The following is a 72,089-nucleotide window of genomic DNA, read 5'->3' as shown; positions in this document are numbered from 1 at the left end:
TACTGATTTTGAAAGAAGAAGGAAGAAAAGTAGCAAGGAAAAAGGGTGAAAGGGAGGGATGAATAAAAATTTTGTGACATGTACAACAGCTTGCTTAGAGCTCTGCATGGTAGGACTTAGAAATGTCTATTATAATTAGTCATTCTGATGATGTTACTGAATTTGCAAAGAAAAGGTTTCAATGGAATCTACAGAAGATCAACAGGTAAAGACATGATAAAGGGGTGCTTAAATATGAACACATTTTTCTTTCTATAAAGAAAGAGAAAAACTTTTCTTTATGAAAGGGAGTACCAGAAGGATTTGTAAAGATAGAGTGGAATTGGCATAGGAACATGTCAGCATTTCAGAGGACATTAGATTTTTTTATAAGTAAGGACAGAAGAAAAGGAACTCAGGAAATAAATCTTTTGCATATCAATGTCTTTGCATTTATCCTATGGGGAATGGAATAAAAGTGGAGAGAGTGAGGAGATTTCTGCAACTGTAGAAATAATTGCAGGTATATTACGTGTGCACAAACCCAGAAGGACCAACTGAAACTCCACTAGCTCCCTCAAGGCTTCAACTAGAGACGAGGAAATCCCCCGTGCCATGTTTATAACTCTGTCCTCTTCTCCACACACTTGCTAGAGAACATTAGAATCAGTGGCCAGGAGCGTTCGTGTATAATTCAATCTCAGGAAACTTATACTGTGTCTCAAAATGCTACAGAACTTGCTATGAGTTTTGTTGGAGGATGGACACACAGACATGGTCTCAGATAGATGTAGAGAGAAGAAAATGTGTCCATTTGCAGAGACAAAAGAAAAGTGTGAGAAACCATCTCAGGAATGTCCACAGGTTCATACTAGCAGATAACCCTGGCATCGAATGGATTAGAGTCCATGACATTAACTGTGTTCTGTTACACAGAGCACACAACACAAAACTCAAGGGAATGAGACTGGAATTCACGGAGGAGAAAAAATGATGAATGATAACTGACAGTAATATGAAGAACTGACAATGTTCTGCAGGTACCTGGTAAGAGTTCAGCCATCTCACAACAAGTAGGGAGTGAACCTCCCTATCCATAAGATAACCCCACAGTTTTTTTTTTTTTGTTGTTGTTGTTTTTTTTTTTTTTTTTTTACCAGTATTTCCTATTACAATAGCTCCATTTAACTAATAGGTGTCCAACATCCCACTACATGTACCCGTCAGGTAATGCTCGCACATTGCCTCTTTATTTTTCAATAAGTCAGACATTGTGCTTGCTGTAGGAGGATTGCTATTCCAACTGATTATCTTTGCAGAAGAAAAAGTTACTCCTCAGGCCTGGAGAGATAGCTCAGTTGGTAAAGTGCTTGCCTTGCAAGCACGGGGCCCTGGGTTCGATCCCCAGCACCACAAAAAAAAAAAAAAAAAAAAGAAAAAGTTACTCCTCTTAGAAAAAGTAACTTATAGAATGTCATAGAATTGAGAAATGCAAACCTGTGGAGATGGTAGGACTGAGTTAATTGACTAGTGTCTCTGAAATGCATGATGAACTCATTCTTTCACTGGAGGTTCAGCATTATTAACCACATCTGATTCTGAATTCCTGGCTTATTGTTCATATTGAAAATAAGAATAAGTGATTCATGAGTCTGTTGTCATAATGCAACTTTTTGGAAAGTCTTGGGGATAAAGAAATTGGGGATAAAGAAGAAAGAACCTAGCTTCCTTTTTCATAAAATCATAAATATTTCTCGAATGTATAACTTAAGAAATCCTTGATTCAAGATACATAATTTTAAAGTGCTCTTTTGGAGATTTTTTTTTTTTTCTCGAGACAGGATCTTTTTAAGTTGCCAAGGTTGGTTTTGAACCTGCAATCCTCAGGTTTCAGCTTCCAAACTTGCTGGGATTACAGGCATGTGCCATGATGTTTGGATAAGAAATAGCCCTCCCCTGAATCATTTCTATTATCCCAACGACCTTTGTCTGTCTTCCTTGTCTAGTACATTGACTCCTTTTAAGAATCTAATTTTTATCCCTTTATTTTCTATTAATTTATTATACCTGAGATAATGAAATGATGTAAAACTTCCAGATGATGTACATATATGAATACATTATGCTTTTGAATTTTAATTATTTCCATCTCTAGTCTCTTTCACAGAGTATTTTAAAGGTAATATTCAGGTCAGAGTCTAAGAATTTGCTAGACCAAATGACTATTCCTCCCTTAAAGGCAATTGGTAATAGAATACTAGAGGAGAAGCTGATGTGGGAAGTTCAGGGACTCACAAAACTCTGATTAAAATGCAAACTTCCAATCAAAATAAATAAAATATATTTTTTCTTCTTCTTTCTTACTTTCTTATTGTGTGTGTGTGTCCACAGGTATGGCCAGGAAATAACAGACAGGTGAGTAGTTTAATCCCATACCCAGGTGATTTTGCTGGTTCTAATGCAAAGGACTGCTATGCATCTAACATCTTATTCTGGCACAGTGCACATGGATGCCCTTTCCGAAAACAGTGATATGTCTCTATGGAGCTGTCTTTTCTCCTCAATAATAGGTGGATGATATGATCTTAGAGTTCAATCAAAATCAGAGAGACATAATAAAGTGACTGAGGATAAAAACAGAAAGTAGAGTGCAGTAACACTGAATGAGAAACTTCTGATGTTCACATCTTGAGGCTCAAGAGCATGATGTTTCTATCCAATGTGTCAGTCTTCATGCCTCCTGTCTTGACACTAATTGGGATCCCAGGCCTAGAGTCTGTGCAGTGCTGGATTGGAATCCCATTCTGTGCCATGTATATCATGGCCATGATTGGAAATTCTTTGCTTCTGTTTATCATCAAAACAGAGCCCAGCCTCCATGAACCTATGTACATTTTTATAGGCATGCTAGGAGTCACAGATATTGTAATTGATACCAGCATTATGCCCAAGATGCTTGGAATCTTCTGGTTTCATGTGTCAGAAATCTATTTTGACTCTTGCTTGTTTCAAATGTGGCTCCTCCATACATTCCAGTGTATAGAGTCAGGCATCCTGCTAGCCATGGCTCTGGACCGGTATGTGGCCATCTGTTATCCACTAAGGCATGCCACCATCTTTACCCACAAGCTGGTTGTTCAACTAGGAACTGTTGTAATACTTAGGGCCGCCATTCTTTCAGCCCCATGCATTTTTCTGATAAAGTATCGGCTTCAATTTTATCACACCACAATCATCTCCCACACCTACTGTGAACATATGGCCGTCGTGAAACTAGCTGCAGAAAATATCAAGATCAACAAAATCTATGGTTTATTTGTGGCCTTCACTGTTACAGGGTTTGACCTCACATTCATCACTTTTTCCTACAGCCAGATATTTGTCACAGTTTTTCACTTGCCCCAGAAGGAGGCTAGACTTAAGGCCTTCAATACGTGCATAGCTCACATCTTTGTCTTTCTCCAATTGTACCTCCTGGCTTTTTTTTCTTTCTTCACACATAGGTTTGGTTCTCACATCCCCACATATATTCATATTCTGTTTTCTAGCATGTACCTGCTGGTCCCTCCATTTCTAAACCCACTGGTCTACGGTGTAAAGACCAAGCAGATCCGTACTAATGTGGTAAAAATGTGCTGCTCATCAAATCCCGATTGATTAATACCTGCCTCCTTTACTTTTGGTTCTATAGTAATTAGGTATCAAAACAAAACAACAAAAATACCATGTTGTTTGAGATACATGAGTTCCCCAGTTAATTTGTTTATAAACAGATTGTAGTAATACTAGTCAATGAAGTTGTGAATCCTATTTAAGGAATGAGATTGAGACTTGGAAAAAGAACAAAATAGTGAATATTTAAAATATTTTTTAAAAGTTTAGTCCCTTCTTTAGTTTTTATTCTAAGGTTTTCTTTTATAATGATTAATGAATTGTGTATCTGTTATGTAATTTAAATGCATCCAAGGCTTCCTGCCCTCATTTAAAACAATTTATTTAATCTCTTTTTATTTATTGTCCAAGTAATTTGTAAAAGTGGAGGAAGTAGATATTAAATGTATCCATTTTTGAAAAAATAAACTTTTATAGATCTTATAAGATAAAGTAAAATTTAAATATTTTCCCAGGGTCATTTGGACACAAGCACAAAGAACATGAGTATCATGTATTGCATTTTATACCTCTCTCTCTCTCTCTCTCCTCTCTCTTTCTCCAGGTATTAATATATAAATATAATCTTTGAGACTATATGTATGTGTGTGTTTGTATATATACAGACACACACACACACATATACACATACACATATATATACATATATATATATATACATATGCATAATACAGACCTACAGATATACATATGCATATATACATATATGTGTATTTATATATGCACATATTTTGTATATTATATATGTATATATATATACTTGGGGTGTACTGCAGATTCAACCCAGGGGAGATTTACCATAGTGCTGCATTCCCAGTCTTTATTTTTTAATTTTGAGACAGGATCTCAAAGGAGGGAAAAATAGGAAGGGGAGAAGAGAGAGTTTTGGTTATTAGTTAGGTGTTGTGATTCTTAGGAAATGACAAATGAATGGCCAAGATAGTGAAGGCATTCCAAATCAGGTAGATAATAGAGGAGATTTCAAATAGAGACTGTAGTTTAAGTTAATTGCACAGATTTTTCATATATTTAGATTGCAAATTACAATTTGGGGACACTGGAAAAATATGAACACTAACAAATGGCCATTAATGTTGTGCAACATTGATTATCTGTTGGTCCTTCATCAAATAGAATGTGTCAGTGGAGGGTTTATCATTCATTTATGTATGTGTCTAATGGAAATACGACCCTCTCAGCAGATGTAAAATTGTATGCTTTCAAATGAATCAGGGATATTTTATTAATGAACACATGAAATAAAATGTGTTCATTTTGTGAGACACATGGTCTGAGAACTTGGAGTTAGTTGATGATTCCTAAGAACCTAAGTCATGAATTGTTTTTGAAAAAAAGTAAAATACATGTGTGCTGATATCCATGAATTGATTTACCAGATAAAAATCAGTGCATATGTAAGAAATATTGGATTCTATGTCACAGAGCTGGTGGATACTCTGGCTGGTTTTATGCACCAGACTATTTTATCAGATAACAGTGCCTGCTGAAGATTATATTGCAATAAATGAAAACTATGTTTGGAGAATCTTTGAGACAAATATCAACATTTAATAGAGTTTTTAGATTGGATTATCAACAGGGGAAGTTTTTTATAACAAAAAGAAGGAATACAGCATTAGGATTAATGTTGTCATCAGGATTCAGAAAACTTTTAAGTAAAAGGTCAACTGTAAAGTAGCTCAAGCTTAGGCATAGAGTCAAACTTAAGAACAGTATGTTAATATTTATAAAACAAGAAAACATTTTCAAAATATTTTGTTCATGAAACTCAAAAATAATTATGGAGTATTACCTCTAACACAGGTATATTAAGTAGAAGAATGCAAATCATTTTTTATGCAGAGCATTTTCTAGCTTAAGTGCAGATGGAAGTTGTAATTTCTCTATCAGTGATTCAAATGTTCAGCTGGAAAAGTCATTTTAGCTAGTGAGTGATACATAAAAATAGGCAGTAGACTAGATACAGGTGGTCCACTGTGGTTCTAAGCATATTTGGAAAAGTTTCAAAATTGAACTAGCTCTAACAATCATCCTGAAAATATGTGGAAATATAAGAGTGACATAAAAATAGCATGTGAAACTACAAAACACTTGGCATTCCACAAAAATCTAGTCTAGAGCCTGATTGCTGAAAGGGTCCTGATTGTCTTAAACTTGTCAGGACCAGTTTCAAACTGAGACTTACAAATAAAAAAAAGATGAAAAAATGGGTTACTGCAAGGATAAGTGGATAACTAGGATGTTAGACCAGTTCATGTGATGGATCAAGACAATTGTAGCATATATTATTAAACATAAATTGAGAGAGAAAAAATGTATTTTATAAATGTTAACTTGCAACAGCAATCTCAAAATTAACTTCCAAAGATATTTGTCAGTTTCAAAACCGAAATAACTTGTTTGCATTGATTTTCAATAATACTGAAAACTATCAACATTTTTAGCCTTTAACAATCTAAAAGGTGAAATATGATTCTCCTATAATTGACATTTAACAAAGAATGACCTATTCATATTGTGAGGTTTCTTTTTAATTGTTATGCCCTTTCCATGAAATACTGTCTTGTTTCCGTCACTCATTTTAAAATCCGTGTCCCTTTCCTCTTCTTCATTTCTAAATCTGGGTATTTTATTTTTATTTATTTATTTATTTATTTATTTATTTATTTATTTATTTATTTATTTATTTATTTTTGCGGTACTAGGGATTGAATCCAGGGCCTTGTACTTGTGAGGTAAGCAGTCTACCAACTGAGCTATCTCCCCAGGCCTTTCATTTATAAATCTGGTGGATAAAAAACTTTCATTTTCAAGAGCCTTTCCTCAAGATTGCACAAGAAGCCTTCCATCAGGCTACTGGTTTTTCCTAGTAAGAGTGATTTCAAAAAAGGAAGAAGGATTAACACTGGCAATTTTTTAACTAACAGGGGCAGAAGTTGATTCTTTTCACTGTTATCGTTGACTTTCATGCCAGGGAGCAATAATGCATGGAACCTCCTGGTGTTTCTGCTGACTTTCATCTAACCTGTTCAGTTTTGAAAGACTACCTTGAAACTTTGGTGCATCTCCATTGATTTTATTTGTATAATGTTCTAAAACATACAAAACTTATCCAAAGTAGAAATTTGAAACAGTGCTTCTTCTGCAGAGGAGGAAAGGGACATTTGGAGGATATTTCTGTTTAAGGAAAAGCTCTCTCTCCTGAAGTAATAGCGAATACAATATGCTACAGTATAAGCTTAAAATCCACACATTTTGCTGACATTATATAGTTACAAAGAGGTAGTATAAATAAAAAGAACTAATGAAACCATAAAAATATATAATTGTAAGTAAACAAATACTGAGCATTTGTTGTGTTTGCTTTTCACATTGATAGTGACTAGAAATATGCAAATTTCTTGGTGGTTATTTTAGGCCTGAAGAAATGAGAAATGTTGAGAATTACTAAAAATAATTTCCATACTACTGGAGAGTTGCTTTTATAAAAATGTTTGACACTAAAATGAACTTCAGGGATTTGAATTTGTCATTGGAGCTGTATGGATTCATTATTTTTAATAGATATGTAAACATCAAACTAGTTCTATCATTGCATGCGTGCATCTATTTCTGTGTGTTTCCTACCTCTGTCCTTTGATATAAATGACAAGTAGTGACCAAAGAGTGGTGATGAGCAACATTCCTTTCAAAATCTTGGTTTAGCAGTAAGTTTGTTTGCTAAAAGAGATAAGAGCTCCTTTGAAGAAGATCTGCTACTGTGGTTTGGGCAAGAAAAATAGAAAGTAATATGAAAATAAAATGCCTTGCCAGAAAGTAAGGAGGCACTCAAAGTATTATTGGGACCGGGTGAAAATGTTAGGTGGCAGACAGATAAAGATGGTGTCAACATGAGGTTAAGAGAGTAATTCTATAAAGTGGGCCCACAGTGCTGACCTCCACATGCTTTTTTTGCCAAAAAGCAATTTACCTGCAGTCCTACCTGGCCTAAATGGATAGGATATGTCACATTCCTCAGGAAACTACCTGTAATCTGCTATCTGCAAGGAAATGCAGGCAGGAAATCACGTTGGTAAGAGGAACCCAAGTTACCTAAGTGAGAGAATTTTATGACCCTTCTCACAGACCAGATTCTGGAAGAGAAGGAAAATTCCTCCTAACTATAAAACCTGTGAAAATATCTAAGAATCAAATTAGAACTGGTCAGTCTGGGCCAAGGTGACATAGAATTGTGATGGCAGTGAGCCTGGAAAGTCTGATGTCACCTGTTGTCAATCAAAAGTCAAGAGGTGGACCTGTGTGGGACTGTCTGGAAACTTCCCTGGGATCCTCAATGCAATTGGAGTGTAGGAGAGGCACGTTATCCCTCTCCTCTCTGAGAAGACCCACTTTCCTCCCTTAAGAGTGTGACCTTTCCCGTTTTCTATCCCTTCAATAAACTTATTCTTCTTACACTGAGCAACATGTCTGAAATCTTTCTGACTTCATCACTAGAATCAGTTATGTTTGCTGCATTGACATTTTGTTTATTTGTTATTTGGAAGTCTTTAATATTTTTCAGGTTATTTTTTCCTTAAAAAAAAAAAGTAACCAACAGCAATACTCTGTGCAAGTATAACAAACTAGAAAAATGCACCATTTCAAAATAGTTACAAGAAAATCCCAGGTTAGATTCTATATCAACATTTCCTATTCATATGTGCCCCCAAAGGAGTAAAAGCTACAGCATGTTAAACACACAACTGCTGCACAGTAGTCGGAAAAGTCAGAAACTTGAACTTTTAAGGCAAAATAACATCATTCACCAAGACTTTTCTATGCTCAACGAGCATTTCAAAAAATAAAATAAAAGCCAGGTATTTGCATCCCAAATGAAATACAAATATGAATCAGCTTCATAGTTGACCCAACTCCACCCCCACACCTAGGCCCTGGGAGCCTCTGACGTGAAAAAGTACAAATCTAGAGGAGTCAATTATGCTGAAGTCTGTCTGGCTGGAGGTTAAAATGTGGCCATGGGGAACAGACACCAAAGGTTACTTCTCACTGGTTCCAGTTGTCACTGATTCAACCTTGGAGCTAAAAGTCCTTTGCTCTTGGAAGAACATATAAGTGTTCCAAATGCCCCAAACCCACCAATGTTTAGTCCTTCTATGAACAATAAATCCCACATTGGGTGCTTTTTAATGTATAACTGTCAAATACTGAGCAGGAACCTCAACTCATCTCCATGGTTCCAAGGGACTCTCCAAATTTTAGTTCATTATTCGTGGGAGGTCCTAATTCTTCCTTCAGCTAAGCAAACAGAGGCTGCAATATTAGGTCTGAACTTAGAGATATAATAATTGACAATGATATTATAGAAGATACCTTGCTTTAGGTCAAAATTATGAACATAGCAATATCAACATGGTGAGGGATGGTTGGATGCAGGAAATAATTATGTCACCCAAATTCAAGTAAAAGAATTCTGGAACCTCAAAGGATTTGGGGGTCATGTGGTGCACTTTCTAATGCCAGTCCCTTTCATGGGCCTAATAAGAAAATCACTGTTATTCACACTGAAATTGGATTTGAAAATATTCCTTCTGTTTCTCAGTCAGCAAGGATCTACACGGATTAATCTGAGGATCTGAAACTGTTTCTATTTCCCTTTATGGCTCATTAGTTTTGTAATAAGTACCATGGTTTATTTATTTTTATTTTTTTAAGTTTTATTTAAAATTTTTTTTTTTATTTTTACAGACTGCATTTTGATTCATGGTACACAGATGGGGTACATCATTTCATTTCTATGGTTGTACATGATGTAGATTCACACCATGTGTAATCATACATGGACATAGGGTAATGATGTCTCATTCCACCATTTCTCATACCTCCCCCTTTCATTTCCCTCTACGTAACCTAAAGTTCCTCCAGTTATTTTGGTTCCACGTTTCAAAGAGATATCTGAGTTTGAGGAAAAACAAACAAACAAACAAACAAACAAAAAATGGACACAGAACCCCTATGAGACAAGGAATCTTCTAAGTTCTGAACCGTGGTATGCTTTCACCTTCTCCCTCACTATAGGGAGACCTTACTCATAACAAAGGATTAGAGAAATCGAATCCCACAGGGGCAGAATATGGTTAAAATCCTGATCCTTCACTGCCTGAAACATCCAAAAGACTCTGCTCTATGGGTCCTGCTTCTGTTTCAGCAGATAGTCCCTGGTAAGCTGTGGGCTTGAGATTCTGCAATGTGAGTGGGGGAAATGGAGGATTTGTTTCCAAAAGAACACATACCACATGTGACCCCATATGAAGGCAGGAGATAAAAAAGCAAATGTCTTATATTTGAGAGTTTCAACCCTAGAAAAATTTTGTCTCATAGTAATGCATGGTTTCCCAAATATTTCTCAAACAATTAATAAAAAACAGGGGGAGCAAATTATAAAGTCTGACAAGTTGCAGGATCTTTTCAGAACTAGATTAGTATATGAATGTAAAGCTTGTTTGGTGAAAGGTCAGGAGACTATACATGCTTAGACTGGAGGGGATTCATAAATCTCACTCTATCTTCAAATATCTAATTGTTTCTTGAGAAGGAGAGAGTAAGTTTCTGTGGGCTAAGAGCTGGTGTTATACAAGAGAACGATACATTTCATAATTCTTTCTAAGTACTTGAAATTATACCATTTGATTTTCATAGTCATCCTCTAATGTGTTTCTGTCTGCTAGTTGTTACCAATGGTGATATTGAAACTTACTTTCAAAACTGGCTCAAGGACATGAAAGCTATTCACTGGCAGATTCAGGATCTGAACTGTCTAGACTAGCCTCAGATTTTGTACAATTCACTGCTATGTTCCATTGAAATTCCTATTATGGGAATGTAGATTTAGAACTTTTGTGAAAAATTAAGAGGGAGGCAGTTTGGAGTTAATTATGTGAGGTTTTGCTGTGTGACAGTATCTCAGAAAAAATAAAGGAATTTTTTGTCACTGAAAAGCTTGAGGCAGAAATCAAATGGTGAACATCACGCATGAGAGGAAGTGAAGAGTTCCTTGATATAACAGACCTTTTAGTAAGCTGGACTTAGGTCTTTACATTTCTTTAAACTTCTAGATGTTGGTAAGAGTCAGAACAGGAATGGTAGGTGACAAGAATGGTTCAGGGTATATTCATAGAGAAAAGATCCAAATTCCAGTATTGTTTGGCTCAGAGTTTTCAATGGCTAAAGTAATCTTTCCTCTTTCTTTTAGACATGCATATTTGTGCATACAAAGTGCTTCCCCAGGTTGCCTTTTGCCATCCAGTCCAGTAATTCTCAACCCAAGAACATTTCCAGTCTTTTCTCTCTAAGTTTCTCCTGCATCAAGTTAGTGAGTCCCATAGAATTTGTTGTTTTGTTATTCTTTCACTATTTTTACATCATTTCATGATGGGATATAACAAATAGCTTTCCACTTAGTCATTCCTACCCAGTATTTTCAAGCTCTTCAGGATATTCACCAAGTAGCTAAAATGATGGACTTTTAATGGGCAGGAAAAACATTCCACCTTTGGTTTTTGGGAATTGGCTTATTTCGCCAAGGCTGATATTAGCCAGCTCCATTCATTTACCTGCTAAAACCATAATTTTATTCTTCTTTAAGGCTGAGTAATATTCCATTGTGTATATATACCACATTTTCTTTATCCATTCCTCTGTTGAAGGTTATTGTGAATTGAGATATTGGCTATTGTGAATTGAGCTGCTATAAACATTGACGTGGCTGCACCACTGTAATATGATGATTTTTAAGTCTTTGGGTATAGGCCAAGGAGTGGGATAATTTGGTCAAATGGTGATTCCATTCTAAGTTTTCTGAGGAATCTCCATACTGCTTTTCATAATAGGTTCACCAATTTGCAGTCCCACCAGCAATGTATGAGTGTACATTTTTCCTCATTTCCTTGTTCTCATTTATTAATGCTTGTATTTTTGATGATTGCCATTCTGACTGGTGTGAGATGAAATATTAGAGTTACGATTTGTATTATCTAATTGCTAGAGATGTTCAATATTTTTCATATATTTGTTAATCAATTGTATTTTTTCTTCTGTGGAGTGTCTGTTCATTTCCTTAGCCCATTTGATTGGGTTATTTGTTTTTTGGTATGAAGTTTTTTGAGTTCCTTATACATCCTGGTGATCAATGCTCTCTAACTAATATTAATTGTAAAATTTAATATTTCAAAGAAATTAGACAGCAAAACAAATACAACTTACAATTTCATTGTAATGTTGTTTATCTCTTCATGGAGAGCACAGGCTAACAAATGACAACGTGTAAACCCCTCTCACTTGTCTTATGTGTTGCCAAAGTTTTTTGCATTTATAAAGGATTATTTGCTAAAAAAAAAAAAAAAAGCACAAGTGAGAGTATATAACATGGAATATGTATGGACAGGAAAATAAAAAATATTTACTATCTGACTCTTGGTAAAAGTATAATTTCCACCCCATGGTTTATATATGTCACTTCAATTTTATGTTAGTAGATTTTCACTTTAAATCACCATTTTAAAATTTCTTGTATTATAGATTTGTGGGGGATAATCCAATGATCTTTTTGAAAATTTATTTATTTGTTCTAATTGGTTGTACATGACAGTAGAATGCATTTATACATTTTGATAGATCATACATAAATGGAGTGTAATCTCTCATTTTTCTGATTATACATATTGCAGAATCATATCAGTCATGCAGTCAATGATCTTTTGTTTATTATTTTATTCACTTACTTTTAACTAATATAACAAAATTATGCACATTTATAGGATGCTATGTGACGTTTTGGTATGTATACATATTATCTAATGATTAAAACAGATTAAATATTTTTATCTCTCTACCATTTATTATTTGTGTATATGTTCTGAATACTTTATTCCAGTTTTTTAAAATGTACAATCCACGATTATTATCTGCAGTCCCCCTACTGTGCTTTAGCACATCACAACTTCCTGTTTCTATCAAACTGTAACTTACCACCCATGGATCAGGGTTGCCCCACCCTCCCCACCTCCCACACAGCCTTGCTCTTCTGCTAACCACCAACATTTGCTCACCTTCTACAACATCAACTTCTCTAGCTCCCACCTATAAGTGAGATAATGTGACACCTCTCTTTCTTTGCCTTGCCTATTTCACTTAATGTAAGGATTTCCATTTCCATTCTCCAGGTTTCCAAAAATGACACTACTTCATTCTCTCTTGGCTGAATAATATTCCATTATTTTGTCCTTTCATCAGTTGATGAACAATTAGGTAATTTCCATTTCTTCTGCATTGCAGATGGGAACAAATGAAAGTGAAAATGCAGATGTCTGGTCAACATTCTGACTTGCTTTCCTTTGGATACACATCCAGTATTGGGGAATGCTCTATCACATGGCAGTTATATTTTTTAATTATTTGATGAACCGCCATACTGTTTTCCATAATGGCTGTGGTAATTGACTTTACTACCAAGAGTGTGCAAATTTTCTTTTCTCTGCATCAAAATATTTGGGTTTCAAACCACATTTACATTCAGAGTAGTTGTTTTTCTCTTCTACTATGGTTTAGGCATTCAGTTGTGAAACATATATGCCATTACAATAATTGTATGTGATTATGTGATTATGTATTTGAAAATGTGAGTAACAGTATCTGTATTTCAGAGGCAATGGATCTACAAATAAAGTACATTCCTTAATATTTTAGAGCAAGTGTTATACTTGAACAGGAACTGAGGTCTATACATTTTAAATATTAATATTTTGGTACTCAAAGCATCACTGAGTCATATCTTTAGAAAATATGGAAAGGAATTTTTATGTTATTTTGTCTGCTTATCCACTAAACCTCCTTCAGGTAGTTAAAAATGACCCCCCTCAAACACACATCAAAAGAAAGAACACCATAAAACTTGGGAAGACTTAAGAAAATGAATAAGTTCTGCTGCATAGAATCAACAAAAGCAAAAACAAAACAGTCTAAGGTGCTGAGATTGATAAAGTGAGAATAATAACTCACATGAGTGAGAAGCTGGATAGTTTTGTTGTCAAAAACTGAGAATCCTAGAATCAGGATATAATGTTTAGGTGAGAGAATAGCAACTTGTCCCTGGAGGCAGACTCGATAGACTACATAGCCTAAAGAAAAAAGCTTACTTCTCTGACTTTTACTGTACCCTCAGTGACTTCAAAATGATAAAACTCTGTGACAAGAACACAGAGCATCAAGAGAAGAAATCAAATTTTTGTGTGAGATTTCATTGTCATATGAAAAAAAAATCATTGCTCAGACCAATATCTTGGAGTTTTTCTACTGTGTTTTCATCTAAGAGTTTTAGTTTCAGGTATTATCTAATGAAGAAATTCAGTAATCTTATATAAAATGGGGAAATCATAACCAGTGTCAATACAACATATGCAATTTCTGGCTATTCCCAAGTGTTCTGAAATACTGAAATGGTAGAAAAGTATGACATGGTACACATTTTAAAAACAGTAACTAAAAGTCCTGAGTACTTTAGAGTTATTATTAAGCTTCATTGGTACTCCCGAAAAATAATGAAAAGCCGAAGTGATTTATTGACAATTAAGAGCTAGGTGTCCATGGAGATAGGATATAGTTGAGGGATTTCCAAATTGGTAGGAGGAAGGGATGAATAGGTGGAGCACAGAAGACTCTGAGGTCAGTGAAACTATTCTGTGTGATGTTGCAGTAGATACATGCCATTATACATTCGTCAGGGTACACAGAATGCTCAACTCCAGGAGTGCACCTAATGCAAACCCTGGATTTAGGCTGACGATGCTTCCATTTGGTGTCTCTTTCAACTGTACCATGAACCACTCTGCCTTGGGGCATTGTTAGTGGGGAAAACCTTGTGTGCTTTAATGTGAGGGTTATATGAAAATTTTCTGTATTTTGCTATGAACCTAATGGTACTCTAAAGTAATATTAATTTACAGAGGTATAGAAAAATATTAAGAAACTTAATGTGTTATGCCTAAGTTCTCATTGGTAGAAGATCAAAAGTCTTATGTCTCCCAAGTGAGGGCACAAAGAAATTTAAAATCCAGTCCAAGACTTAATGGCAAGAGTAAAGAAGAGTCACAGAAAGCTAAACTCCCCTCATCTTCAGGTTATGATCTCGTTTGAAAGAAATAGATACCTGGCATACAGAAGGGGTACAGTTCACATTCATGTGAAACAGAGAAGACAATGTCTTTACCTTAACATAGAAAAGCTTTGTTAGCTCTTGTTCTGTCTGTCATTGAACAAACCTGGAATGTCTCAGTATCCCACAGCCCACTATATTGACCACTGTATTAAACATATCACATAAGTCTGACTGGATTTAAGAGAATGGGTAACATTTTTGCACCTTAGTGAAATATACAACTCAGGAGTTCATCAAATAAGCATATCATTTAGGTATAAACTGCCCAGGACAGTGGAGAGCAGAAACTTGAACCATGATTTCTGACTGCCTCATGGCTGCAGTTGTGCTGGGAACTTCCTGTGCAAAGGTACAGATAAAGATGACCCAGTTGTTATGGACAGGCTGACCTGAGGAGGCTCCTTGCAAAAGTGCCAGTCAGGACCTTGAGCTCAGGCACCAACTTCCAGGGATAGAGAATTTTGAGCATAGCAAGGTAACCCTAATGTCTCGCCAGTCCTGCATCCTTCAGATTGTCTGTTTGGTTGACATATTCCCATGAATAACCTTTTGATGAGACCTGTATAATAAATGTGCTTTATTAACTCTGGGTCATCATTCTCCATTAGAGGGAGATGTTCCACCTGGCCTCAGATTTTCTCTCTATGTGTGTCTGTTTGACTTCTCTGAAACTCCTGACTACCCCTCACTGGTCATTTCTGAATTAATGGCCATGGCTGAGAAATGAGGCCAGGGCACGGGAGTATATTGGACAATCCCCTAATTAAAGGAAAAAAGTGAATACAACTTTCACCTACTACCACAAAGAAGAACACAAAACTCTTGCTTTTTGAATTCATTTTAAAGAATATTTTATACCTGAAAACACTAGTTAAGAGACATAAATACTGAATATGATTCAGATAGGAAAGGTTGTTCAAGCCTGTTCAGGGTGTTCTAAAAGCAGCATCTTTGTCAAATAATGTGATCTATTTTCTATAGTATTAGACATGTTAGTGATTGGAAAAAGTATCATGTGACAGAAATGGCATGCCCCAGTTGGTGAATCATAATTCAGAAATCAAACTTTCTGGAGTATGATATTTATGATGGAAATTATACATTTTTTCAAAAGGATCTTCTAGTATGCACCTTTTTTGCTGTATTAAAATAGATTCTCAACATGGAACACAAATGAAAAATATAGGAAGAATACCCATCATTTTTTGAACTGTGCCACAAACTATGAGTTATAAACTTCTGCACAAGATGAAAATAGTATTTTAAAAATAGATCCCTAAACATGCCTGGTAAGCACAGTCAATCTGCAGAAGCAGTACCCCTGATTCCTATGTCATCCATCGATTTTGTAACACCTTTCCATTTATTCACATACATGAGTTATATATAGGATTGTATGGCCATATATGGATCTCATATAGCAGAGAATGAAAACCCTTAAGGTTGATTCATGGAGTAGTTAGCTTGATTAGTGCATGAAAACCTAAAAATGCATGCTTGTTTTTAATTAGGAATGGTCTAGGATATTGAAAACTTGATCAATGCAGAATTTTTAGCATTGCACCTGATTATCAATTTAATCTGATATTAAAAAGATGGCAGACTAGAGGGTGACTGCATTTCATGTCACTCCAGGACTCAGGATTCAAGAAAAAAGAGGTATTGAGATACTCAGGACCAACTCAGAGCCGTCGGGTGAGTCTCTCCCACTGGGTGAGGCTCCCCAGACAGAGCAGTAGTCCCGGATGCAGGGAACTTTGTGGAGTAGAGTTGCCTAGCAAGTCTCCCCACTGGAGCGGTAAACACAGACAACCGGGAGCATTGTAGAGGAGGGCAGCTTATCGAGAGACTCACTCACAGGTCGAGGCTCCCTGGCCCAGGAGGTAGGTCCAGACTCCTGGGAATATCCCAGAGGAGGGCTTCCCAGCCCAGGCAGTAGTTCTGGACTGAAGGGAACTTCTCAGAGGAGAGCTGCCCAGCGAGTCTTCCACACCAGACTTCCCTGCCGGGTGAGGCTTTCCCACCAGGGTGTTAAAACCAGAGACACTGGTCCAGACCAGCCATGCCCCAACCTGCAGTCTAGTTCCCCTTTGGCTGACCATCAGTCAAAAGTGGAGGCACCTCTGCCCACTAGCAGGGAATATACCCCACCTGAAGGTCACCACCCCTAGAGGGGCAGCTTCCTTATGGAGAACCGCATTATCAAGTTCCTCCAAGACTTCAGGCTACTGAAGGCTAGGAGGTGAGTTATTAGAAATCTACAGCTACACTTAAATCAATAGAGGAAATCTGCAATATCTCAGAGTTTCATTACTAGAGGAATGGATACCTGAGCAATATGAGAAAACAAGGGAAGAACATGTCCCAAACAAACCTAGAAGGTATAGCAATAAAATCCAATGACAGCATGGCAGAAGAGACGTCAGAAAGGGAGTTTAGAATGTACATAATTAAAATGATGAGAGAAGCAAATTATGAGATGAAAGAGCAAATGCGGGCTTTGAATGATTGCACCACTCAACAGTTAAAAGAGCAAATGCGGAAAGCAAAAGATCATTTCAATAAAGAGTTAGAGATACTGAAAAAAAAAACAAAAACAAACAGAAATCCTTGAAATGAAGGAAACAATAAGCCAAATTAAAAACACCATAGAAAGCATAACCAATAGGATAGAACACCTGGAAGACAACACCTCAGACATTGAAGGCAAAATATTTAATCTTGAAAAAAAGGTGAACAAACAGAGAAGATAGTAAGAAATCCTGAACAGAATCTACAAGAATTATGGGATATCATGAAAAGGCCAAATTTAAGAATTATTGGGATTGAGGAAGGCACAGAGAAACAAAACAAAGGAATGAACAATCTATTCAAAGAAATAATATCAGAAAATTTCCCAAATCTGAAGAATGAAATGGAAAATCAAGTACAAGAGGCTTATAAAACTCCAGATACACAAAATTATCACAGACCCACACAAGGCACATTATAATGAAAATACCTAACATACAAAATAAAGACAGAATTTTAAAGACTGTGATAGAAAAGAATAAAATTACATTCAGGGGAAACCAATATGGATATCAGCAGATTTTTCAACCTAGACCCTAAAAGCTAGAAGGGCCATGAACAACATTTTTCAAGCTCTGAAAGAAAATGGATGCCAACCAAGAATCTTATACCCAGCAAAACTTACCTTCGGATTTGACAGCGTAATAATATCCTTCCATGATAAACAAAAACTAAAAGAATTTACAAAAAGAAAGTCAGCACTACAGAATATTCTCAGGAAAATATTCCATGAGGAAGAGTTGAAAAACAACAATGTAAATCAGCAAAGGGAGGAACTACCCTAAAAGAATAGCCAAATAAAGGAGAAACCAAGTCATGTCAAAAAAAAAAAATGATAATGAGTCAAATGACTGGGAGTACAAATCATATCTCAATAATAATCCTGAATGTTAATGGCCTGAACTCATCAATCAAAAGACATAGACTGGAAGATTGAATTAAAAAGAAAGATCCAACAATATCCTGCCTGCAAGAGACTCATCTCATAGAAAGAGATACCCACAGACTAAAGGTGAAAGGATGGAAAAAACATACCATGAACATGGACTAAGCAAAAATGAAGGAGCATCCAGCCTCATATCAGATAATGTGGACTTCAAGCCAAAGTTAGTCAGAAGGGATAAAGAAGGACATTTCATACTGCTTAAGGGAAGCATAAATCAGCAAGACATAACAATCATAAATATCTATGCCCCAAACAGTGGCTCATTCATGTACGTCAAACAAATCCTTCTCAATTCCAGGAATCAAATAGAACACAACACAATAATACTAGGTGACTTTATCACAACACTCTCCCCACTGGACAGGTTTTCCAAACAAACTGAACAAATAAACCATAAATCTCAATAATACAATCAATAATTTAGACTTAACAGACATATATAGAATATATCTTCCAACAAAGAGCGAATACACTTTCTTCTCAGCAGCACATGGATCCTTCTCTAAAATAGACCATATTTTATGCCACAAAGCTACAGTTTGCAAATACAAGAAGCTAGAGAATTGTATTCTATCAGATCATAATGGGTTGAAATTAGAAATAAATGACAGATTAAAAAACAGAAACTACTCCAACACCTGGAGATTAAATAATACACTATTGAATGATGAATGGTTAACAGAAGACATCAGGGGAGAAATAAAAAATTCTTAGAGGTAAATGAGAACAAAGATACATCATATCAAAATCTCTGGGACACTATGAAAGCAGGACTTAGAGGAAAATTTATTTCTTGGAGCGCATTCAAAAAAAGAAGAAAAAAATCAAAAAATAAACGACCTAACACTACAGTTCAAAGCCCTAGAAAAAGAACAGAGCAAGACCAAAAGTAGTAGAAGACAGGAAATAGTTAAAATTAGAGCTGAAATCAACAAAATTGAAACAAAAGAAAAAATCGAAAAAATTGACAAAATAAAACGTTGGTTCTTTGAAAAAATAAACAAAATTGATAAACTCTTAGCCACACTAACAAAGAGAGGAGAGAAAAAACTCAAATGACTAAAATTTGGAATGAACAAGGAAATATCACAACAGACACGAGTGAAATACAAAACATAATTAGAAGCTATTTGAAAATCTATACTCTGACAAAATAGACAATCTCCAAGACATCAACAGGGTTCTAGAGACATATGAATTACCTAAACTGAACCAGGAGGACATACACAATTTAAATAGATCAATTTAAAGTAATGAAATAGAAGAAGTCATCAAAAGCCTACCAACAAAGAAAAGTCTGCGACCAGATGGGTTCTCAGCTGAGATCTACAAAACCTTTAAAGAAGAGCTCATTCCAATACTCCTCAAAGTATTCCATGAAATAAAAGAGGAGGGAACCCTTAAAACTCATTCTATGAAGTCAATATCACCCTGATACCTAAACCAGAGAGAGACACATCGAGGAAAGAAAATTCCAGACCAATATCCTTAATGAACATCGATGCAAAAATTCTCAACAACACTTTAGCAAATCGCATACAAATACTATATTAAAAAGATAGTGCACCACGATCAAGTGGGTTTTATCCCAGGGATGCAAGGTTGGTTCAACATCCAGAAATCAATAAATGTCATTCACCTTATCAACAGACTTAAAGTCAAGAATCACATGATTATTTCAATAGATGCAGAAAGAGCATTTGATAAAATATAGCATCCCTTCATGTTCAAAACACTAGAAAAAATTGGGATAGTGGGAACATTCCTTAACATTGTAAAGGCTATCTATGCTAAGCCCACAGCCAATATCATTCTAAATGGTGAAAAACTGAAAGCATTCGCCTAGCAACTGGAACAAGGCAGGGATGCCCTCTTTCACCACTTCTATTCAAAATTGTTCTTGAAACTCTAGCCAGAGCAATTAGACACACCAAAGATATTAAAGGAATATGAAGACGAAAAGAAGAAATCAAACTATCCCTATTTGCTGATGACATGTTTATATATTTAGAGGAACCAGGAAATTACACCAGAAAACTTTTAGAACTCATAAGTGAATTCAGTAAAGTAGCAGGATATAAGATAAATGTTCATAAATCTAATACATTTTTATACATAAGTGATGAATCTTCAGAAAGAGAAGTTAGGAAAACTACCCCATTGACAGTAGTCTTAAAAAATAATAATCAATTGGGAATTGATTGGGAATCAATCTAAAAAGTAGAGGGGAAAGACCTCTACAATGAAAACTACAGAACACTAAAGAAAGAAATTAAAGTAAACCTTAGAAGATGGAAAGATCTCTCATGTTCTTGGATAGGCAGAATTAATATTGTCAGAATGGATATACTATGAAAAGTGCTATACAGATTCAATGCAATTTCAGTTAAAATTCCAATGAGGTACCTCACAGAAATAGAGCATGCAATCATGAAATTCATCTGGAAGAATAAGAACCCCAGTATAGCTAAAGCAATCCTTAGCAGGAAGAGCAAAGCAGGAGTATTGCAATACCAGAACTTCAACTATACTACACAGCAATAGTAACAAAAATGTCATGGTAGATCAATGGTACAGAATAGAGGACATGGACACAAACCCAAATAAATACAATTTTCTCATATTAGACAAAGGGGACAAAAATATGCAATGGAGAAAAGATAGCCTGTTCAGCAAATAGTGCTGGAAAAACTAGAAATCCATATGCAACAGAATGAAATTAAACCCCTATCTCTCACCCTACACAAAACTCAACTCAAAATGGATCAAGGACCTTGGAATCAGACCAGAGATCCTTCAATCTTATAAAAGAAAAAGTAGGTCCAAATCTTCAACATGTCGGCTTAGGATCAGACTTCCTTAACAGGACTCCCATAGCACAAGAAATAAAAGCAAGAATCAACAACTGGGATAGATTCAAACTAAAAAGTTTTCTCTCAGCAAAGAAAACTATCAGCAATGTGAAGAGAGATCCTACAGATTTGGAGAAAATCTTTGCCACTCATACTTCAGATAGAGCACTAATTTCCAGAATATATAAAGAACTCAAAAAACTCTACACGAGGAATACAAATGATACAATCAACAAATGGGCTAAGGAAATGAACAGACACTTCACAGAAGAAGATCGACAAGCAATCAATAGATATATATAAAAAAAGTTCAATATCTCTAGTAATAAGAGAAATGCAAATCAAACCTCCCTAAGATTCCATCTCACTCCAATTAGAATGGTGATTATCAAGAACACCAGCAACAGTAGGTGTTGGCGAGGATGTGGGGAAAAAGGTACACTCATACGTTGCTGGTGGGGTTGCAAATTAGTGCAGCCACTCTGGAAAGCAGTGTGGAGATTGCTTAGAAAACTTGGAACCACCATTTGACCCAGCTATCCCACTCCTTGGCCTATACCCAAAGGACTTAAAATCAGCATACTACAGTGATGCAGTCACATCAATGTTCATAGCTGCTCAATTCACAATAGCCAGATTGTGGAACCAACCTAGATGCCCTTCAATTGATAAATGAATAAAGAAACTTTGAATGAATGTAAAGAAACAATGGAATATTTCTCAGTCATAAAGAATAATAAAATTATGGCATTTGCAGGCAAATGGATGAAATTGGAGACTGTCATGCTATGTGAGATAAGCCAATCTCAAAAAATCAAAGGACCAATGATCTTGCTTATAAGCGGATGATGATACATAATGAGGGGTGGGAAGGAGGCAAGAATGGAGGAAGGAAGGACAGTATAGAGGGAAAAGAGGGGTGGGAGGTGTGGGGGGAAGGAAAAAATAACTGAATGAATCAAACACCATTACCCTATGTAAATGTATGATTACACAAATGTTATGCCTCTACTTCAAATACAAACAGAGAAACAAGATGTACCCCATTTGTTTACAAAAAAAAATTAGTGTGAGATTAAGGTGTCAATGATTGGAGTATGTCATGTCTTATGGTATTGGCAAGTATTGGGTCAGCAAGTCAGAGAATTGAGAGGAGAAAAATTGGAAAATAAGAAGGCATTTGATTAGACAGATTTGAATGGTTTATGGGAGTACGAGCAAAGTGTAAATGTTTTCTCATTGCATATTATTTCCCACCAGAGGGTAGTCTCTGAAAGAGAAGACAGTGTAGAAGGATAAACCACTATAAAAAGACAGAATGAAAATTTGATGGCCTCCAGATACTATTATTAAATAGTCTGGTATTTGTATAATATACCTATAAATTCCATAGACATGATGGCAAAGACAGAGACTACAAATGGTCCTTGCAGCTCTACTTTGACTGATGGACAAGCTATATCTGTGCATGAATGAAATTTTGACACTGACCTGGTATAATTCTACAGGGAGACAAACGGCCACTTAGTGGTCATCATTGGATTATACTGGGCTGCCTCCAGCTGAATGCTTCGTTGATCCATTATGATAGTTAAAGATAGAGATTTGGGATGTTTGCCTTTTCTGCTACAATGATGCATTCAGTGACTAATGTGAGGTCATAAGACTTAACACCCTTAGGATCACTTTAAATTTCAACTAAGCTTCAGAACACTCTGTAAAAATAACTGAGAACTTGAATAAGACTGCAAAACTACTCATCTTCCTACCTTTTTCTCCATATTTTCATCAAACCATATTAATTCAAGTCTTGATTTTTAATTAAACTTTTCAATCTCCCCATTAAATTTGCTTCCCAGGCAACCCAATCTGTAAGCTGCGCAAGTAACAGCAACAAATACAGCAATATCACAACAAAATTATAAAATGCAAATTGGTAAAACAAACATATACACTTAGAGATGAGTAGAAACATAAGGTGGGGGACAGTTAGGGAAAAGGAAAGAATAAGGAGAGCACATTCAGATCAAATTAGTCTTTGGATAAACCACTATAGAAAGACAGAATGAAAATTTGATGGCCTCCAGAAACTATTATTAAATAGTCTGGTATTTGTATAATATACCTATAAATTCCATAGACATTTTTCAAAGAGAAAAAGGAAATAGAGAGCAAAGGAAGCAAACATTTCCTGATATTTAGATCTAAATAGTAGGTACAAGATGGTATTTCACTAACATGTTCTATCTATTAGAAAAATGAATCACTGAAATAGAATTCACCATGTCATTGTAATCCTGTCAGAAACATAAGGTTCTGATGTTTAATCACGCTCTTCTAAGTACTAAAACACTGTGGAATAAATGAATATGTTTCTGATGTTCTATTTAACATTAGACACTATATTTACTAATCAATTTTCCAATATTTTAAAATGTAATTTTCTCCTTTAAAAAGGGAATAAAATAGATTTAACAAAGTTTACTTTGATAAAGATTTAGGAAGTCAGTTTGACTGTTCTTCAGAATGAATACATACCCATGCATTCCAGGGAAACAGATAAAGATTAATGTTCCATTAAAGAATGAGCAGTAAATTAATGAAATATCATTAAAATAGATACTGATCCATGAATTAAGGTGTTTCCAAACTTTATCTGTAAGCTGAAATTAATTAATTAATTAATTTGTGTCTACTCTGGAGCTAAAGGATGTGGTGAGTGACAATTTTTCAAAGGATGTACTCATAAACTGAAATTTGGATTGGACATGCTGAAATACCCAAAAGAAGGAAAAAAATCTGAGCTGGAAATAATGTTATAAGAATGAGGATGTGAAATTGATAACTAAATTATTTTGAGCAGATGGAATTAATAGCAAATTTATGAAGTTTAGAGTGACAGGGCTCAGGATAGAATTTAATTAAAAGAAATTAGTAGAGCAGAAGAGGAAGAAGAAAACAAACTAGCGTAAATTATTTGTTGATGATTTATGAAGTTGAGGATTAGTACAGATGTCAATGTCTTCTTAGAATCAATTCCAATCAACCTAAAACAATAGCATTCTTTTCCTTTTCTTCACAGAAAGAGGACATTGGATGCTTTATGTCTTTCATCCTCCTCTCTTATGCTCCCTGAAATCCATTGTGAATATTTTCCATTCTTACTAAATTTGCTAATGTCCCCATATTACATCAAGTACCTCTTAGTTAGCTACATACAGGAAAGTGTAGAAACTTAGAGAAAAATCTTCAAGGAGAAAGATAGATACCAAGTGCATAAAACTCTTAAATTTCTCAGAGACTTTCACAATGAATGGCATATTAACTTATAGGACTCATAATTGAAGTCTGTGCCATTTGTGTGTTTGCATCCAAAGCACACAGCATGATTCCCTCACATACAGGAGCCTATCACAACTGATGTTTGAAAGAAGAGAGGGCAGAAAAGTAGCAAAGAAAAGGGTGAAAGTGAGGGATGAATAAAAAAATAGTGACATGACATAACATGGTAGGAATTGTAAATGTCTATTATAATTAACCACTATTAATCATGTCTATTATAATTAATCATTTCTGTAATGTTATTGAATTTACTGAAAGAAGATTTCATTAAAATGAAACTGGAAAGAATGAGACTATAGGAAAACAATAGGTAAATACATGATGAAGAGGTAAATCAATTTGAACATTGAACAATTTCTTTTAGAAAGAAAAAATATTTGCTTTACTGAAAGGAAGCATCACAAAAATTTATAAAGATAGAGTGGAATTGGCATAAAAACATGTCACCTTTTAAGAGGACTTGAGATTTTTTTTGTTAAGGAAGGACAGCAGAAAAGCAACTTAAAGGAATATATCTTATGCACATAAATATCTTTGCAATATCCTAATGGGAATAGAATAAAAGAGGAGAAAGGGGGGGATTTCTACAAGTTATTTCTACCAGTGTGGAAACAATTACAGGTATATTAAAAGTGTTCAAACCCTAAAGGACTAACTTGAAATCCATTAGCACCCTCAAGGCTTCAACTAGTGATGAGGAAATCCCTCAGGCCATGTTTATAACTCTTCCCTCATCTCCACACGCTTGATAGAGAACATTAGAATCAGTGGCCAAGATGTTTCTTCTATAATTCAATCTCAGGAAAATTATACTCTTTCTCAGAATGCTACAGAGCTTACTATGAGTTTTGTTGGAGGATGGACACACACAAAAGAAAAGTGTGAGAAACAATCCCAGGAATGTCCACAGGTTCATACTGGTAGATAACCCTGGCATCAAATGGATTAGAGTTCATGACCTTAACGTTGTTCTGTTACACAGAGCACACAGCACAAAACTCAAGGGAATGAGACTGGAATCCACGGAGGAGAAAAATGATGAGTGAGGACTGACAGTGATATGAAGAGCTGACAATGCTCTGCAGGTACCTGGTAAGAGTTCAGCCAGCTCTCAACAATTAGGGAGTAAGCCTCACTATACCTAAACTCACCCCACAATTTTTTGCTACCAGTGTTTCCAATTACAATAGCCCCATTTAACTACCTAGGTACTTACATGCTCACCTGCCCAACACCCCACTATGTGTACCTGTCAGGTAATGTTTGCACTTTGCCTCTTTGTTTTTCAATAAGTCAGACACTGTACTTGCTCCAAGAGGATTGTTATTCCAACTGATTATCTTTGCAGAAGAATAAAGTTGTTCCTATTAGAAAAAGTAACTTATAGAATGTTATAGAATTGAGAATTGCAAACCTGTGGAGATCACAGGACTGAGTGTCTCTGAAATGCATGATGAACTTAATCTTTCACTGGAGGTTCAGCAGCATTAATCACATCTGATTTCTGAATTTCTCTCTTATTGTTCATATTGAATATAAGAATAAGTGATTCGTGAACCTGTTGTCATAATGCAACTTTTTGTAAACTGTTGGGGAAGAAGAAGAAAGAACCTAGTTCCATTTTTCATAAAATCATAAATATTTCTCTAATATATAACTTCAGAAATCCTGATTCAAAATACTTTATTTTTAAATTTCTATTTTTCGGAATTTTTTTTTTCTGAAGACAGGGTCTTGCTAAGTTGCTAAGGTTGGATTTCAACCTGTAATACTCCTATCTCAGCTTCTAAACGCTGGGATAATAGGCATGTACCTTATGCTTGAATGACAACATTCATATAAGATATCAGAGCACAGCTTTTGAGCAAATTCAGTGATCAGAGAAGATAAGTTCTTAAATTTTCTTCAGTCATTCTATAGTCCTCTTCTGAATCATTTCTATTATACTGAAGTCTTTGTCTTTCTTCCTTGTCAAGTACATTGACTCTTTTTAAAAAATCTAATTTTTATCCCATTATTTTCTATTAATTTTTATATCTGAGATCACAAAATGATGCAAAACTTCCAGATGATGTAAACACATATAGATATGTGACTATATTATGCTTTTGTATATTAACTCTTTATATCTCTGTCTCTTTCACAGAGTACTTTAAAGGTAATTTCTCTCCAGAGTCTAAGATTTTGTTAGACCAAAATTACTGTTCTTTGCTTCCGGGCAATTGGAAATAGAGTACTAGAGGTGTAACTGATGTGGGATGTGCAGAGACTCATCAAACTCTGATTAAAATGCAAATTTACAATCCAATAAATTAGTCTATATTTTTTCTTTTTCTTTCTTATTTTTTTTTTTTTTGTGTGTGTGTGTGTGTTTCTCCACAGGTATGGCCAGGACATACGAGATAGATGAGTTTAATCCGTACTCAGGTGATTTTGCAATGGATCTACCCTGCATTAAACACCTTACTCTGACACTGTGCACGTGGATGCCCTTTCTAAAAACAGTGATATGTCTCTATGGATCTGTTTTTTCTCTTCAATAGTAAGTGTATGGTATGATCTTAGAGTTCTATCAAAATCAGAGACTCAATATGATGATTTGGGATAAAAACAAAGTAGAGAGCAATAACACTGAATGAGAAACTTCTCTTGTTCACATCTCGAGGCTCAAGAGCACAATGTTCCTATCCAATGTGACAGTCTTCATGCCTCCTGTCTTGACACTAATTGGGATCCCAGGCCTAGAGTCTGTGCAGTGCTGGATTGGAATCCCATTCTGTGTCATGTATATCATGGCCATGATTGGAAATTCTTTGCTTCTGTTTATCATCAAATCAGAACCCAGCCTCCATGAGCCCATGTATATTTTAATAGGCATGCTAGGAGTCACAGATATTGCACTTGCTAGCAGCATTATGCCCAAGATGCTTGGAATCTTCTGGTTTTGTGTGTCAGAAATCTATTTTGACTCTTGCTTGCTTCAAATGTGGCTCATCCATACATTCCAGTGTATAGAGTCAGGCATACTGCTAGCCATGGCTCTGGACCGCTATGTGGCCATCTGTTATCCACTAAGGCATGCCACCATCTTTACCCACAAGCTAGTTGTTCAACTAGGAACTGTTGTAATACTCAGGGCTGCCATTCTTGTGGCCCCATGCCTAATACTGATAAAATATCGACTTCAATTTTATCACACCACAATCATCTCCCACACCTACTGTGAACATATGGCCATCGTGAAACTAGCTGCAGGAAATATTAAGGTCAACAAAATCTATGGTTTATTTGTGGCCTTCACTGTTATAGGGTTTGACCTCACATTCATCACGTTTTCCTACAGCCAGATATTTGTCACAGTTTTTCAGTCGTCCCAGAAGGAGGCTAGACTTAAGGCCTTCAATACCTGCATAGCTCACATCTTTGTCTTTCTCCAGTTTTACCTTCTGGCCTTGTTCTCTTTCTTCACACATAGGTTTGGTTCTCACATTCCTCCTTATATCCATATTCTCTTTTCCAGCATGTACCTGCTGGTCCCTCCATTTTTAAACCCACTGGTCTATGGTGTAAAGACCAAGCAGATTCGTACTAATGTGGTAAAAATGTGTTGTTCATCAAATTCCCCTTGATTCATACCTGCCTCCTTTACTTTTTGTTCAATAGTAATCATCTCTCAAAATAAAACAACAAAAGTACTGTTTTATTTGAGATACCTGAGTTTCCTAGTTAATTGTTTTAAAAAGAGATTGCCATGATAGAAGTCAATGTGGGTTGTAGGTGCTACCTAAGGTATGAGAGTGAGACAGGTAAATACAACCAAATAGCGAACATTTAAAATTCTTTTTTAAAAAATTTAGTCCCTTCTTTAGTTCCTCTTCCGATAATTTTTTTTCTGTAATAATTTATGAATATTGTATCTGTAATGAAATTTAAATGCACCAAGGCTCATTGCTCTGGGAGTTTAGGCACTCATTAAAAACAAGTTATTCACTATCTTTTTATTTAATGTCCAAGTAATTTGTAAAAAATGAAAGAATTAAATATTGTGTATCCTTTTTGAAAAACTAAACTTTTATAGATCTCAAGAGATAGAGTGTAACATTTATTTTTTCCCAGGGTCATTTTACAGATACAAGACCATGAGTACTATGTGTTTCATATGTGTTCGATTTTACATTTCTCTCTCTCTCTCTCTCTCTCTCTCTCAGGTATATATATATATATATATATAATCTCCAAGACTATATATATATGCAATATACACACATTTATATATTTGGATACATACAGTTGTATATACATATAAATAAGGGGGCTTTATTTATTAATTCTTTTCTCAATGATTATAAATACTATATTATAAATACTGTGCAAAAGACTGGTTATATTGTGGTAAATTGGACACATGGCTAAAGTTTCCTCAGTTGATAACTGAGTATTTCTGGGAGAAAGAGGGAAAAGAAATATAGAAAGGGATGAAGGAGGGAAAGATCAGAAGGGGAGAAGAGGGAGTTGTGACTTTTAGTTAGGTGTTCTATTATATTTAGTTAAGTATTGTGATTTTTAAGAAATGATAAAAGAATGGCCAAGAAAGTGAAGTCACACCAAATTACGTAGATAATAGAGGATATTTCAAATAGAGACTGTAGTTTAAGTTAACTGCACAGATTTTCCAGGTATTTAGATTGCAAGATGCAATGTGAAAAGACTGGGAAATTATGAATTTGGTACAAATGACCATTAATGTTGTGTATATTTGCTGATCATTCATCAGACAGAATGTGTCAGTGGAGGGATTATCTCTACAACACTCATTAATATATGTGTCTACTGGGAAGGTAACAGCATACTCTCTTAGCAGATGTAAAATCGTATGCTTTCAAATTAATAAGGGATGTTTTATTAATGAACAGATGAGGAATTTTTGTGAGACTAATGGTCTGAGAACTTAGAGCTAGTTGATGATTCCTAAAAACGTAAGTCATGGATCATTTTGAAAAGATGTAAAATACTCACATATGTGCTGATGTCCATAAATTGATTTATCAGATTAATATCACTACATATGTAAGAAATATTGGACTGCATTTCCCAGAGCTTGCGGATACACTGGCTGGTTTTATGTATCAGAAAATTTATTTGACATCTGTGGCTACTGAAAATCATATTACAAAATATGGAAGCTATCTTTTGAGAATCTTTGAGAGTAACTATCAAAGTTTATTAGAGCTTATGGGATTGGATTGTCAACAGGGGCAGTATTTTTTAGATAAGATAATTTCCTTAAAAATGGAACCAATACAGCATTAGGATTAATGTTGTCATTAGGATTCAGAAAACTTTTAAGTAAAAGGTTGAGTATAATGTAGCTCAAGCTTAGGCATAGAGTCAGATTTAAGAAAAACATGTCAATATTTATAAAACAAGAAAGATAATATTTTCAAAAAATTTGTTCATGAAATTCAATAATAATTATGGAGTATTACCACTAACATAGGTGGATTAAGTAGAAGAATGCAAATCACTTTTTATGTGGGACATTTTCTAACTTAAGTGCAGGTGGAAGTTATAACTTCCCTATCAGTGATTCAAATATTCAGCTGGAAAAGCCATTTTAGCTAGTGGACCATACATAAAAATAGGCCAGATACGGATGGTCCACTATAGTTCTAAGCATATTTGGAGAAGTCTTTGAAATCCTCAAGATCGCACAAGAGGCCTTCCAGCAGACTACTGTTTTTTTCCTAGTAAGAGTGACTACAAAAAAGAAAGAAGGGTTAATACTGGCAATTTTTTAATTAAGAAGTTGATTCTTTTCACTGTTATTATTGGCTTTCATGCAACGGAGTGATAATGCATAGACAATCCTGGTGTTTTTGCTGACTTTCATCTAAACTGTTCAGTTTTGAAAGACTGTCTTGAAACTTTGGTGCATCTCCATCTATTTACATAATGCTCTAAAACATACAAAACTAATCCAAAGTAGAAATTCGAAGCATTAGTGCTTTCTTCTGCAGAGGAGGAAAGGGGCATTTGGAAGATATTTCTGTTTAAGGGAAATCTCTCTCTCCTGAAGGAATAGTGAATACAATGTCAGATTACACATTTTGCTGACACTGCACAGTTACAAAAGGTAGGATAACTAAAAAGACCAAATGAAAAATAAAAAGATACGATTCTATAAAAGAAAATACTAAGTATTTGTTTTGTTTCTTTTCACATTGATATTGACTGGAAATATGCAAATTACTTGGTGGTTATTTTAGGCTTGAAGAAATGAGAAATGTCTAGGATAATTAAAAATAATTTATATATTATTGGTGAATTGCTTTTATAATAATGTTTGGAACTAAAATAAACGTTAGGAATATGAATTTGTCATTGCAGTTATATAGATTCATTATTTTTAATTGATGTGTAAACATAAATCTAGTTCTATCATTGCATGTGCATGTCTATTTACGTGTTTGCTACTTTTGTCCACTGATATAAACAAGTAGTGACCAACCAGTGGTCATGAGCAACACTCCTTTCAAAATCTTGGATTAGCAGTAAGTTTGTTTGCTAAAAGAGATAAGAGCTCCTTGGAAAGAGAACTGCTTCTGTGGCTTGGGCTAGAAAAATAGAAAGTAATTTTGAAATAAAATGCTTTGACAGAAAGTAAAGACTCAAAGTATGATTGGGATGTGGTGAAAATGTTAAGTGACAGACAGATAAGGATGGTGGGAACATGAAGTTAGGAGACTAATCCTATAAAATGGGTGCACTGTGCTGACCCCCGCATGCTTTTTTTTTTTTTTTTTGCCAAAAAAACAGTTTATTGGGACTGGGGTTGTGGCTCAGTGGTAGAATACTTGCCCAGCATGTGTGAGACACTGGGTTCAATTCTCAGCACCACATATAAATAAATGAATAAAGTAAAGGTCTATCAACATCTAAAATATTATTTAAAAAAAAAAACAAAAGCAATATACCTGCAGCCTTGCCTGGCAATGGATAGGATATGTCACATTTCTCAGAAATCTACCTGTTTTCTGGAAGGAAATACAGGCAGAACATCATGTTGGTAAGAGGAATCCATTACTTGGAAGTGAGAGACTTTTGTCACCCTTCTCACGGACCAGATTCTGGAAGAGAAGGAAAATTCTTTCTAACTGTAAAAATGCCTAAGAATCAAATTAAAACTGGTCAGTCTGGGCAAAGGCAACATGGAGTTGTCATGACACTGGGGACTGGAATATCTGATATCACCCTGCTGTCAATCAAAAGTCAAGAGGTGGACCTTTGTGGGATGCTCTGGAAACTTCCCTGCAATCCTTAATAATATTGGAGTGCAGGTGAGGCAAGTTGTCACTCTCCTCTCTGAGAAGACCCACTTTCCTCTCTTGAGAGTGTGCCCTTTACCTTTTTCTATCCCTTCAATAAATTTATTCTTACTCTGAGCAACATGTCTGAAATCTTGGTGACTTCACCACAAGAATCAGTTATGATTTTGTGTTTACATATTGTATATTTGTTATTTGTAAGTCTTTAAAAAATAATTTCAGGCTTCCTTTTTCTTAAAAAAGTAACCAACAGCAATACTCTGTACAAGTATAGCAAACATTAGAAATACGTATCATTTCTAAATAGTTACAAGAAAATCACAGTTTAGAGTCCACATCTACATATCCTATTCATATGTGTCCCAAGGGAGAAAAAACTACTGTATGTTAAACACACAACTGCTACACAGTAGTCAGAAAAATCAGAAACTTGGACTTTTGAAGCAAATCCACATTAGTCACCCAGTCTTTGTTTAGCTCAACAAGCATTTCAAAAAATAAAATAAAGTCCAAGCATTTTCATCCCAAGTGAAATACAAATATGAATCAGCTGCCTAGTTGATCCATACTCCACCCACATGCCCTGGCCTCAGACTTTATAAAGTATAAATCCAGTGGAATCAATTATGCCATAGTCTGGCTGGAGGTCACAATGTGACCATGGGGAACAGAAACTAAATATCACTTGCCACTGGTGCCACTTGTCACTTTTTGGAGGCAAAAAGTGTTTGCTCTTGGGAGAACATATCAGTGGCCCTAATCCCCCAAACCAGCTGGTCACCAATCTTTAGCCACTTCATGGACAGTAAATCCCACATTGGGTGCTTTTATATGTGCAACTGTCAAATACTGAGCAGGAACCTCAATTCATCTCTGTGGTTCCCAGGGACTCTCCAAATTTGAGTTCATTGCTCCTGGGAGGGCTTGAGGCAGAAGCTCAGAAACACCTTCCTCTTGCCCAAGACAGACCCCCAGTCTGACCTTTCTATTTACACATTAATCTTTCCTTTGCAATAACTATGCTATAAATACCTTGACCACCCCCAGTAGCCCCATCCCCAGTTTTCAACAGACTTCAGAGCAGCATCATGACCTCCAGAGACCAGTCCATTTGTAACTCCTGACTTCTAAGGAGCACAGATTGAGGAGGGGATCTTCACGACTCCTCAGTTTCCCAGAAGGCCTCAGCTCTGTAACAAAAGGATCCATTATCTTCTGTGAGAGGGTTCCTCTAAATTAAATTTAGGAAATTTGGAGCTCCAAAATGAATAATAACAGTAATTATTGTATAAATGTATAAATAGTGTCTGATTCTATAAAGCCACTCAGATGAGTAAGACAATACCTAATGTTATGGCTGAAGAGCAAGTTATTTTATATAGTTTAGTGACAACAAATATATAAAATATGGTGTATTTAGAAATTCATCAGTAGAATAAAATATTTTAGGAGGAGTAGTTATTTAAATAGTTTCAGAGTATCTTCCCACAGATTTCTGTGAATTACAAATGGATAAGTAATGACATTACAATAAAGTACATAGATGACAGCCATTAGCCAAGTGATTGAAACAAACGTCATTAATTTTAGAACATATAATATGCTAAGTCCTTTGTTGCCGGGGTCCAGCCCTAGCAGGAGTCCATGGGTTCCATACAGGTAAACGGGGTGTGGGGAGACAGCGTCGGCGATGGATGGAGAATGAAAGACACAGCCTCTAGTTCTGGTGCAATCAATCCCACTTTATTCTGGCGAAGGCTGGGTTTATATACATTTTTCTTCAGGCTATAATGGCAGTCTTGTGGTTAATATTAAACAAGTTTCCAAAGCATAGACAGAAAACAGCAACCTTACAGATTATCCTTACTTAATCACAATTGTTTTAAGAATATCTAACTACATCGATGAGCTAATACAATGTTTACTTCCTTAATATCTAAACTCCATGTGACCTAAGACTATTCTTAATATTCTCACGGTTAAAGCGATAGACAAGTAATCTTATGCGACCATCTCTACTAGGTCCATCTGGTTAATATCTAAATTGCTGAGTTAAGGGCTACAGGAGGGCAGTGGTCCCAATGGTTATTGTGTACCAACGTTTATTATAGGGGTGACATATTCTTTGTAGGAAGGAAGGAATGCTGTGCAACCTTATTCTCTTACCTCACCACCACACATAAACAAAACCATCGTTAAAATTTAACCAGCCTGTTGGAGACAAAGGCCGATCTATAACTATTTTCTCCAGAGGCTTTCAGGGACTCATTGCATGGTTGCAAAATTATTTTAAATTTTGTTAGTGGTAAAGACCCATTGTTTTTCAGATTGTAGGTAATATTTTCTGGAATTTTTGTTGTGTTCCCCTCGTCCCCTTAAGCAATCCATTCAGACTAAAATGAGTAATATATTATCAGAAAAACACAGCAGAAAAAACATCATGCTCCGGAGCAAAACATCCAGCAATTCCTTTTAGGATGAGCCTTTGCAATCATCCTCCAGAGGATCTTTGTCAAGCACTGGATGGAATTCCGGACGCCCCCGCACTTTGTGTTGGGACTAATGACACGTTAACTAACTCAGGCTGACTCCTTACTCCCTGGTGAGTGAGCAAGATCAAGGCCTCAAAGGTGGTTTCAAAAGTTAATGACAATAAATCGGACCACCCTCAGGGATTGGTTAACAACATTTCCTCGAACGTGATCAGTTCGTGCTTGCCATATAGTCCTATGGGACTCTCGCCTGCGTGAACCCCCATGCCTTGCTGACCTTTAAACTGATTGGTTCCTGCCTAGGCTTCACCCTACATAAAAACTGTGTGACTTCCTCAATAAACGAGTTCCTGCTGTGACTGGTCTCCCTGCAGCATCTGATTGTCCTCCGCCCAGAGGGCTGGGTGTGGGCGGTCAGTCGGCCCTAACTTTCCTGGTCTGGCCTTGTTGGGGAGTGCTCCCTTCCCTTGTCGCTGGTCGAGAAGAGCAAGGGGGCTAAAGACCCCGACACTTTGTGCATAATCCGAGAAGTGGGATAGTTTGGTCAAATGGTGATTCCACTCTAAGTTATTTGAGGAATCTCCATTCTGTTTTCCTATGAATGGTTTCAACAATCTGCAGTCCCAGCAGCAATGTATGAATGAACCATTTTCCCCTCATCCTCTTAATCACTTTCTGACTAAAGTGAGATGAAATGTTAGTTGTTTTGATTTGCACTTCTCTAATTGCTAGAGTATTGACTGTTTTTTCATATATTTGTTGATTAATTGTCCTTCTTTTCCTGTGAAGTGTCTATTCATTTCCTTAGCCCATATGATTGGGTTATTTGTTTTTTTGGTGTGAAATCTTTTGAGTTCTTCATGCATCCTAGTGATCAATGCTCTCTAATTAATATTAATTGTAAAATTTAATCTTCCAAAGAAATTAAGTATCAAAACGGATATATTTTATAATTTAATTGTAATGTTTATCTCTTCATGGAGAGCACAGGTTGACAAATGACAAGCTATAAGCCATCTCTTGTCTGTCTCTGAGTTGCCAAAGATTTTTGCATCTATAAAGGATTATTTGCTAAAAAAGCACTAATGAGATTATATAACATGGATTATATATGGACAGCAAAGTAAAAAATATTTACTGTCTGACTCTGTGAAAAAACAATCTTCATCCTGTGGTTTTTTAAATATGTTCTTTCCATTTTACTGGATTTTCACTTTAAATCAACTATTTTAAAATTTCTTGTACTACAGATTTCTTGGGGAATAATCCAATGATCTTTTCTTTATTATTTTATTTGCTTACTTTTAACTAATATAACAAAATTATGCATATTTATAGGATGCTATGTGATGTTTTGGCAAGTGTACATATTATGTAATGTAAAACAGATTAAACCTCTGCCATTTATCATTTATCTATGGTGAAAACATTATGAATACTTTATTCTAGCTTTTTAAAATGTACAATCCACGATTATTATCTGCAGTCCCCCTACTGTGCTTTAGCACATCACAACTTCTTATTTCTATCAAACTGTAACTTACCACCCATGGATCAGGGTTGCCCCACCCTCCCCACCTCCCACACAGCCCTGCTCTTCTGCTAACCACCAACATTTGCTCACCTTCTACAACATCAACTTCTCTAGCTCCCACCTATAAGTGAGATAATGTGACACCTCTCTTTCTTTGCCTTGCCTATTTCACTTAATGTAAGGATTTCCATTTCCATTCTCCAGGTTTCCAAAAATGACACTACTTCATTCTCTCTTGACTGAATAATATTCCATTATTTTGTCATTTCATCAGTTGATGAACAATTAGGTTATTTCCATTTCTTCTGCGTTGTAGATGGGAACAAATTAAAGTGAAAATGCAGATGTCTGGTCAGCATTCTGACTTGCTTTCCTTTGGATATATATCCAGTATTTGGGAATGCTCTATCACATGGCAGTTATATTTTTTAATTATTTGATGAGCCGCCATACTGTTTTCATAATGGCTGTAGTAATTTACTTTACTGCCAAGAGGGTGCAAGTTCTCTTTCCTCGCCATCAAAATGTTTGGTTTTTATACTACATTTAACTTCAAAGTAGTTGTTTTTATCTTCTACTATGTTTTAAGCAATCTGCTCTGATACCTATACTCCATCACAGTAATTGTATAAGGTTATTCATATTTAAATGTGAGTAGCAGTATCTGTATTTTATAGACAATGGTTCTACAGGTACAGTAAATTTCTTAAGTTCTTGCAGCAAGTGTCATGCTTGAATAGGAACTGAGTTCTGTGCATTTTAAATATTTAATATTTTGGTACTCAAAGCATCACCAAGTCATATCTTTAGAAAATATGAAGAAAATTTTTATTTTATTTTGTCTGCTTGCCCACTAAACCTCCTTCAGTCAGTTAAAAAAGGGGCCCCCTCTCACACACAACAAAAGAGAGCACACCATAATACTTGGGGAGACTTAAGAAAATGAATAGGCTCTCCAACATAGAATCAATGAAAGCAAAACCAAAATCGTCTAAGGTGCTGAGATTGATAAAGTGAGAATAGTAAATCACATGAGTGAGAAGCTGGATAGTTTTGTTGTCAAAAACTGAGAATCCTAGAGTCAGGAGATATTGTCTAGGTGAGAGAATAGCAACTTGTCCCTGGAGGCAGACTCACGAGACTACATAACCTGAAGAATAAAGCTTACTTCTCTGACTCTTGCTCTGCCCTCAGTACTTCAAAAATGATAAAACTCAGTGACAAAGAACAAAGAACTTCAAGAGAAGAAATCAAATATTTGCGTGTGATTTCATTGTCAGATAAAAAAATCATTGTTCAGATCAATATCTTGGAGTTTTTCTACTATGTTTTCATCTAAGAGTTTTAGTTTCAGGTATTATCTAATGAAGAAATCCAGTAATCTAATCCAATATCTGATATAAAATGGGGAAATCATAACTAGTGTCAATACAACACACGCATTTTCTGGTTATTCCCAAGTGTTCTGAAATACTGTAAAGGTAGAAAAGTTTGACATGGTATACATTTTAAAAATCTATGGAAACAGTAACTAAAAGTCCTGAGTGCTTTAGAATTATTTTTAAGCTTGGTAGCTACTCTAAAAAAAAAAAAAAAAAAAAAAAGAGAAAGAAAGAAAGAAAAGCCAAAGTGATTCACTGACAATTAATAGCTAGGTATCAATAGAGATAGGATGTAATTGAGGGGTTTCCAAGTATTGGTAGGAGGGAGGGATGAATAGGTGGGGCATAGAGGACTTTGAGGTCAGTGAAACTATTCTGTGTGATGTTGGGGTAGACACATGCCATTATACATTTTTCAGGGTACACAGAATGCTCAACTCCAGGAGTGCACTTAATGCAAATGCTGGACTTAGGCTGACTATGCTTCCATTTGTTGCCTCTTTCAACTACACCATGAACCACTCTGCCATGGGGCATTGTTAGTGGGGAAAACCTTTTGTGCTTTAATGTGGGGGTTATATGAGAATTTTCTGTATTTTGCTATGAAACTAATAGTACTCTAAAATAATATATATTTATAGAGATATTTCTTAAAACTAGAAAATAAAAACCTAAGAACTTGAATGTGTTATCATAGGATCTCATTGGTAGAAAAAAGAAGACTTCTGTCACCTGAAGTGAGGACACAAAGAAAGCTAAAATCAAGCCCAAGACTTAATGGCAAGGAGAAAGAAGCTTAACAGAAAGCTAACTTTCCAGCATCCGCAGGTGATGATCTTGCTTGAAAGGAACAGATACCTGGCATACAGAAAGGGTACAGTTCACATTCATGTGAAACACAGAAGACAATGTATTTACCTTCCCATAAGAAAGCTTTGTTACATTTAGTTCCCTCTGTCATTGAACAAACATGGACTGTATCAATATCTCATGGCCCACTCTACTGACCACTGTATTAATCATATCATGCAAATCTGACTGGATTTAAAAGAATGGGTGGCATTTGTGGGCCTTAGTAAAATATATTTTCTTCTTGGGAAGGGAGATAAAACCTATAACAACTCAGGTGTTCATAAAGTAAGCATATCTTTTAGAAATAAACTACCCAGGACTGTGGAGAGCAGGGACTTGAACCATGATTTCTGACTGCCTCATGGCTGCAGTTGTGCTGGGAACTTCCTGTGCAAAGGTACAGATAAAGATGACCCAGTTGCTACGGGTAGGCTGGCCTGAGGAGGCTCCTTGCAAAAGTGCCAGTCAGGACCTTGAGCTCAGGCACCAACTGCCAGGGATAGAATATTTTGAGCATAGCAAGGTAACCCTAATGTCTCACCAGTCCTGCATCCTTCAGATTGTCTGTTTGGCTGAGACATTCCCATGAATAGCCTTTTGATGAAACCTGTATAATAATTGTGCTTTATTTGTTCTGAATCATTGTCCTCCATCAGATGGAGATGTTCCACCTGGCCTCAGATTTTCTCTCTATGTGTGTCTGTTTGACTTCTCTGAAATTCCTGACTACCCCTCACTGGTCATTTCTGAATTAATGGCCATGGCTGAGAAATGAAGCTGGGGCACGGGAGTATATTGGACAATCCCCTAATTAAAGGAAAAAAGTGAATGCAACTTTCACCTTCTACCACAAAGAAGAACACACAACTCTTGCCTTTTGAATTCATTATAAAGCATATTTTATACCTGAAAACACTTGTTAAGAGAAATAAAATACTGAATATGATTCAGATAGGAAAGTTTGTTCATGCCTGTTCAGGGTGTTCTAAAAGAGCATCTTTGTCAAATAATGTGATCTATATTCTATAGTATTAGACATGTTAGTGATTGGAAAAAGCATCATGTGACAGAAATGGCATGCCCCAGTTGGTGAATCATAATTCAGAAATCAAGCTTTCTGGAACATGATATTTACAATGGAAATTATTCGTGTTTTTAGAAAGATCTGCTAGTATTTTACTTTTTGGCTGCATTAAAATAGATTCTCAACATGGAACACAAATGAAAAATATAGAAAGAATTACCCATCATTTTTTGAACTGTGCCATAAACCATGAGTTATAAACTTCTGCACAAGATGAAAATAGTATATTAAAAATAGATCTCTAAACATGCCTGGTAAGCATAGTCAATCTGCAGAAGCAGTACCCCTGATTCCTATGTCATCCTTCAATATTGTAACACCTTTCCATTTACTCACATACATGAGTTATATATAGGATTGTATGGTCATATATGGATCTCATATAGCAGAGAATGAAAACCCTTAAGGTTGAGTCATGGAGTAGTTAGCTTGATTAGTGCATGGAAACCTAAAAATGTATGCTTGCTTTTAATTAGGAATGGCCTAGGATATTGAAATCTTGATCAATGGCAGAATTTTTAGCATTGCACCTGGTCATCAATTTGTTGTGAGATTAAGGTGTCACTGGTTGGAGTATGTCATGTCTTATGGAAGTGGAAATATTGGACCAGCAAGTCAGAGAATTGAGAGGAGAAAAATTGTAAAGTTAAGAAGGCATTTGATTAGACGGATTTGAAAGGTTTATGGGAGTAAAAAGTATAAATGCTTTCTCATTGCATATTATTTCCCACCAGAGAGTATTCTCTGAAAGAGAATACAGTGTAGAAGGATAAACCACTATAAAAAGACAGAATGAAAATTTGATATCCTCTAGATACTGTTATTAAATTGACTGGTGTTTGTATAATATACTTACAAATGTTATAGACATGATGGCAAAGACAGAGATCACAAAGGTCCTTGCAGCTCTCCTTTGACTGCTGGCCCAGCTACATCTGGGAATAAATGTCAACTTGACCCAGACATGGTACAATTCCACAGGGAGACAAATGGCCACTTAGTGGTCATCAGTGGATTGTACTGGGTTACCTCCAACTTAATGGGCCATTGATCCATTCTGACAGTTAAGACAGAGATTTGGAACGTTTGCCTTTTCTGCTACAATGATGCATTCAATGACTGATGTGAGGTCTTAAGACTTAGTACCCTTATCCTAACTTAGGACCACTCTAAATTGCATCCAAGCTTCAGAACACTCTCTAAAAACAGCTGAGAACTTGAATAACACTGAAAACAACTCATCTCTCTACCTTTTTTCCCATATTTTCATCAAGACATAGTAATTCAAGTCTTGATTTTTAATTAAACTTCTCCACAAATGTCCTCATCAAAGTTTGCTTCTCAGGAAACCCAATCTGTAAACTGCACAAATAACAACCACCAAATACAGCACAATCACAACAAAATGCAAAATTGTAAAATGCTAATCGGTAAAACAAACATATACATTTAGAGATGAGTACAAACATGTGGTGGGGGACAGTTGGGAAAAAGGAAGCAATAGGAGAGCACATTCAGTTCAAATTAGTCTTTGGATAAATTACAAGCCAAAGAGAAAAAGGAGAGAATTCAAGAGCAAAGGAAGAAAACATTTCCTGGTGTTAGTTGTAAATAGTAGGTTTATTATAAGATGGTATTTCATTAATATGTTCTATCTCTTAGAAAATGAATCACTATAGAATTCACCATGTCATTGTAATCCTATCAGGAACATAAGGTCCTGATGTTGAGTCATGCTCTTCTATGTGATAAAACACTGTAGAATGAATGGATATGTTTCTGATGTTCTGCTAACATTAAACACTCAATTTATTAATCATTTTTACAATATTTTACAAAGAAAATTTCTCCTTTTAAAAGGAAAAAATATAGGTTTAACAAGTTTTATTCTGCTAAAGATTTAGGAAGTTAAATTGGCTGTTCTTCAGAATAAATAAATACCCATGTATTCCAGGGAAACAGATTTAAGATTAATGTTCCATTAAAGAATTAGCAGTAGATTAATGAAAAATTATTAAAAGAAATAGACACTGATATATGTTTGAAGGTCTTTCTTTTTTTATTTTTATTTTTATTATTATTGTATACAAATGGAATACATGTTGTTTCTCTATTTGTACATGGAGTCAAGGCATACCATTTGTGTAATCATACGTTTACATAGGGCAATGATGTTTGATTCATTATTTTTTTCCCTTCCCTCCCACCCCTCTTTTCCCTCTTTACAGTCCTTCTTTGCTTCATTCTTACCACACTCCTTATCCCTAACCTTAAACCTAACCCTAAACCTAATGCTAACCTCTCCCACCCCCCATTATATGTCCTCATCCGCTTATCAGCGAGATCATTCGTCCTTTAGTTTTTTGAGATTGGCTTATCTCACTTAGCATGATATTCTCCAATTTCGACCATTTGCCTACAAATGCCATAATTTTATCATTCTTCATTGCGGAGTAATATTCCATTGTATATATATGCCACAGTTTCTTTATCCATTCATCAACTGAAGGGCATCTAGGTTGGTTCCACAATCTGGCTATGGTGAATTGAGCAGCAATGAACATTGATGTGGCTGTATCTCTGTAGTATGCTGATTTTAAGTCCTTTGGGTATAGGCCAAGGAGTGGGATAGCTGGATCAAATGGTGTTTCCATTCCAAGCTTTCTGAGGAATCTCCATACTGCTTTCCAGAGTGGCTGCACGAATTTGCAACCCCACCAGCAATGTATGAGTGTTCCTTTTTCACCATATCCTCGCCAACACCTATTGTTGCTTGTATTCTTGATAATCACCATTCAAATTGGGGTGAGATGAAATCTTAGGGTAGTTTTGATTTGCATGTCCCTTATTACTAGGGATGTTGAACATTTTTTCATATATCTGTTGATTACTTGTACATCTTCAGTGAAGTATCTGTTCATTTCCTTAGCCCATTTGTTGATTGGATTATTTGTATTCTTCGTGTAGAGTTTTTTGAGTTCTTTATAGATTCTGGAAATTAGCGCTCTATCTGAAGTATGGTTGGCAGATATTCTCCCACTCTGTAGGCTCTCTCTTCACATTGCTGATAGTTTCCTTTGCTGAGAGAAAGCTTTTTAGTTTGAATCTATCCCAGTTGTTGATTCTTGCTTTTATTTCTTGTGCTATGGGAGTCCTGAAAAGGAAGTCTGATCCTAAGCCAACAAGTTGAAGATTTGGACCTACTTTTTCTTCTATAAGATGCAGGGTCTCTGGTCTGATTCCGAGGTCCTAGACCCATTTTGAGTTGAGTTTTGTGTAGGGTGAGAGATAGGGGTTTAATTTCATTCTATTGCATATGGATTTCCAGTTTTCCCAGCACCATTTGTTGAAGAGGCTATCTTTTCTCCATTGCATATTTTTGGACCCTTTGTCTAGTATGAGAAAATTGTATTTATTTGGGTTTGTGTCCATGTCCTCTATTCTGTACCATTGATCTACCTGTCTATTTTGGTACCAATACCATGCCGTTTTTGTTACTATTGCTTTGTAGTAGAGTTGAAGATCTGGTATTGCAATACTCCCTACTTCGTTCTTGATACTGAGGATTGCTTTAGCTATTCTGGTTTTTTTATTCTTCCAGATGAATTTCATAATTGCTTGCTCTATTTCTGTAAGGTACATCATTGGGATTTTAATTGGAATTGCATTGAATCTGTATAGTACTTTAGGTAGTATGGCCATTTTGACAATATTAATTCTGCCTATCCAGGAACATGGGAGATCTTTCCATCTTCTAAGGTTTTCTTTAATTTCTTTCTTTAGTGTTCTGTAGTTCGCATTGTAGAGGTCTTTCACCTTTTTGTGAGATTGATTCCCAAGTATTTTATTTTTTTCGATGCTATTGTGAATGGGGTAGTTTTCCTAATTTCTCTTTCTGAAGATTCATCACTTATGTATAAAAATGCATTGGATTTATGTGCATTGATCTTGTAACCTGCTACTTTACTGAATTCACTTATGAGTTCTAAAAGTTTTCTGGTGGAATTTCCAGGTTACTCTAAGTATATAATCATGTCGTCAGCGAACAGGGATAGGTTGAGTTCTTCTTTTCCAATTCGTATCCCTTTAATTTCTTTGGTTTGTCTAATTGCTCTGGCTAGAGTCTCAAGGACGATGTTGAATAGAAGTGGTAAAAGAGGGCATCCCTGCCTTGTTCCAGTTTTTAGGGGGAATGCTTTCAGTTTTTCACCATTTAGAATGATATTAGCCATGGGCTTAGCGTAGATGGCCTTTATAATGTTAAGGAATGTTCCCACTACCCCAATTTTTTCTAGTGTTTTGAGCATGAAGGGATGCTGTATTTTATCAAATGCTTTTTCTGCATCTATTGAAATAATCATGTGATTCTTAACTTTAAGTCTGTTGATATGGTGAATGACATTTATTGATTTCCGAATGTTGAACCAACCTTGCATCCCTGGGATAAAACCCTCTTGATCATGGTGCACTATCTTTTTAATATATATTTGTATGCAATTTGCTAAAATTTTGTTGAGAATTTTTGCGTTGATGTTCATTAAGGATATTGGTCTGAAATTTTCTTTCCTCGATGTGTCTCTGTCTGGTTTAGGTATCAGGGTGATATTGGCTTCATAGAACAAGTTTGGGAGGGTTCCCTCCTCTTCTATTTCATGGAATACTTTGAGGAGTATTGGAATGAGTTCTTCTTTAAAGGTTTTGTAGAACTCGGCTGAGAACCCATCTGGTCCAGACTTTTTTTGTTGGTAAGCTTTTGATGACCTCTTCTATTTCATTGCTTGAAATTGGTTTATTTAAGTTGTGTATGTCCTCCTTGTTCAGATTAGGTAATTCATATGTCTCTAGAAATATGTTGATGTCTTTGAGGTTTTCTGTTTTGTTGGAGTATAGATTTTCAAAATAGCTTCTAATTATGTTTTGTATTTCACTCGTGTCTGTTGTGATATTTCCCTGTTCATTCCGAATTTTAGTAATTTGAGTTTTCTCCCTCTTTCTCTTTGTTAGTGTGGCTAAGAGTTTATCAATTTTGTTTATTTTTTCAAAGAACCAACTGTTTATTTTGTTAATTTTTCCAATTGTTTCTTTTGTTTCAATTTCGTTGATTTTGGCTCTGATTTTAACTATTTCCTGTTCTACTACTTTTGGTATTGGTCTGCTCTTCTTTTTCTAGGGCTTTGAGCTGTAGTGTTAAGTCGTTTATTTGTTGATTTCTACTTCTTTTTTTTGATTGCGTCCAATGAAATAAATCTTCCTCTAAGTACTGCTTTCATAGTGTCCCAGAGATTTTGATATGATGTGTATTTGTTGTCGTTTACTTCTAAGAATTTTTTAATTTCCCTCCTGATATCTTCTGCTATCCATTCATCATATAATAGTGTATTATTTAATCTCCAGGTATTGGAGAAGTTTCTGTTTTTTATTCTGTCATTTATTTCTAATTTCAATCCATTATGATCTGATAGAGTACAAGGTAGTATCTCTATCTTCTTGTATTTGCTGACAGTAGCTTTGTGGCATAAAATATGGTCTATTTTAGAGAAAGATCCATGTGCTGCTGAGAAGAAAGTGTATTCGTTCTTTGTTGGATGGTATATTCTATATATGTCTGTTAAGTCTAAATTGTTGATTGTGTTATTGAGATCTTTGGTTTCTTTATTCAATTTTTGTTTGGATGATCTATCCAGTGGTGAGAGAGGTGTGTTAAAATTGCCTAGTATTATTGTGTTGTGTTCTATTTGATTTCTGGAATTGAGAAGAATTTGTTTGACGTACGTGGATGAGCCAGTGTTGAGGGCATAGATATTTATGATTGTAATGTCTTGCTGATTTATGCTTCCCTTAAGCAGAATGCAATGTCCTTCTTTATCCCTTCTGACTAGTTTTGGCTTGAAGTCCACATTATCTGAAATGAGGATGGATACTCCAGCTTTTTTGCTGTGTCCGTGTGCAGGGTATGTTTTTCCCCATCCTTTCACCTTTAGTCTATGGGTGTCTCTTTCTATGAGATGAGTCTCTTGCAGGCAGCATATTGTTGGATTTTTCTTTTTAATCCAATCTGCCAGTCTATGTCTTTTGATTGATGAGTTCAGGTCATTAACATTCAGGGTTATTATTGTGATATGATTTGTATTCCCAGTCATTTGGCTCATATTTTTTTTTTGACATGATTTGGTTTCTCCTTTATTTGGCTATTCCTTTAGGCTAGCGCCTCCTGTTGCTGATTTGCATCGTTGTTTTTCATCTCTTTCTCATGGAATATTTTGCTGAGAATGTTCTGTAATGCTGGCTTTCTTTTTCTAAATTCCTTTAGCTTTTGTTTATCATGGAAGGATCTTATTTCATTGTCAAATTTGAAGGTAAGTTTTGCTGGGTATAAGATTCTTGGTTGGCATCCATTTTCTTTCAGAGCTTGGTAAATGTTGTTCCAGGCCCTTCTAGCTTTTAGGGTCTGGATTGAAAAATCTGCTGATATTCTTATTGGTTTTCCTCTGAATGTAATTTGATTCTTTTCTCTCGCGGCCATTAAAATTCTGTCTTTATTTTGTATGTTAGGTATTTTCATTATAATGTGCCTTGGTGTGGGTCTGTTGTAATTTTGTATGTTTGGAGTTCTATAAGCCTCTTGTACTTGGTTTTCCATTTCATTCTTCAGATTTGGGAAATTTTCTGATATTATTTCATTGAATAGATTGTTCATTCCTTTGGTTTGTTTCTCTAAGCCTTCCTCAATCCCAATAATTCTTAAATTTGGCCTTTTCATGATATCCCATAATTCTTGTAGATTCTGATCATGATTTCTTACCATCTTCTCTGTTTGGCCAACTTTGTTTTCAAGATTAAATATTTTGTCTTCAATGTCTGAGGTTCTGTCTTCCAGGTGTTCTATCCTATTGGTTATGCTTTCTATGGAGTTTTTAACTTGGTTTATTGTTTCCTTCATTTCAAGGATTTCTGTTTGTTTTTTTTTTTTTCAGTATCTCTAACTCTTTATTGAAATGATCTCTTGCTTCCCGTATTTGGTCTTTTAACTGTTGATTGGTGCAATCATTTAATGCCTGCATTTGCTCTTTCATCTCCTCCTTCAGTGCCTGCATTTGGTCTTTCATCTCCTCATTTGCTTCTCTGATTGTTTTAATTATGTACATTCTGAACTGCCTTTCTGACATTTCTTCTGCTGTGCTGTCATTGGGTTTTATTGATGTAGTATCTAGGTTTGTTTGGGACATTTTCTTCCCTTGTTTTCTCATATTGGTCAGATGTCAGTGGGAATCTGAGATATTGCAGATTTCCTCTATTGGCTTATGGTGTCCCGGTAGATTTCCAGTGTATCACCTCCCAGCCTTCAGTAGCCTGAAGTCTTGGAGGAACTTGATAATGCTGTGCTTCCGAAGAAAGCTGCCCCTAGCACCCTACTGGTTCCAGGGCTTGGAGCAGGCTCTGTGTGGAAAGGCTTTCCCTGGGGGCCTGCACCGTGCAGCTGGCTGTGTGGGGGGAGCCCACTGCCAGAGTGTGGAAGGCTACCTGGGGAAGACTCTAGCTGCCCTGCCCTGCTCTGATAAGCCACCCCTATCTGTGCCTGCCGCCCAGGCCAAGTTTCACCCAGTGGGGGAGACTCACCCCGTGACTCTATTTTTGTCCAAGTCTCTCAATGCCTCCCCTTATTGAGTCCTGGGTTCTGGAGCGACTGGAGATGCAGTCACCCTCTAGGTCGCCATCTTGGATCGCCCCGTGGAAAGAGCCTGCAGTCGGAGTGGGCAGAGCCGCCTGGAGAAGTCTCTGGCTGCCCTGCCCTGATCCCAGAGGCTGCTTGCGGATCGAAGCTCTCCGTTGGCTTGGGGACTTGTGGCTGGCTCTATGTAGAAAGGCTCTCACTGGGCGGTCTGCTCCAAGAAGCTAGCCTTGAAAGGCGCCTCCCACCGCAGGGGGCCGGGCTGCTTGGGTAAGTCTCTGGCTGCCCTGTCCTGGTCCCTGAAGCCGCTTGCCGGCCGGAGTATGCCGCGCTGTCTCCGGGACTTGGAGCTTGTTCTGATCAGAAAGGCTCTCAGTAGGGGGCCTGCTCCAAGAACCTGGAGAAGCTGGCTGTGTGGGAGGGGCCTTGCGCCGGAGTGCGCAGGGATGCCTGTGGAAGACTCTAGCTGCCCTGCCCTGCTCTGATAAGCCACCCCTATCTGTGCCTGCCACCCGGGCCGAGCTTTACCCAGTGGGCAGACTCACCCGTGGCTCTATTTTGGTCCGAGTCCCTAAATGCCTCCCCTTCTTAACTCCTGGGTTCTGGAGTGACTGGGGATGCAGTCCCCCTCTAGTCCACCATCTTGGATCGCCCCCTGAAGGTCTTTCAGTTTACATGTAAACTGAATCTGATTAATTAATTAATTAATTCCATTTGGTTTACTCTGGAGCTAAATGAAGTGGTGAGTGACAGCTTTTCAAAGAATGTCCATATTAATTTAAATTTGGGTAAGACATGCTAACCTACTCAAAAGAAGGAAAATATATGAACTCGAAATAATGTTACAAGAATTAAGATGGGGGGTATAAAAAATGGTGGAATGAGACAGACAACATTACCCTATGTACATGTATGATTACATGAATGGTATAAATCTACATCTTGTACAACCACAGAAACAAAATGATGTACCTCATTTATGTACAATGAATCAAAATGCAGTCTGTAAAAGATTAAAAGATAAAAAAAGAATTAGGATAGTGAAAGTAATAACTAAATTATTTTGATCAGAGAGAATCAATAACAAATTTATGAAGTTTAGAGTGATAGGACTCGGGATAGAACTTTAAGGCATTTCAAAATTTAAATAAAATTAATAGAACTCAAACTATCCCTGCTCGCTGATGACATGATTATATATTTAGAGGAACCTGGAAATTCCACCAGAAAACTTTTAGAACTCATAAGTGAATTCAGTAAAGTAGCAGGTTACAAGATCAATGCTCATAAATCCAATGCATTTTTATACATAAGTGATGAATCTTCAGAAAGAGAAATTAGGAAAACTACCCCATTCACAATAGCATCGAAAAAAATAAAATACTTGGGAATCAATCTCACAAAAGAGGTGAAAGACCTCTACAATGCGAACTACAGAACACTAAAGAAAGAAATTAAAGAAAACCTTAGAAGATGGAAAGATCTCCCATGTTCCTGGATAGGCAGAATTAATATTGTCAAAATGGCTATACTACCTAAAGTGCTATACCAATTCAATGCAATTCCAATTAAAATCCCAATGATGTACCTTGCAGAAATAGAGCAAGCAATTATGAAATTCATCTGGAAGAATAAAAAACCTAGAATAGCTAAAGCAATCCTCAGTAGCAAGAGCGAAGCAGGGGGTATTGCAATACCAGATCTTCAACTCTACTACAAAGCAATAGTAACAAAAACGGCATGGTATTGGTACCAAAATAGACAGGTAGATCAATGGTACAGAATAGAGGACATGGACACAAACCCAAATAAATACAATTTTCTCATACTAGACAAAGGTTCCAAAAATATGCAATGGAGAAAAGATAGCCTCTTCAACAAATGGTGCTGGGAAAACTGGAAAACCATATGCAATAGAATGAAATTAAACCCCTATCTCTCACCCTACACAAAACTCAACTCAAAATGGGTCTAGGACCTCGGAATCAGACCAGAGACCCTGCATCTTATAGAAGAAAAAGTAGGTCCAAATCTTCAACTTGTTGGCTTAGGATCAGACTTCCTTAACAGGACTCCCATAGCACAAGAAATAAAAGCAAGAATCAACAACTGGGATAGATTCAAACTAAAAAGCTTTCTCTCAGCAAAAGAAACGATCAGAAATGTGAAGAGAGAGCCTACAGAGTGGGAGAATATCTTTGCCAACCGTACCTCAGATAGAGCGCTAATTTCCAGAATCTATAAAGAACTCAAAAAACTCTACACGAAGAATACAAATAATCCAATCAACAAATGGGCTAAGGAAATGAACAGACACTTCACAGAAGAAGATGTACAAGTAATCAACAGATATATGAAAAAATGTTCAACATCCCTAGTAATAAGGGAAATGCAAATCAAAACTACCCTAAGATTTCATCTCACCCCAATTTGAATGGTGATTATCAAGAATACAAGCAACAATAGGTGTTGGGGAGGATGTGGTGAAAAAGGAACACTCATACATTGCTGGTGGGGTTGCAAATTCGTGCAGCCCCTCTGGAAAGCAGTGTGGAGATTCCTCAGAAAGCTTGGAATGGAAACACCATTTGACCCAGCTATCCCACTCCTTGGCCTATACCCAAAGGACTTAAAATCAGCATACTACAGAGATACAGCCACATCAATGTTCATTGCTGCTCAATTCACCATAGCCAGATTGTGGAACCAACCTAGATGCCCTTCAGTTGATGAATGGATAAAGAAACTGTGGCATATATATACAATGGAATATTACTCCGCAATGAAGAATGACAAAATTATGGCATTTGTAGGCAAATGGACGAAATTGGAGAATATCATGCTAAGTGAGATAAGCCAATCTCAAAAAACTAAAGAACAAATGATCTCGCTGATAAGCGGATGAGGACATATAATGGGAGGTGGGAGGGGTTAGAATTAGGTTTAGGGTTAGGTTTAGGGTTAGGGATAAGGAGAGCGGTAAGAATGAAGCAAAGAAGGACTGTATAGAGGGAAAAGAGGGGTGGGAGGGGTGGGGTGGAAGGGAAAAAAAATAAACATCATTGCCCTATGTAAATGTAAAAAAAAAAAAGAAAGAAGAAGAGGAAGGAGTCAAAGTAGTGGAAATTATTTGATGATGATTTATGAAATTGAGGATTAGTACAGATGTCTTGACTTCTTAGATCAATTCCAGTCAACCTAACACAATACCATTCTTTTCCTTTTCTTCACAGAAAGAGGACATTAGATGCCTTATGTCCTCATCCTTCACTCTTTGGATCCCTGAAATCCATTGTGAATATTGTCCATTCTTACTGAATTTGCAAGTGTCCCCACATTACATCAAGTACCTCTTAGTTAGCTACATACAGGAAAGTGTAGAAACTTAGTGAAAAATCTTCAGTGAGAAAGAGAGATACCAAGTGCATAAAACTCTTAAATTTCTCAGAGGCTTTCACAATGAATGGCATATTAACTTATAGGACTCATAACTAAAGTCTGTGGCATTTGTGTATTTGCATCCAAAGCACACAGCATGATTCCCTCACATACAGGAGCCTATCACAACTGATTTTTGAAAAAAGAAAGAAGAAAAGTGGCAAAGAAAAAGGGTGAAAGGGAAGGATGAATAAAAAATTAGTGACAAGTAATACCATGCTTAGACTTATATATGGTAGAATGCAGAAATGTCTACTATAATTAATCATTTTGGTAATGTTACTCAATTTACTAAAAAAAGGTTTCAATAAAATTAAACTGGAAAGAATGAGACTGCAAAACAGCAACAGGTAAACACATGATAAAGAGGTAAATCTATTTGAACACATTTTTCTTTTAGAAAGAAAGAGAAAAACTTTGCTTTAATGAAGAAAGTATTACACAACTGTAAAACGTAGAGTGGAATTGGCATAAAAACATGTCACCATTTACAAGGACTTCAGATTTTTTTTTGTTAAGTAAGGACAGCACAAAAGCAACTTAAAGGCATAAATCTTATACATATAAATGTCTTTGCAATATCCTAATGGGAATGGAATAAAAGAGAAGAAAGTGACGGGATTGCTAGAAGTGTAGAAAAATTATTTCTACACTTTTATAATTTTTTATAAAAATAAAAAATTATTACAGGTATATTAAGCATGCACAAACCCTAAAGGACTAACTTAAAATCCCCTAATCCCTTAAGGTTTCAACTAGGTATGAGGAAATCCCTCATGCCATGTTTGTAACTCTGCCCTCTTCTCCACACACTTTATAGAGAATATTAGAATCAGTGGCCAGGAGCTTTCTTATATAATTCAACCTCAGGAAACTTATACTGTTTCTCAGAATGCTACAGAACTTACTATGAGTTTCATTGGAGGATGGACACACAGACATGGTCTCAGATAGATGTAGAGAGAAGGAAATGTGTCCATTTGCAGAGACAAAAGAAAAGTGTGAGAAACCATCCCAGGGATGTCCACAGGTTCATACTGGCAGATAACCCTGGCATCGAATGGATTAGAGTTCATGAGATTAACTGTGTTCTGTTACACAGAGCACACAACACAAAATTCAAGGGAATGAGACTGGAATCCACGGAGGAGAAAAAATGATGAGTGAGGACTGACAGTGATATGAAGAGCTGACAGTTCTCTGCAGGTACCTGGTAAGAGTTCAGCCAGGTCACAAAAATTAGGAAGTAAGCCTCACTATGCCTAAACTCACCCCACAATTTTTTGCTACCAGTGTTTCCTATTACAATAGCCCCATTTAACTACTAGGTACTTAGGTGCTCGCCTGTCCAACACCGCACTATCTGTTCGTGTCAGGTAATGCTCGCACATTGCCTCTTTGTTTTTCAATAAGTCAGACACTGTACTTGCTCCAAGAGGATTGCTATTCCAACTGATTATCTTTGCAGAAGAAAACATTTGCTCCTATTGGACAAAGTAACTTATAGAATGTCATAGAATTGAGAATTGCAAAACTGTGGAGATCACAGGACTGAGTTAACTCACTAGTGTCCCTGAAATGCATGAACTAATTCTTTCACTGGAGGTTCAGTAGCATTAATCACATCTGATTTCTGAATTTCTCCCTTATTATTCATATTAAATATAAGAATAAATGATTCATGAGCCTGTTGTCATAATGCAACTTTTTGGAAAGTGTTGGGTAATTGGAAGAAAAAACCTAATTCCATTTTTCATAAAATCATAAATATTTCCCCAATGTGAACTTTAGATTTTCTTGATTCAAGATGCATATTTTTTAATGTACTATTTCTGAGAATATATTTTTTCAAGACAAGGTTTTGCTAAGTTGCCAAGTTTGGCTTTGAACCTGCAATCCTTCTGTCTCAGCTTCTAAACATACTGGTATTACAGACATGTGCCTGATATCTGTGTGATAAATTTCATTTAAGATATCAGAATACAAGTTTTGAGAAAATTTTGTCCTTAGAGAAGATAAGTACTTAAATTTTGTTCAGTTACTCTGTAGCCCTCTTCTGAATCATTTCTATTATTCTGAAGTCCTTTGTCTTTCTACCTTCTCATGTACATTGATTCCTTTTAAGAAATCTAATTTTTATCCCTTTATTTTCTATTAATTTTTTATACCTGAGATCATGAAATGATACAAACCTTCCAGATGATGTGAACACATATAAATATATGAATATATTATGCTTTTGAATTTTACAATTTCTATCTCTAGTTCCTTTCAATGAGTACCTTTAAAAGTAATATTCTGGTGAGATTCTAAGAATTTGCTATACCAGAAAGACTATTCCTCACTGAAAGGCAATTGGGAATAGAGTACTAGAGGACTAGCTGACTAGTCCCTCTAGACTAGTACTAGAGGTACTCACCAAACTCTGATTAAAATGCAAATTTACAATTAAAATAAATGTATATATTTTTCTTCCTTTTTTTTGTGTGTGTGTGTCCGCAGGTATGGCAGGGAAATGACAGATGGATGAGTAGATTTATCGCATACCCAGGTGATTTTGCAATGGACCTACCTTGCATGCAGCATCTTATTCTGGCAGAGTACATGTGAATGCCATTTCTAAAAACAGTGATATGTCTCTATGGAGCTGTCTTTTCTCTTCAATAGTAGGTGGATGATATGATCTTAGAGTTGCTATCAAAATCAGAGAGACTCAATATGATGATTTTGGATAAAAACAAAGTAGAGAGCAATAACACTGAATGAGAACCTTCTCATGTTCACATCTCAAGGCTCAAGAGCACAATGTTCCTATCCAATGTGACAGTCTTCATGCCTCCTGTCTTGACACTAATTGGGATCCCAGGCCTAGAGTCTGTGCAGTGCTGGATTGGAATCCCATTCTGTGTCATGTATATCATGGCCATGATTGGAAATTCTTTGCTTCTGTTTATCATCAAATCAGAACCCAGCCTCCATGAGCCCATGTATATTTTAATAGGCATGCTAGGAGTCACAGATATTGCACTTGCTAGCAGCATTATGCCCAAGATGCTTGGAATCTTCTGGTTTTGTGTGTCAGAAATCTATTTTGACTCTTGCTTGCTTCAAATGTGGCTCATCCATACTTTCCAATGTACAGAGTCAGGCATCCTGCTAGCCATGGCTCTGGACCGCTATGTGGCCATCTGTTATCCACTAAGGCATGCCACCATCTTTACCCACAAGCTGGTTGTTCAACTAGGAACTGTTGTAATACTCAGGGCTGCCATTCTTGTGGCCCCATGCCTAATACTGATAAAATATCGACTTCAATTTTATCACACCACAATCATCTCCCACACCTACTGTGAACATATGGCCATTGTGAAATTAGCCATAGGAAATACCAGAGTCAACAAAATCTATGGTTTATTTGTGGCGTTCACTGTTACAGGGTTTGACCTCACATTCATCACTTTTTCCTACAGCCAGATATTTGTCACAGTTTTTCACTTGCCCCAGAAGGAGGCTAGACTTAAGGCCTTCAATACGTGCATAGCTCATATCTTTGTCTTTCTCCAGTTGTACCTCCTGGCGTTTTTTTCTTTCTTCACACATAGGTTTGGTTCTCACATCCCCACATATATTCATATTCTGTTTTCTAGCATGTACCTGCTGGTCCCTCCATTTCTAAACCCATTGGTGTATGGTATAAAGACCAAGCAGATCCGTACTAATGTGGTAAAAATGTGTTGTTTATCAAATTCCCCTTGATTCATACCTGCCTCCTTTACTTTTGGTTCAACAGTAATTATCTATCAAAACAAAACAACAAAAATACCATATTGTTTGAGATACATGAGTTCCCCAGTTAATTTATTTATAAACAGATTTCATTAATACAAGTCAATGAGGTTGTGGATCCTACTTAAGGAATGTGATTGAGACTTGTAAAAAGAACAAAATCCTAAGACATAGATCATTTTGAAAAGATGTAAAATATCCACATGTGTGCTAATGTCCATAATTGATTGACCAGATTAAAATCACTGCATATGTAAGAAATATTGGACTTTATGTCACAAAGCTGTTGAATACTCTGGTTGGCTTTATATACCAGACAATTTATTGGATATCTGTGGAAACTGAAGATTATATTGCAAAATATGGAAGCTATCTTTGGAGAATGTTTGAGAGTAAATATCAAAGTGTATTTGAGTTTATTGGATTGGATTATCAACAGGGGTAGTTTTTCTTTTTTTTAGATAAGATAATTTCCTTTAAAATGGAACTAATACAATATTAGGATCAAAGTTGTCATCAGGATTCAGAAAAATTTTAAGTAAAAGGTCAAGTATAAAGTAGCTCAAGCTTAGGCATAGATTCAGATTTAAGAATAGCATGTCTTTATTTACAAACCAAGAAAGATAATATTTTCAAAAAATTTTGTTCATGAAATTCAACAATAATTATAGAGTGTTACCACTAAAATAGGTGGACTAAGTAGAAGAATGCAAATCACTTTTTATGTGGGACATTTTCTAGCTTAAGTGCAGATGAAAGTTATAATTTCCCTATCAATGATTCAAACGTTCAGCTGAAAAGTCATTTTTCTAGTAACCCATATATAAAAATAGGTAGTAGACCCAATATAGATGGTCCACTATGGTTCTATTCATACAGTGGTTGGAGAAGTTTTGAAATCAAACTAGCTTGAAAAATCATCCTGAATATATGTGGAAATATAACAGTGACATAAAAATAGAATGTCAAACCACAAAACAATTGGTATTCCACAAAAATCTAGTAGAATCTGATTGTTGAAAGACTCCAGATTGTCTTAACGTTGTTAAGACCAGTTTTAAACTGAGACTTATAAAAAAAAAAAAGAGGGAGAAAATGATTTTCTGCAAAGATAAGAGGATAACCAGGATGTTAGACCAGCTCATGTGCTGGATCAAGACAATTACAGGATAAATTACTAAACATAAATTGAGAGAGAAAAAAATGTACTTTATAAATACCCATTTTTAATAGCATTCCTAAAATTAACATCCAAAAAATGTCAGTTTCAAAATTAAAATAAATTTCTTGCTTTTATTTTCAATACTAAAAACTATCAACATTTTTAACCAATAATCTAATAGGTGAAATATGTTTCTCCTGTAATTGGCATTTAACAAAGAATGAGCTATTCATACATTGTTTTTTTTTTTTTTTTACATTTTTATGCCCTTTTCATGAACTACTGTCTTGTTTCCTTCACTCATTTTAAAATTTGTGTCTCCTTTTTCTTCATTTCTAAATCTGATGGATAAAAAAACTATTTATTAATTTCAAGGGTCATTCCTCAAGATTGCACAAGAAGCCTTCCAGCGGGCTACTGGTTTTTCCTAGTAAGAGTAATTACAAGAAAGGAAGAAAGATTAACAATGGCAATTTTTTAACTAATAGGGGAAGAAGTTGATTCTTTTCACCATTATTGTTGGCTTTCATGAAAGGGAGTGATAATGCATAGACACTCCTGGTGTTTCTACTGATTTTCATCTATCCTGTTCACTTTTGAAAGACTATCTTGAACCTTTGGTGCATCTTCATTGCCCTTTTATTTATATAATGTTCTAAAACATACAAAACTTATCCAAAGTAGAAATTTGAAACCTTAGTGCTTCTTCTGCAGAGGAAGAAAGGGACATTTGGAGGATATTTCACTTAATGTAAGGATTTCCATTTCTGTTTTCCAGATTTCCAAAAATGAAACTACTTCATTCTCTTTTGGCTGAATAATATTCCATTATTCACATAGACCACACTTCTTGTCCATTCATCAGTTGATGGACAATTAGGCTATTTCCTTTTCTTGTGTATTACAGATGGGAACAAATGAACGTGAAAATGCAGATGTCTTGTCAACATTCTGACTTTATTTCCTTTGGATATATATGCAGCATTTGGGAATGCTCTATCACATGGCAGTTATATATTTAGTTATTTTTTTTGTATTTCCATATTCCTAATCCATTTCTTTTAGGGAACATACTCTAGATTTTGACTTTTATTGCCTAATATACCAAGTGTAAAGGGTTTCAGAGATGTAAATTTGAAAAAAAATTCCCATCAAATCCCCAGAGGCAACTTAGAAGTGTAATTTCCTGTCTTAATTTCTTTTTTTTTTTAATTTTACATACTGCAATTTGATTCATTGTCTACAAATGGGGTACAAATTTTTGTTTCTGTGGTTGTGTATGACATAGATTCATGTAATCATACATGTAATCATACATGTACATAAATGAGGTAATGATGTCTCATTTCACCATCTTTCATCCCCCCGCCCCCTATTTTTAATTATTTGATGAACCTCCATACTGTTTTCCATAATGGTTGTAGTAATTTACTTTACCACCAAGAGTGTGCAAGTTCTCTTTTCTGTGCTTTTTTGCTAATACTTATTATCTTTAGTCTTTTTATTTTATTTTCCCCCAGTTCTCCCTCTCCCCTACCACCTACTTATAATAGCCTTTCCTACTGGAAAAGATGATATCTCACTGTGCCTTTGATTTACACTTCCCTGACAATCAGTGATATTGAGTCATTTTGGGGGAACCTGGGACAGGCAGGATGGTAAACATGCTAACCATTTATACATCTTATTTTGAGAAATGTCTGTTTAGATTGATTGCCCATTTTTAATGGAATTATTTGTTTGCTTAATATTGAGTTTTGGGAGTTCCACATGTATTCTGGATATCAATCCTTTATCAGCTTTATATTTTACAAATAATTTTTCCTGTTGTCTAGATGGTCTTCCATTCTGTTAATTGCTTTCTCTGCAGACAGAAGCCTTGTAATTTGATGTGATCACATCTTTTCAAGGTGTACATTTATTTATTGGTTTCCTGCTCTTTTGGGGACTTGCACCCCACAATCATTGATCATTCCAATGTACTAAAGTGTTTTCTTCTAGCATTTTCATAGTTTTAGACTTTACATTTAAATCGTTAATCCATTTGGAGTTGTATTTTATAATTGGCAAAAGGTAAGTTCTGATTTCCTTCTTCCGCATGTGGATATCCAATTTTTCCAGGACCATTTATTAAGAAGTCTGTTTACAGTTTCCAATGCCTGTTCTTCACACTTTTGTCTAAATCAGTTGTCTGTAGATGTGTGAATTTAATTCTAGGCTGTCTAGTTTGTTCCATTACTGTATGAGTCTGTTTTTATTACCAGGATCATGGTGTTTTGGTTGCTATAACTTGGTAGCATATTTTGAATTAACTGTGTTTAATGCTTCAATATATTCTTTTGCTCAGAATGCTCTGGATCTGGGTATTTTTGTGTTTCCATATATTTCAGAATTATTTTTTCTTGTCTGTGGAGAATGCTATTGGTGTTTTGATAGGGATTGAATTGAATCTATATATTGCTTTGAGTAGTATGGACATTTCAATGATATCAGTTCTTCCAAACATGGGATGCCTGTCCACTTTTTTGTCTCCTTTTCCAATTCTTTCATCAGTCTTTAATAATTTTCATTGTAGAAATCGTTCACCTTTTTGTTTAAATTTATTACTAGACATTGTGTTTTTGTAGCTATCATAAATGGGATTGCTTTTTTTATTTCTATTTCAGAAAATTTGCTATTGGCATATATTAATGCTATTGATTTTTATGTTGATTTTTTTATGCTGCAACTATCCTGGACTCACTAGTTCTAATAATTTTTCTGATGGAGTCTTTGCAGTTTTCTATACATAAGATCATCTGCAAATAGTTATAATTAGATTTTGCCTTTTTTAACTTGGATACTTTTTATCTGTGTCTTCCCTGATAGCTCTGACTGGGTCTTCCACTACTTCATTTGAATAGAAGTGAGAAAGTGGGCACTCTTGTCTTGTTTCAGATCTTAGAAAACTTTCAGTTTTTCCTTGTTCTGTGTAATGTTGACTGTTGGTTTATTATAAATTGCCTTTATTGTGTTGAGGTACTTTATTCTGTGCTTAATTTATTTGGGTGTTTATAATGAAGAGATGTTGAATTTTTATGAAATACCCTTCTGCACCTATTGAAATGATTTTTTTATCTTTCCTTCTGCTTATGTATTTCATGTTTATTGATTTGCTTATATTAGAGCATCTTTGCATTTCTGGGTTAAATTCCACCTGATCATGTTGGAAAATCATTTGAATGTGCTGTTGCATTTGGTTTGCTAGAATTTTGTTGAGGGTATTTTCATCTATCTCTTCAAGGATATTGGCATGTAGTTTTCATTTTTTATTGTATCCTTATCTGGTTTAACCATCAGGGTAATTGTGGTGTACTAGAATGTATTTGGATGAGTTATTTCCTCTTCAATTTTTTGGAATAACAGAAGGAAATTTAATATTAAAAATTCTTTGAATGTTTAGGAGAATTTAGCAATGAAGACATCTGATACTAGATTTTTCTTTAGTGGGAGACATTTTATTACTGATTCAATCTTATTGCTTATTACAGGTTAGTTTAAGTGTTTTATTTTTCCATTATTCAGTTTTGGGAAGTTGTATGTCTAGGAGTTTTTCTATTTATTCTACTTTTTCACATTCCTTGGAAGATAGTTGGTTATACTATCTAATAATTTTATTTATTTATGTCAGTTGTAATGTTTCCTCTTTCAAACTCTGATTTTATAAGAGTCTCTCTTTTTTTTTTTTGTCATAGTAAATCTAGGTAAGGGTTTATATATTTTCTTTATCTCTTCAGTGATCCAGCTCTGTCTCATTGATGTTTTATATTTATTTGTGTCTATTTTGTTTATTGTTGATCCACTTTTTCTACTAACTTTAGATGTGACTTGTTCTTATTTTTCTAATTCCTTGAAATATAGTGATAGGTTGTGTGTATTGGAGAATTTTCTGTTTTTTTTTTTTTTTTTTTTTTTTTTGATGTGTTCTACCATTGCCCTCTTAGGTCCACTTTTGTTGTATTTCATAGGTTTGGGTACATTACATCTTTACTTTCATTTTTAAAAAAATTGTTTGAGGGGCTGTAGTTGTGGCTTAGTGGTAGAGCACTTGCCTGGCATGTGTGAGACCTTGGATTCAATACTCAGCACCACATATAAATAAATAAAATAAAAGATCCATTGACAACTAAAAATTTTTTAAAAATCGTGTTTGAATTTTCTTCCTTTTTACTTGATCTACTGGTTATTCAAAAGCAGGTTATTTTATTTCCATATATTTGTATAGTTTCCACAGTTTTGTTGTTGTTGTTGTTGTTATTGATTTCTGGTTTTATTTCATTATGGTCTGAAAAGATACTCAATACAATTCCAGTTTTTAAAAATTTGTTGAGACTTGTTTTGTAAACTATAATATAATCTATCTGAAGAACATTCATGTGCTGATAAAAATAAATGTGTATTCTGAAGCTGTTCTAAACATATATGTTGGGTTCTTTTGGATGAATTTAACTCTGTGTTTTAGTCAGCTTTGTCACTGTGACTAAAAGAAATGATAAGAGCAATTTTAAGGAGGAAAAATTTTGGGGGGAGGGCTCACAGTTTCAGAGGTCTCAGTCCATAGACAGTTGGCTCCATTCCTCTGTACTGAAGGTAAGACAGAACAATATAGCAGAAGAATGTACTAGAAGAAAGCAACTCAGGACCTGGCCACCAAGAAGCAGAGAGAGACTCCACTCACCAGATACAAAATATATACCCCAAAAGCACAACCCCACTGCCCACTTTTTCCAGTCACACCCTCCCTGCCTTCTGGTACCCCTCAGATAATTCTCATCAGGGAATTAATGCACTGATTAGGTTAAAGCTCTTATAACCCAACAATCTATCTTTAAGTTTTTTTTACATTGTCTCACACATGAGCTTTTGGGGGATACCACATATATAAACCATAACACTCTGCATTTTCATCCCTGATTTTCTATCTGAATGGTTTTTCCACTCTTGAAAGTGGTATGTTATAGCCTCCTAATGTTATAGCATTTAAGTCTCTCTCATTCCATTAGGTTTATTAATATTTAGCTTATCTATTTGGTTACTTCAAAATTGGGAGCACATAGATGTAGAATTATTACATTATCTTCCTGAATTGACCTTCTTATCATTACATATTGACCTCTCTTGTCTCCTTTTTGAACTGCTTTTAATGGAAGTTTATTTTATGAGATGAATATATAGTTACGCCTACTTTCTTTTTGATTCCATTTTCATTGAATATTTTATTACTTGCCTTCACTTTCAATCTGTACATGACCCTAGAAGTAACATGAGTTACTTGTAGGCAGCTTGCAATTTGGTCTCATTATTTTGCTTATTTGTTTGTACAGTCATTTGGTCATTCTTTGTCTTTTAATTGGGAACATGAATTCATTTATATTTAAGATAATTATCAATAGGTAAACTCATACAACTGCAATTTCAATAATTGTTTACTATTTTTGTTTCATTTGCTTTCTTTCTTTTTTTCTCACTCTGTTAGTCTTTGTTATTGAATGATTTTATCAAGAATATTTTGATTCCTTGCTTATTATTTTCGGTTTGTCTCTTAAAGACTTTTGTTTTGTGGCTACCATGGGGCTTACAAAAATATGTTTTCATTATAATAAGTTATTTTGAAATGCTAGCAACTTAACATGATCAGAAAGACAAGAACAGAAACAACAAGGAATGAGAGAAAATATACTAATAAGAAAACTACACTTGCACTTCATTCCTCCCAATGTTTTGAATTTTTGATACTCCATTTTACATAATACAAACACACACACGGTCTGGTAGTTGAATTAATTAGACTGAATTCATTTAGAAAATATTGGCTTTCTTCTCTTCACAAATAGATATAGCTATTTCTATATTTAGTGTATAATTGGGTGATCATACACAATTTTTCCCCGTGTACCAGGATTTGAATCAGGGGTGCTTAACCATTGAGAAATACCCAAACCCATTTTTGTTATTGTTTTAATTTTGAGACAGACTCTCAATAAGTTGCTTAAGGGCTCGCAAAGTTGTTGATACTGGCTTTGAACTTGTAATCCTCTTGCTTCAGCCTTTTGAGTTGCTGGGATTGCAGGTATGTGTCACCATGCCTCACTATACAATGTTTTAAAAATAATATTTTATTGTTTAAGTTATTAAGTTGAATGACTGACTGTCTAAGTGAAATAATAAAGTGTTCTTAACAATGTTTCTACAAAAGTAAATACCAAACATTTAATTGGTTCTCTGTTGACACTACTACTGCATTTAGTGGTCTTCTTTGCTATTATTATTATTATTATTAATATTTTTATCATTATTATATCACCATCATGTTGTGTCACAAAGGGCCTTCTCCTTCATAAAGATGATGAATGCATAAAACAAAGGATAATATTTATACTGTGAAAACTGCAAAATTGCATTACATTTCTGCTTAAAGATAGGTGATTGAAATATAAAACTGAAGAATTTTGAGGGGTTACTAAATATCTTAAAGATTATACAGGAATTCAAAGAATAGATTCAGAAGCCAAGAATGTATTCATGATATAATCTAGCAAAGTAGTATGAATAAGGCTGTCTTCTAATTCATAAAATCATATTTAAATGAGATAGAAGCTTCAGTCATACCATTAGAAGTTCTAGGCAGGCACAAGGAATAGGAAGACCTCTTGTATTAAAAGCATTAACTGTTTACCAGATAACTGGACCCATGTCTTGAGGATTTAAAAGTGTATGTACAAATTAGTTATGATTTACATATTTCATATTAATTTATACATGCAGTAATTTTTGAGTCCCTCTTATACAATAAGCATAGTGTTGATTCATTTAGTTTCTTCTTGATAGAAAAATACATATAAAAACCTATCACTTATTAGTAAATCCTATACATAGGTTAGGACCAATAAAGCATACTTAAAGTTTTATTTTTCCCTGTTTATTTTTTTCATTGAGTCACAGATACATGAACTTATACAATGTCATTAACATTCCAATTATTATTATACAACTCTATACAAAATCACATGGTAGATGATTTCAGAAATGCAAGAAAGATAGTTTTATATTAAAAAAATGATTGCAGATAAAAACCAGAAGAGATACATTTTCTGTTTCCTGCTACCAGTGAGCTACATTTTTGATATCTAAATAAGTAGCTTACCCTATTATTAACATATATTTTATTTTTTGTTTGTTTGTGTTTGTTTGTTTGCCCAAGGGGACCCTGAGCCACATCCACAGCCCTTATTTATTTTTGTTTTTTTAGACAAGGTGTTGTTAAGTTGCTTACAGCCTTGCTAAATTATTGAGGTTGTCCTTGAATTTGTAGTCCTCCTGCTTCAGAATCTTGAGACCCTTGGATTATGGGGGTGCACCACCATGCCCAGCTTTAAGATACATTTTAAAGGATGTATGTTACTGATTTCACTAGATGCTACCTGTGAGCTTTCAACAATTACTAAGTATGGGCTTTCTATAAGGTTAAAATTATTTCCACAGATGAAGTAAAAATAAAAACATATGGAGCATTTCTTTTACCTTCCTAAAATTCTAAACCTCATTGAAAAGAAACATGTATTATAACATCTGAAAGTGATCCTGATGCACCACAAGGGTTGATAACTTCTACACATATTATTATATCAAAGAAAGATTCTACCCTCTTTAAGAAAGATAAAAGAAGCACATTCACAAACATAATAACAATATAACAAAAAGGTAGCATGAAATTCCATGGCAAATATTATAGAATATCAAAAACTTTTGGGCTTGATATCATCAAGGAAAACTTCATGGATAAGTGGTTATGAATAAAGGTTGAAGACAAGGTGGGACAAAAGACATGGAAAAATCCTTTAACCTATCTCTCTGCACTTTATTCATATATAATGGGGAATGATGAAACATGTGTTAAGTCAGGCTGTCTAGTCCAACGGACACTGCCTTCTTCAGAGCCTCTTCATGATGCTTTGTTGACTCTATTTCTAATTTTCTTCAGTAGAATTTGTTGACGACTCTGTTTACAACATACTTAGAGCAGACCATTCACCACGGCAGATAGTACTGAAGCTATAACTGCCTTGAGGACATGCCTACATCACAGTAGAACTGATTTTGTGTGGGAGAATCAGGTGGAGGACTCCTTGGCGGATCTGTTTGGTCTTCACACTGTAGATGATTGGGTTGAGCACTGGTGGAACCATTAAGTAGATATGAGCCATGAAGATGTGGACAAGGGGAGAGGAATGTTTGGCAAAACGATGAACAATAGATAAGCCTATCATAGGCACATAGAGAATGAGCACAGCACAGATGTGGGACGCACACGTGTTAAGTGCCTTAAGCCTCCCCTGGCGGGATGCGATTCTTAACACTGAACGAAGGATAAAAACATAAGAAACTAAGATACCCAGAGAGTCCATGCCCCACAGCATGGTAATCACAACCAACCCATATATGACATTAAACCTGGTGTCAGCACAGGCAAGGCGGATGATGTCCTGGTGAAGACAGTAGGAATGAGAAAGGATATGGGAGTGGCAGAAGGGAAAGAAGGCCAGACGGGCCAGAAGCGGAATTATTAGAATAGCACTTCTGAGCAGAGCTGCAATTCCAATCTTGGCAATAAGTTTTGGGGTGAGAATAGTAGCATATCGCAGGGGGTGACAGATAGCTACATACCGGTCAAGGGCCATGGCCAAGAGCACAGATGATTCAGTGAAGGAGAAAGTGTGAATCAAGAACATCTGGACAACACAGATATTGAACTGGATCTCCTTGGAAATGGACCACAACAGCCTAAGGAGTGATATCATTGTGGGCAGGGACATGCCCATGTCACTGAGGGAGAGCATGGCCAGGAAGTAGTACATGGGCTCATGGAGCCTGGGGTCTGTCCGGACAATATGCAGGATGATGCAGTTGCCCGTTATTCCAAGAAGGTAGAAGAGGCAGAAAGGGATGGAAATCCAGTGGTGGAACTCTTCATAGCCAGGGATCCCTGTGAGATAGAATGTGGAGGACAGGGTGCTGCTGGAGTTTGAGGCTCCCATAGGGCTGACTTTTAAACCACAATCCAATTCCACAGACACACTGCCAAGGGGAAGGCATTGATAAGACCAGGATCTGCATCAAGGAAAATTAAGGAAATAAAAAGAAAGAAAATAAAACTTTAGTGCTTGCCTCTACTCACTAATCCATCCCTAAATTTCTGCTTCGTTTCCTCCATTTCATTTCCAATCTTCTCAGTTAAGTAAAATAATCACTTTATAACCACCAGGACCTTTTACTTCTGCATCCCAGATGCAAAACTATTAAATATTCACTTTAAACATAAGTGATCTCTGGGGGCTGGGGATATAGCTTAGTTGGTAGAGTGCTTGCCTAGCATGCACAAGGCTCTAGGTTCAATCCCCAGCACCACCAAAAAAAAAAAAAAAAAAAAAAGGGATCTTCTTCCAAAGACAGAGCAGTACACACACACAAAATTCTATACACATTTTAGATTTTATAATTTAATTAGCAGATTTCTTGGTCAGGAGCTGATCACTCATTAGCTGTATTTTTAAATGTCCATGGCACTCATTTGTACTAAATTGCTCTATTTTCCTAAACTTGCTATTTTCTTCCATTATGTTAGAAAAACAGGCATGATACATTTATAGAATTCAAGCAGTATTGAAACAGCATGATTCCTATTCTTATCTACCCACAATTATGAGATGGATGACACAGTCCAGGTCTCTCCAGACAACTGACTTTAATATCAGTTTGGTTTTGCTGTGCCATTCCCAAGAGCTAACTAGGGCAGTAAAGACTTAATGTAAACAATATATGAATTTCAAAGAAAAATTTATAGTAAAATGTATAATACGTAGTTTAAAGAAAGACTTGACTATTACCATGATTTTAAACATTCAAAGTTTCCTATTATGTTTCAGAACTGTAACTTGTTTAGAAACTCAATTAAAAGAACAATCAAGAGAAAACAAACAACAAAAATATTTACATATGTGAAAAACAAATGTGACAATCAGCCTATCAACATCTCACTTTGATACTAAATCTTTTGTGCACAGCCAAAAGAGAAAATACTTTCCACACTTCTATGGTAAGGAAAAAAAAAAAGATTAAAAAAATAAAAAAGAGTTGCATCTTAAGATTCCACTTATGCATCATTCACACACATCCACATTCACCAAATGCTAACCTGAGAATTTACCTTCCCTGGGTCAAATTACTTCCAGTTATAATGAATAAATCAGCATCCTCCTGTCTCGTGAAGTCTATTTCAGCCCTTCGAGGATCTCAATTCCCTTTCGATCTCCTTAAGTCCCATGAGGATGAACCCTAAATGCAGCAGATACTTGCCTGGAATATTTAATAATGGCAATTTTCTAGGAAATGGAAGACCCATAAACAAGAAATCAAGCAAGTAAATTCCAGAAATGAATTCAGTCTTGCTGACTGTTCATATTATAATTAAATTCTACCCATGTACTGTGTACACCAGTACTCAGAGCCCTGCTATTCTCCTTACTCTATCTGCTTTAAAATGTCCCCACATGCTGCTCTCCTCTTGGGCTTGTGTACCCATTTCTATCGCGTTCCCTCTGCCCGCAGAGAGAGACACGACAAACGTCTGAAGCTTTGGAAGTTTATTGTGCACAGTCTTCCTTTCTTTCCCTCTTTTCTATCCCTTTCTCTCTTTTCTTTCTCTCGCTCTCTTTCCCTCTGCTTAACTCTCGCCTGCTCCGGTCACTCCGCTTCTCCCGCTCGGCTCACACCTGCTTCGGCCGCTCCGCTTCTCCCACTCGGCTCTCGCCCTCGCTCGCACTCTTCTTCCTCGCTTCTACTCCTACTCTCAGCTTCTTCCTACTCTCAGCTTCTTCTTACTCTCAGCTTCTTCCTTACTCCCCCACCCACCAAGCTTATATACACTTCAACCAATCAGGGGAGAGCACACGAGGTAAACGCCCGGACAGCTGCAGGCATAGAATAGGTACACGAGGGGGGCATGCTCTAATCACATCGTTAACTAGCCAATCATTGGAATTCGCTGGTTGTTTACTGTATAGCTGGCCGCTTTTGGCTCAGCGCCAGGCGCCATCTTGACCGTGCCCAAGGCTGGGGGTCCCGGAAACCCCGACACATCTCTCTTTCCATGATCACATTCCTGATCACCATCAGTGCCCTTATTTCCAAATCTGATCCCTTCTTCTTGATTCCTTTCCAGTGTCTCAGCCAAAATCAGATCTAAGAACTCTGTCTTTTTCCCCTCACAGCTCTGTCAGTTCAGACCATGTCTTGGAGCTTAAAACCTCTGTCTTTCACTGCCAAGAAGAAGGAAATATGAAGTTAAATTGAGGTCTGGAAGATATCTGAGCTGAAGGCCAGTTTCATTCCTCTTTAGTTATCTCAGTGACTTTTGTGAGGCTTTAAGGACAGATGCCCGATGTCTTCCTCATTAACACTTGGCTTCTCTGACTCTGCAGTCACCACCTACCTAGGTTATATTCTGGTTTCAATGCTTGCTCGTTTTTAATAGGGGACAAATAAATTTTTTATCTGCACAAAGTTGACTCCGGCTGGGCACAGTGATGCATGCTTGTAATCCCAGGGTCTCAAGAGACTGACACAAGGGGATTACAAGTTCAGAGTCAGCCTCAGCAACTTAGCAAGGCTCTAAGCAACTTAGTGAGACCCTGTCTCAAAATAAAAATATAAAAAGGGCTGGGTATATGGCTTAGTGGCTAAGTGCCCCTGGATTAAAAATAAAAAAGAAAGAAAGACTCCCTTGTCAATCCAAGATAATAGCAACCTGACTGGATCATACTGGGAATGAAAGGAAATATTTTTTAGTGATCAAATCAGGGAAACTAGCATATCTGTCACTTCCAACATTTATCATTTCTATTTGTTGAAACATTAAAACATATCAATTAAAACAAAAATACAATGGAAAAAGGATATATGTTGGTAAAATACTTAAAATATATCCTCTACATGGTGACCACAAAGTGCTGCTGCTGCTGACAACACTGGGAATGAGCAGCAGCAATAGCAGCAGTCCTGTGGTACCTAAAGGGAGGGTGGAAGAGACGGGCACATCTGCAGTGTCCTCTCAGAGATAAGCAGGCTGCATGCGCATTTCACCAAGTGATCTAGGTAGCCACTTGGTGAGAATGTCAGTTTGATTTAGTGAAGATCCAAAATAACCAGAGATGTCAATCACTTCTCAATCTTTTTACCCTATCCCAAATTCCTGTAACAATTATCGGGGGCCTAACTATGTGCTGTTCACTCTAGTCAATCAGTGCCAATTTTGAGGGGGAAAAAAAAAAGCAAAACAAAAACAGGGTCCAGGGTAGAATGGAATCTCCACCTGAACAAAGAATGAGTTTGTAGGATGTTAGTGGGCTATGAACCCCACCAGTCATATGCATATTCTGAAGTTCCCACAATTTATGCATTCACTATACAATGTCTACACTCAGTAATACTGGTTCTCCTGCTATTCCACAAACCCTTACACTGTAGCACTGCTTGATTTCCACCATCCAACTCCTACTGCTCCTGCAGTTATATTTTCAAACTCATCCTCATAGCCTTATGGTGTCTAATGGATATGGAGAATATGAAATTCCCAAAATAACGAGGCCTGAGAAAAAGAAAAGGGAGTGAAAATGAAGGCCAGGCATTGACAGCTCTCATCTCCCAAGGCGAATATTCTCCAGATGCTGGCTGCAGGCAGAGAGGATGTTTCATCATCCTCAGAAGAAACAGTCTCTAGGGGGCGTTTCTCCTCCAAAGCAAAATCCTTTTTAGGCACTGTCCACAGACCTTGACCGAAAGGCTCACTCACATTCCTGACTAAGCAAAATTGACATATGTTCACTAGATCACCCCTCAAAATAACCTATATAAATCCAGTCCTTTTCTTTGTTCAGTGGCTCATTTTCCACCAGGAGAGTGGGTCCACAGGCATCATTTCATCCCCCTGAATAAAGAGCTGAGATGTGTGAGGTTTGCATCCTGCCAGGTCTTTTTGTGCTAACAGCTTTTTCCTTCTTTCCTCAGAAAAGGAGGGTCAAGTTTGTGGAGTTTATTAACTAGAAAATCTAAAGGACTTATAATTGGGGATAAGGCCTCTGAGTTGTATTTAAAGTATTGTTAGAAAACATTGATACTTGAGACTGAAAAGGGCCTTGAAAGTTATCTGGTGAAATTCTAATTTCATTCTGAAATACCTTTTCTGTTATGTTTGAAAACAGAGTTTCACTTTGGGTAAACCACACTTCTGTGGACTTTAACATGTAGGATATTTTAAATAAGCCCTTCTGAAAAGTTAGAGTCAGAGTTGGATATTCCAGGCATGCATATGACAATAAAGATATTTTGATGACGTGTCCTTCACCAACCTGAGAATTGCTCCTTTCCTGACTCAGTTTCTGTGCCCTCATACTTTTGATGCCCTTCTCTTTTGCTTTTCAAATTACCCTAGTTTTCCTATTTCCTCCCACTTTTGTTTCCCCCAGGTCTCAGTACTTGCTGTGATAGTTCCTCCTGCTGTGAATGACCGTTCTATTTCTCAGAGCAAGCAGGAGGAGTTAATAAAGCTGCCTTCCTCCAGTCCTCAGAGACATGAGGCCCCAGGATAAACACAGGATGGTGGCTGCAACTTTGCCAGTACCAACAGTTCAGAGCTTTCCCAAGGTCCTCTCTACCACTTTCAGATTGCATGGAGACATTGCAATTTAGGAGTGTAGAGGAAAGATTGTTTTGAAGATGATCAAATATTTGTAGCATCATTGTCTGAAAAACATTATGTGATTTACAGGAGAGGAAATACTAGTTTACATGCACAGTATGAGAGGACAATAAGGAATTTTCAATAAGATACAGTGAATAGTAGGGACTAATTAAAGATTTATACTGCCAAGAGCATAGAGCAAGAAATGACTTATGTACAGTTCTATATAATAATAACACTGAGTAAAAGTAAAACTCAAGTACTTGACTTTTCTTTCTCAAAATCATAAAATAAGCAACAGAGTCAATGTTATTACTCAATCTCCTGATTTTCTAGTGTGGTACATTTCTCACTGTGCTATAGAGTTCTTCTCAAGAAAACAGATTAGTAACTTTGAGCTGACTATAAATAGCAGCTTTTACTCAATGAATAAAATCCTCAGTTAATAATATTGACTTCCAAATGCCTGTTGGCAAATTAAGTTGTGCAATAGAATTAGCAGGTAGACTACTAACTAATAATAATATTTAATCAAGTGGGAATTTAAATCGTAATATCAGTTTCACATGGTATAGGAACTAGCAAAGTGTCTAAGCTTATTAATCTTCAGGTGCTACTGTACTGTTTTAGTCAGGGTTCTCTAGAGGAACAGAAGCAACATAAGTTGATATGAAAAGGAGATTTATTAGATTGACTTACACGACTAGAAGATGGATAGTCCACAATGACCATCAGCAGCTGAAAAGCTGGAAGTAACAGCAACTAAACAGTCCAAGATGCAGAAGCCCCAGAACAAGAAAGATTAATGGTGCTACCTAGTCTGAGACCAGGGCTTCTGGAAACTATGTGGAGAATCACTGGCAGAGTCCGCTTTGGAAGAATGAAGAAGTGAGAGTCTGAAATCCTCAGACAATCAAAGCAGCAATCAAGAACCCCTTCAAGAAGAGTCAAACTTGCATCTGCATCTGCTTCCTTGTTCTTCCAGCTTTTGTTCCACCCTATTGGGTGGTGCTGCCCATGCCTAGGGAGTGGCTCCACTTCAGTTTCTATCCCACATTCCAATCATTCCTAGACAAGCCTTCACTGACACACCTAGAAACCTCTTAATCAGCCATATCTCTTAATCCAATCAAGTTGGCAATTCAAATTGACCATTACATGTTCTCAATGCATTCAATCAATAGTTGACTTTTTCATGAACTCATGACCTCACTAGAAGTTACAGTTCTCATGAATAAAGTTTTGTTAATTACTAAAGAAATTTAACATACACTGATAATCTATGAAAATGAGATGTTATAACTTATCATGTGTAAAACCTTCCCAACTCCATGCTTACACCTCCTCTTGTGAAATTACCAGGTAAACGATTTGCACTTACTGAATTTGCTGGCATTGGATATCCTAAGAATTTTTTGGTATTTTATTTTAATATTAATTTAAATAACATTGAAACTACCTAAATCTGATATAGTCAAGGATTCCTAATTTTAAGGATTATCATTAGTTAATACAAATATGCAGTTCTACCATATGGTTTATAAATTTCTCAGGATACAATGGGAGGGTAACAGCAGTTGCACTGGCAACTTCTCTGGCAACCTAGGTTGTAAACTTTATCCTATATTTCTCACTAGATGAGAAGAGGGTGATGGGAAAATAGCCACCTTTAGAACTATAGGTAGACCTCTACCTAGACCACCAAGAGTGAGAACGGGTAAAAACGTGACAGCCAGGGTGGTGACTAGAAAAACAGCAGTCTTTGTTTATGTTCCAGGTCCACCCTACTCTTTCTGACCATAAAGGACTGCATCAACAGGTCCTCTGACTTCTAGCTTGACTTGGTCAATGATGGCTACTGAAAGGACACAGGAATACCCAGGCATATGGTTGGTGTTTCCCCCTTGGTTACCCACCTAACCCCTCACTTCAACCCTCTACAGAAATGGGAAGCTCATGCTGGGTGCCCTTCACCACATGCTACCCTCTTTGAACTCTGATGAACTCTTTCCTTCACCACCTCAAGACCAGGGATTATGAGCTCCCATGTGGGACACTGTGTGTACATAATGGCTTGATTTTCTGAAATCTTACTCATTTGTTTATGATACCCTCTTCTTAAATTCTTCAAACCTCTGAATTTGAGCCTTCTGTGATCTTTTTCATTGTTTTTAAAGTCTCCATTTCATTTTTTCCTGCAATATTATTTTTTATATCTTGCTGTTATGGTTTAGATGTGGTGTTCCCCAAAAGTTCACATTTGAGACATGCAAAAAGGTTCACAGGAAAAATAATAATTGGATTATATCCTTATCCTTAATCCTTTTGTGATTAACTGAGTGGTAACTGGAGGAAGGTGGGATGTGGCCGCAGGAAGTGGTTCCTTGGGGGTGTGGCTATGAAGTATATATGTTGTATCTGAAGCTTGGAGTCTCTCTCTACTTTCTGATCATCATGTGGGCTGCTTTCCTCCACCACACTCTTCCATCATTATGTCTTGTCTTACCTCAAGCCCTGAGGAATGGAGTCTGCTGTCTAAGGATTGAGACCACTGAAACTATGAGCCTAAATAAACTCTTCCTCCTTTATGAATGTTCTGGCAGGGTCCTTTTTCAGCAGTGAAAAAGCTGACTTAAACACTTGCCTCTTGATAATTTGTTTTCTTCCTAATTCCTTGAGAGAAAGTGATAGTTATAAGATTCCCAGGTTTCCAAGATAGCTCAGCCTACCTATTGGTCCCTATGGAAAAGTGGCAGCAGAGTGGTTGAGTGGCAGAGTGGCATCCTGGGTGGGTTGAGGTGCAGGCTGCAAGTCCTGCCTCGGGCTCTGTGGAGCCTGCCATGAAGGCATGGAGATCTAGAGGGGCTGTTGGCCAAGGTACACCCATCTCTCACCCTTTGGCTGCCAGGACTGGACATGGTAGAGATGTCTGCCGCAGAAGCCCACTCCACACAGCATTGTAGTCCCCAATCTGCAAGCACAGACCAACCGAAGATCTC

General features: G+C 36.2%; 4 protein-coding genes across 5 annotated transcripts; 3 read left to right on the top strand and 1 right to left on the bottom strand.

The window, feature by feature from the left end:
• Positions 1–2,685: 2,685 nt before the first annotated feature.
• On the top strand, positions 2,686–3,636 carry LOC124959558 (olfactory receptor 52A1-like). The gene has a single exon (XM_047517969.1). It carries the CDS (start codon positions 2,686–2,688, stop codon positions 3,634–3,636), a length of 951 nt encoding a protein of 316 aa, XP_047373925.1.
• Positions 3,637–27,270: 23,634 nt separating this feature from the next.
• On the top strand, positions 27,271–28,221 carry LOC124959557 (olfactory receptor 52A1-like). Its single transcript, XM_047517968.1, has one exon. It carries the CDS (start codon positions 27,271–27,273, stop codon positions 28,219–28,221), a length of 951 nt encoding a protein of 316 aa, XP_047373924.1.
• A 24,952-nt stretch (positions 28,222–53,173) lies between these two features.
• On the top strand, positions 53,174–54,124 carry LOC124959556 (olfactory receptor 52A1-like). Its single transcript, XM_047517967.1, has one exon. It carries the CDS (start codon positions 53,174–53,176, stop codon positions 54,122–54,124), a length of 951 nt encoding a protein of 316 aa, XP_047373923.1.
• Positions 54,125–63,430: 9,306 nt separating this feature from the next.
• LOC124960626 (olfactory receptor 51G2-like) lies at positions 63,431–69,937 on the bottom strand. 2 transcript variants are annotated; one of them, XM_047519509.1, is made up of 2 exons: positions 69,790–69,937; positions 63,431–64,463 (listed from the first exon to the last, which is right to left on the bottom strand). In XM_047519509.1, the coding sequence occupies exon 2, from the start codon at positions 64,388–64,390 to the stop codon at positions 63,431–63,433; it is 960 nt and encodes a 319-aa protein (XP_047375465.1). In that variant the 5' UTR covers positions 64,391–64,463; positions 69,790–69,937. The 2 variants fall into 2 exon arrangements, with proteins under 2 accessions (XP_047375465.1, XP_047375466.1); XM_047519510.1 differs by lacking the exon at positions 69,790–69,937 and adding an exon at positions 68,886–68,970.
• Positions 69,938–72,089: the final 2,152 nt, after the last annotated feature.

Source organism: Sciurus carolinensis, chromosome 11 (assembly GCF_902686445.1).
Source record: "Sciurus carolinensis chromosome 11, mSciCar1.2, whole genome shotgun sequence".
NCBI classification, from domain to species: Eukaryota; Metazoa; Chordata; class Mammalia; order Rodentia; family Sciuridae; genus Sciurus; species Sciurus carolinensis.
Note: the sequence above shows the minus strand (reverse complement) of the source record. Positions and strands in the feature narration are given on the sequence as shown.

Bases quoted from the DNA above. Each gene is read 5' to 3' on its own strand.
- LOC124959558 (XM_047517969.1), top strand. From the start codon at position 2,686: ATGTTTCTATCCAATGTGTCAGTCTTCATGCCTCCTGTCTTGACACTA.
- LOC124959557 (XM_047517968.1), top strand. From the start codon at position 27,271: ATGTTCCTATCCAATGTGACAGTCTTCATGCCTCCTGTCTTGACACTA.
- LOC124959556 (XM_047517967.1), top strand. From the start codon at position 53,174: ATGTTCCTATCCAATGTGACAGTCTTCATGCCTCCTGTCTTGACACTA.
- LOC124960626 (XM_047519509.1), bottom strand. From the start codon at position 64,390: ATGGGAGCCTCAAACTCCAGCAGCACCCTGTCCTCCACATTCTATCTC.